This window comes from Oncorhynchus gorbuscha, linkage group LG21 (genome assembly GCF_021184085.1).
Source record: "Oncorhynchus gorbuscha isolate QuinsamMale2020 ecotype Even-year linkage group LG21, OgorEven_v1.0, whole genome shotgun sequence".
Classification (NCBI taxonomy): domain Eukaryota; kingdom Metazoa; phylum Chordata; class Actinopteri; order Salmoniformes; family Salmonidae; genus Oncorhynchus; species Oncorhynchus gorbuscha.
This window is the reverse complement of record NC_060193.1, coordinates 12,904,824-12,975,906: the sequence shown is the minus strand read 5'-3', so window position 1 is coordinate 12,975,906 and position 71,083 is coordinate 12,904,824. Positions and strand designations below refer to the sequence as shown.

Genomic DNA, 71,083 nt, shown 5'->3' with positions numbered 1-71,083 from the left:
GTTTACTCCATGTGTAACTCTGTGTTGTCTGTTCACACTGCTGTGCTTTATCTTGGCCAGGTCGCAGTTGTAAATGATAACTTGTTCTCAACTAGCCTACCTGGTTAAATAAAGGTGAAATAAAAATAAATACAATAAATAAATAAACCACGTCTCAGTAATGACCAACACATCTCATCTTTACTAGATGCTGTTCTTCCACTAACCTCATTGCAACTCCCCTCCAAGTCTCCGACCACTACCTTGTATCCTTTTCCCTCTCGCTCTCATCCAACACTTCCCACACTGCCCCTACTCGGATGGTATCGCGCCGTCCCAACCTTCGCTCTCTCTCCCCCGCTACTCTCTCCTCTTCCATCCTATCATCTCTTCCCTCTGCTCAAACCTTCTCCAACCTATCTCCTGATTCTGCCCCCTCAACCCTCCTCTCCTCCCTTTCTGCATCCTTTGACTCTCTATGCCCCCTATCCTCCAGGCCGGCTCGGTCCTCCCCTCCCGCTCCGTGGCTCGACGACTCATTGTGAGCTCACAGAACAGGGCTCCGGGCAGCCGAGCGGAAATGGAGGAAAACTCGCCTCCCTGCGGACCTGGCATCCTTTCACTCCCTCCTCTCTACATTTTCCTCTTCTGTCTCTGCTGCTAAAGCCACTTTCTACCACTCTAAATTCCAAGCATCTGCCTCTAACCCTAGGAAGCTCTTTGCCACCTTCTCCTCCCTCCTGAATCCTCCCCCCCCCCTCCTCATTATTGAGAATGTATTCAGACTCAGGAGGAGCGTGACGCGCCCGTTTCGGTATGCCTGTTCGGACTGCGCGCAGACTCGGGTAACTCCTCACTGCCGGTCGTCTCAGAGTCTGCAGATGACTTCGTCAACCATTTTGAAAAGAAGGTCGACGACATCCGATCCTCGTTTGCTAAATCAAACGACACCGCTGGTTCTGCTCACACTGCCCTACCCTGTGCTCTGACCTCTTTATCCCCTCTCTCTCCAGATGAAATCTCGCGTCTTGTGACGGCCGGCCGCACAACAACCTGCCCGCTTGACCCCATCCCCTCCTCTCTTCTCCAGACCATTTCCGGAGACCTTCTCCCTTACCTCACCTCGCTCATCAACTCATCCCTGACCGCTGGCTACGTCCCTTCCGTCTTCAAGAGAGCGAGAGTTGCACCCCTTCTGAAAAAACCTACACTCGATCCCTCCGATGTCAACAACTACAGACCAGTATCCCTTCTTTCTTTTCTCTCCAAAACTCTTGAACGTGCCGTCCTTGGCCAGCTCTCCCGCTATCTCTCTCTGAATGACCTTCTTGATCCAAATCAGTCTGGTTTCAAGACTAGTCATTCAACTGAGACTGCTCTGTATCACGGAGGCGCTCCGCACTGCTAAAGCCAACTCTCTCTCCTCTGCTCTCATCCTTCTAGACCTATCGGCTGCCTTCGATACTGTGAACCATCAGATCCTCCTCTCCACCCTCTCCGAGTTGGGCATCTCCGGCGCGGCCCACGCTTGGATTGCGTCCTACCTGACAGGTCGCTCCTACCAGGTGGCGTGGTGAGAATCTGTCTCCTCACCACGCGCTCTCACCACTGGTGTCCCCCAGGGCTCTGTTCTAGGCCCTCTCCTATTCTCGCTATACACCAAGTCACTTGGCTCTGTCATAACCTCACATGGTCTCTCCTATCATTGCTATGCAGACGACACACAATTAATCTTCTCCTTTCCCCCTTCTGATGACCAGGTGGCGAATGTCTCTGCATGTCTGGCAGACATATCAGTGTGGATGACGGACCACCACCTCAAGCTGAACCTCGGCAAGACGGAGCTGCTCTTCCTCCCGGGGAAGGACTGCCCGTTCCATGATCTCGCCATCACGGTTGACAACTCCATTGTGTCCTCCTCCCAGAGCGCTAAGAACCTTGGTGTGATCCTGGACAACACCCTGTCGTTCTCAACTAACATCAAGGCGGTGGCCCGTTCCTGTAGGTTCATGCTCTACAACATCCGCAGAGTACGACCCTGCCTCACACAGGAAGCGGCGCAGGTCCTAATCCAGGCACTTGTCATCTCCTGTCTGGATTACTGCAACTCGCTGTTGGCTGGGCTCCCTGCCTGTGCCATTAAACCCCTACAACTCATCCAGAACGCTGCAGCCCGTCTGGTGTTCAACCTTCCCAAGTTCTCTCACGTCACCCCGCTCCTCCGCTCTCTCCACTGGCTTCCAGTTGAAGCTCACATCCGCTACAAGACCATGGTGCTTGCCTACGGAGCTGTGAGGGGAACGGCACCTCAGTACCTCCAGGCTCTGATCAGGCCCTACACCCAAACAAGGGCACTGCGTTCATCCACCTCTGGCCTGCTCGCCTCCCTACCACTGAGGAAGTACAGTTCCCGCTCAGCCCAGTCAAAACTGTTCGCTGCTCTGGCCCCCCAATGGTGGAACAAACTCCCTCACGACGCCAGGACAGCGGAGTCAATCACCACCTTCCGGAGACACCTGAAACCCCACCTCTTTAAGGAATACCTAGGATAGGATAAAGTAATCCTTCTACCCCCCCCTTAAAAGATTTAGATGCACTATTGTAAAGTGGCTGTTCCACTGGATGTCATAAGGTGAATGCACCAATTTGTAAGTCGCTCTGGATAAGAGCGTCTGCTAAATGACTTAAATGTAAATGTAAATGGATTGGAGCTGTGAACCCACACTTTCAATTGATCTATTTTAGGTAATAAGCTTCTAGTGTTAACGTGCAGAAAACCCAGGCTTTTACGAGAGCAGAAATCAGTGAAGCAAATATGAGAGCACAAGTCAGATTTGGGGCTAACAACAGTAGATAGGCCAGGGTGTACATGCACATTTCCAGATATCATCAGCAGAAATACAATCAAGGCACGTCAGAAAAGGAGAGCTCTGCAGTGCTGATTTATGACATATGAATGTGCATTAGATGGCAACAAGATCACATTGTACAACAATTTCATCAGGTAACATGAATGCAAAGCCGGCGAGCTGCAACTGCCCAACTACGTATATGTGATAGATTTTCACTCTGAGGCCCACATCCGACCATAACCCGCAAATTTAGAAAATGCACTGTACAGTCAGAGATGCGTGATTTTTGTTTTGTTTTGTTAAGCTTAATTTAGATAGGTCTATGTTTCTGCTTATAATTTCCGACATTTTGGTAGTGTTAGTCAATTTATCTATACGCCTAATTAGATACAGGCAGGTTCTCTTCTGTCATTACTTGTTGCCCTAGAAGACTAAATAAACCCTTGCTCGACAGGAAATATGGCCACCCCACATAGCCTGGTTCCTCTCTAGGTTTCTTCCTAGGTTTTGGCCTTTCTAGGGAGTTTTTCCTAGCCACCGTGCTTCTACACCTGCATTGCTTGCTGTTTGGGGTTTTAGGCTGGGTTTCTGTACAGCACTTTGAGATATCAGCTAATGTACAAAGGGCTATATAAATACATTTGATTTGATTTTGATTTGATCTCCAAGGCATTCCTAGTCGATCGCCAAACATTTCTGTTAAAAAACCAACGATAAAGCCTTGTATTCCTATTTTCTTGGTTTGTCAAGGAACTCTGTATCCAGTGATAGAAAAAGTACCCAATTATCATACTTGAGTAAAAGTAAAGATACCTTAACTGGAAATACAAATAGCAGATACATTCCATTACAGCTGCGCCATCGTAGGTTTGAACAGCAAGTTTGTCCGGGAAATTAAACACAGAGTTGGCATCACGCCCACTTGACACATCAAAGTAGCCCAAGAAACATTCTTGAATAACACCCTGATCATCTACATACCTGACGATATCTGACAACTACAAGCAGACTGGTGGCACCATAGGTCCCAGAGCAGGGGGCATTTTTTATCCCCTGTGGCCCAGAGTTTTTCCTCATCTGTTAACCTAACAAGGAAAACTCTGGACCATATAAGGTATGGCAGTGATTAATCCGTTGTAAAAAGGTTTTATAAGAGTTATTATGGGACCAGTGTTTCATAATCAGGTCACACAGTTTAAAAAAACTGAAGAAAAAAAACTCCTGGCCCTGGGGCAGATGAAAACCCTTTCAAACTGCAGCAACCTTTTACTTGCTCGTATTCATTATATTTACATTAGGAGGGGGATTTCCTCTACCCAGACACAGAGACAACAACTGATAGACAATATTACTCACAGGGCTGAGCTTGCTTTATGAATGTTTCCATCATGCAGTTATATGAAACTGTAGGCCTTATAAACCAATTAACTCACATCTGTCATCACTATTATGTTGATTGATTCATTCCAGTCAATAATTTTGGATTGAAAACGTGTTGGCAGCCTAGGCAGACCAATTTCGAATATATTACCAAATTTGATCACGTTCACATTTTGTCCTGACACACAAATGGACTATAAATACATAACGTTACCAATTCGTTTACCCTGACCAACTGGACAGCTCACAAAGGCTGTATGCAGCTGCTCTTATTAGTAGCTTACAGTTGATCAGACTGAAAAATGGTCTAGTTTTCATTCCATACTGCATGTCAGATCTCTAATGTTTAGGTGTAGCCTAGGCTGCTGCAACATTTATATCATTACATTTGTTTGTGTCTCTAAATAAACACCGGAGGAAAGTGGAGCCTACTTTACTGCCTAAACCTCTCACTTTAATATTTTGCTGGATGATGCGATGGAAGTTATCAAATCATTCGGAACTGATTTCAACATCCCAGAAAAGACCGTTGAAATTTCGATATGCAAGTAAAGCATTGTTACGTGCAATTACCGCTGCAAGCTCATTGTAGTTTCCCTTGTCGGCAAAATTTACCCGCTTGTAGTGTCCTCGAAAAGCTAATTATTGCATGCCCAAAAACGTAGTGGTGTTGACAAGCCGCTTGAGAACATCCCTGTTTCTTCTTTCTCTTGTGTCGCGCAGTTTGAATACGCAGACCTTTGTCATGATCGATGCAGCTTTTTCCCTGAAGCTTGAATCTGATGTGGGCATTTATATGCTTCCTGTGGAACGATTGTTCTTCGGGTTCCTATACCCACCTTTCGACCAGGTCTCAGACCTTCCAAAAAGCAGGCAAGGCAAGCAATACAGGCGGCTTGATTAAAGGCTCCATGTTAACCAGCTAACGTTATACTTTTGATACCAGTTGGTATTGAAAGCCTTCACCTTTTCATCCTTCTTCATGAAACGGATCTAAGGCAGAGGTCGACCCTCACTTTTAATTCGCACCGTGTACCCAAGAGAATGAAAGGGGTTCTTCAACAAAAAGTCCACACCATTTTCGGCAATGTTGGTTATTCTACTGTACCCTTCTGGCGGAGAAAACTGAACACTCGCACTGGTAGCTAGCTAGCTACTAAAGTTAGCAAGGTAAATTTAAATAAATTGCACTAACTACACACAAAATTTAAGCTAAAAAAACGAGAAAACAATGTATAATATACTTCCTCCGTCTCCTGTAAATTGAATTGAATAATATAAAAAAATGCTCAACTATCACTTTTCACCCTTAATCTCTATCCAACAATGTCACCAAGCTTCTCAACATATAGAACCACCATAATGAACAATCCCAATACAACTCACTAGGTTCGTTCTCTGATCCTAATTCTATGATTGGATGGACAACATGTCAGTACATACTGCAAAAGTTTTGATTGGTTGGAGGATGTCCTCCAGAAGTGGTCATAATTACCTTGTATGTCTATGTAAGGCCTACGAGCCTCCTAGGTTTTGTATTGAAGTCAATGTAGCCAGACACCTACACCATGGTGCTACCACACAGTGCTGTTGAAGTTACTGTAGACGTTCATTGCAAAACAGTGTATTTTAATAAATTATTTGGTGACATATGAATATATAAATACAATATTATCAAAAAAGGATACATTTTTTAATGTTGAACTATTTTTATTTTTTATGAAATTTCCCTGAGGAGGATGGTCCTCCCCTTCATCCTATGAGGAGCCTCCACTGAATGAAACCAAGATTGAACTCTTTGGCCTGATTGCCAAGCGTCACGTCTGGAGGAAACCTGGCACCGTCCCTGCGGTGAAACATGGTGGTGGCAGCATCATGCTGTGGGGATGTTTTTCAGCGGCAGGGACTGGGAGACCAATTGAGATTGAGGGAAAGATGAACGGAGCAAAGTACAGAGAGATCATTAATGAAAACCTGATCCAGAGTTCTCAGGACTTCAGACTGGGGCGAAGGTTCGCCTTCCAACAGGACAACGTCCCTAAGGACACAGCCAAGAGAATGCAGGAGTGGCTTCAGGACAAGTCTCTGAATGTCCTTGAGTTGCTCAGCCAGAGCCCGGACTTGAACTCGATCGAAAATATCTGGAGACCTGAAAATAGCTGTGCAGCGATGCTCCCCGTTCAACCTGACAGAGCTTGAGAGGATCTGCAGAGAAGAATGGGAGAAATTCTCCAAATACAGGTGTGCCAAGCTTGTTGCGTCATACCCAAGAAGACTCGAGGCTGTAATTGCAAAAGGTGCTTCAACAAAGTACTGAGTAAAGGGTCTGAATACTTACGTAAATGTGATATTTCAGTTTATTTTTTTATAAATAGTTTTTGCTTTGTCATTATGGTGTATTGTGTGTAGATTGATGAGGGAAAATAACAATTGAACCTGTAACGTAACGAAATGTGGAAAAAGTCAAGGGTCTGAATACTTTCTGAATGAACTGCAGCTCTCAACCCATCTTGTTTATCAGGATTTGTTTGTTTTTATTGAACTTTTGACAAATGAACTTTTAACGAGGCACACCTGTTCATTAAGGCATTCCACCTCATGAAGCCGTTTGAGAGAATGCCAAGAGTGTGGAAAGCTGTCATCAAGTCAAAGGGTGACTACTTTGAAGAATCTAAAATATGAAATATATTTTGATTTGTTTAAACACTTTTTAGGTTACTACATGATTCCATGTGTTATTTCATAGTTCTGATGTCTTCACTATGGTACAATGTAGTCAATGGTAAAAATAAAGAAAAACCCTTGAATGAGTAGGTGTGTCCAAACTTTTGACTGGTATTATATATATATATATATATATATGTGTGTAGCCAGGGATTCCTAAAAAATAAATTATGCAACAGGGACACCTAGTGGTGAAATCTTTTTGGCTTACGAATGTACACTGCGGCCATCACGGATATATATTTATTTATTTTATGCGACAAGTGACAACTGTTTCCGGTAACTATTAAAGATACATGATTTATAGCATATTTAAACTACGAACTGGTATTCGCAGTTGGCAATGGGGCGTTCGGTAAAAGATTATTCCTACGGTCAGGCCAAATTAAAGTTCGGTCAAAAGCTTGCCTGACAGCGGTGGGATTCGAACCCACGCCCCCGAAGAGACTGGAGCCTTAATCCAGCGCCTTAGACCGCTCGGCCACGCTATCCTGTGCTGTTTCGTGTACATGGAACTAGAGTACTTTCCTAGACCGATTTTTATATATTGTTTTAAACCCATACAATATAATGGTATCTCTATAATTTGCTATTCATAACTTCAGCATACAAAAGATGGTTCACATTTACTATTGTTTTAATGTCGTTTTATTCAATTCTGAAAAACAAAGATCCAGCACACACACATTATTTTAGCTGTTTCAATATGAAACAGACCATCTTCTTGTAATATACAAGGATGAAAACATTTCCAAAGTAAGCAATTCATTGTAATTACAAACACTAGATCTGAAACAATTAATCAAATCTGTTTAATAAATGAATCAATCAATTTATCATCAGTGTGTGACAAAACAAATTCCACATTCTGTGACCATTTTCTACACATTGAAAACATAAAATTAACACCAGCGAAATACTTGGAAGAAAACACAATTGTTTTTACAATGCTTACTTCTGGCCAATCTCATAAAAAAATACAAATATTTGTACGTCTAAAATGTGAAGCATTTAAACGAAAAATGAGACCATAGAACCGCTGGCAATGCAGTTAATACAGCAGAACACTACAGACATGTTCCTAGAGGGCTGATGCATCTGTCAATCACACCACAACATATTGGATTCAATTTGACAGGAAGTGAAACTTGTAGATCCACCTAGATCTTTATCTTCTGACTTCTGCACTCAATCCAGGAACAACAGAGTTGAGCGATTCCATGAGATGGAATTAGATCAAAAACAAAGAGTCCCTGAGTTTTTCCCGACCACAGCATGAGGTGACTGGGAAGGAAAAACCCCAGGCCCTAGGTGGTCTGCTGCCAATAGGGTATTTTTTCACTCAGATCACAGGGTAAGGAAAAACTCAGGGGTCCTAAAGTGATGAAATGTGTGTGTGTGTCCTCTTTCACCAAGGCCTCCACATAGAGGGGTCTCCCACAGGACCGAAGAAAGGGGGCAGGGGGGCGGGGTGAGACACCCCTGGCTGGGGGAGGTTGGGTGAGCTAGAAGGGGAGGAGGCAGGCAGCTGCTCCCTCCCATCTCTCCCAGAATGCACCTGCCTGTGGGGGGCATGGAGCGGGGAACATATTATGGGCGGGGTCAACGGCGGAGAGGTATGATGCATCTGTAAACGGCGAGGTCGGAATAGACCTACTCCTCCAGAAGGCAGTGAAAGTGGAGACTGGGGATGTCCAGAATTGGGACTAGCACCACTACTACTACTACTACTACCGTTACAATTACCAATGGCCCTTATCAGAGTCTCATTGACCCCACCAGTGATAGGCCTTGTTGGGGTCTGATTAGGCCCATTGCCACCAGTGTTTCCAGGCCCAGTCTCTGAGCTGATGTGGGGCAGAGACTTAAGGAGGTGATTGAGGAGCTGGGCCCCTAGAGGCTTGTCCATGTCTGGACAGCCCAGGAGCAGGTTATGGACCTCCTGCATACACTGGATGTATCCACTGCTGTAGCGCTGCCGGGACTGGAACCCGACGCTGGGACCAGCAGGGATGCCCGTACCTAAATACAGAAGAACCAGTAGCAGGGAGTCAGGGGTGAGAACAACTCAGTCAGGTTTAGTACGTCCTACAACGCATCAGAGGACGCTGGTGGGAGGATCTATAGGAGGACAGGCTCATTGTAACGACTGGAATGGAATTAATGGAACGGTATAAAACACAACATACATATCAAATTTTATTGGTCACATACACATGGTTAGCAGAGGTTAATGCGACTGTATTGACCACCACATGATTGACTCCGGTCCATCAATCCCATTTCAGCCATTACAAATGAGCATGCTTCCTATAGCGCCTCCCTCCAGCCACCACTGCAATGCATAGTTACAATATCGTCGGGAATTAAGAATATTGGTGTTATGCACTAATGTATATGCAGTGAGCCGAGTGAACACATTTAGATCTGTCAATTAAATGTATTACTTTATATAACAAATAAAATAAATCAGTTATCAACTGGTGAATGTGATCAGGGTAGTGAAGGTGGCTCTCTCATTCCCTGGCTTGCTTTGAATTTCAGTTTGTCAGGAGCCGTCAAACAGGTTCCGTCAAACAGGTTTTCTGAATTTACCCAATAGGAGCTCATTGATATGTAGAGTGAAGGACCCCTATTGGGAGACATTAGTCAATGATTGACAACACATGATAATCCCACCCACTATAAGGGTTCCAATAAATTATATGTAATAACCCTAGATTACCAACAGGGGTGCTGTTTAGAATCCACCGCACATCCATTTTGGAGCTATATTTTAAACAAAAATATATAAAAACATTTTTTTTAGACTATCAATTTCTGTCCCCACTACAACAAAGACATGCTTAATTAAATACATTGTTTTGTTTTATTTAAATAGGCGAGTCATTTAAGAACACATTCTTATTTACAATGACGGCCTACTCAGGCCAAATCTGGATGATGCTGGGCTAATTGTGTACCGACCCTATGGGACTCCTAATCACGGCCGGATGTAATACAGCCTGGATTCAAAACAGGTACTATAGTGACACCTCTTGCACTGAGATGCAGTGCTTTAGACCACTGTGCCACTCAGGAATAGCTTTGTCCCTTCTTATATAAACACACTGGAGAATTCCAGTATAGACTGCTCCTTCGGAGGAGTACCAATATGGCGGCCGGTGGCTTCAAAGCCTCTCATTGGCAATTACCTAGGTTCAGAAATCTAGGGTTTATACATATTATTGGTTCCAATGCTTACATTACCCCATGCAGCACTGGAGTATAATTTACAACCAGCTCTGTATGTTCCATTAGAACTTGGAACAATGGAAGAATATTGCATTAAAAGTGGGCTAGGATATTCTGTCGTTGATTAAAGTGATGGTGTGTGTCTGTATGTGCTTACCATGACCCTTTTGTAGACCCTCCATGTGTTGGACAGTAACCTCCAGTACATCAGCCTTCTCCAGTTTAGATTGCTAACAGAAGTCAGAGTTAAATAGGGAAGAAGATCATGCAAATGTTATGAAAGTTTTATGGTTTATCAAAAATATTCTCATTGTGCGTCTATGCATATGTGTGGGCGTACTCACATCTAGGTTATAGGCGTCCACCATGATCCCCTTCAGCTGCTCAAGGCTGCAGTTGATTCGCTCCCGCCTCTTCTTCTCTATCAGAGGCTTCCGCAGCTGTCAATCAAATCAACACTACAACTAATACCCCTGTTTAAGTATTAATCAATTGAGCTGGGGTAATGTGGGTTTGGTACTTTAAAGCCAATTATCTCAGAATCATCTGTTTGTAGGTAAAACCTTATGGTCCCAAGCTCTCAATTTTAGTTTTGGAATGAAATATAAGAAATGTTACTCCGTCTGATACTACAATAAAGTGATGAGTCTGCATCTAGACCGTGTTGAAGAGAATTCAACAAACTGCAGCCAAACCTTTTGCAAAGTCTACCAACTGTCTCTGCACGTTGCATAAATGCATGCATCTTATTACATGTAGTAGTGGGATATGCATGCATGCATTCATTCATTTGCATCAGGCAATTAAGGATTTTAATGGGGGGGGAAATACTTCGAACAATTCCTGCACAACCCATACCTTGATGTATTACCCAGTTTAAACCAAAGGCCAAGATAATTGCAAGCCTACCTTTCGTTCATCTTTGGCGTTAAAATTCTTCTCGGGAGCATTTCCTCCATGTTCCATGTTGGAGGCCGTCATCCTCGCGCTGCAGAGCGCACACCAAACCAGCCGACCAACTGATAGCTCTGATAGCTCAGCTTCACAGTCCACACTATCGGTGTCCTAATCTCCCGTGGGCAGTCTGCACGCAATTAACCAAATGACGCTAGATTTGACTTCTGGCAGTTGAAGGCTACCCACAGACAGAACTCCGTTTGTACTGTTTTAATGGATGGAGAAACACTGAGTGAACTAAATTAGAATAGAAGCAGGAGTAAAAGTACTCTCCCCGTGTGGGTGTCAAGCACCACAGCCTCCCGCCCCCAACACCTCGACCCACCGACATTACCATGACAATGTGTGGGTTCTCTCTTCCCGAACTTTCCCACAGCCCCGCCGTGGGCACGTTTCATGGCACATGGTCCAATTCTCCCCGCTGTTGTCAAGCGGGAGAATGGGGAAGATAGGAGGGGGGCGCGGGTAAGACCTGCAAAGCGCGGACGGCACTGGAGTTTGAAAAGGACGTTTTTGATGGATTGATGGATGTTGCCAGCTAGAAAACTGGGCACACACTAGTTGAATCAACGTTGTTTCAATGAAATTACGTTGAACCAACCGGGAATAGTAATGGATCGTTGACGAAAGAATGGCTATTTATTTATTTTTTGTTGAACGTCGGGACCGAATCGCATCAGCGATAGAGCCGTTTATTTGCATACTGCTACCACAGATAGAACAATGAGACAGATATTTCACTAAATGCATCAATGTGAAGCATCCGGTTGGCGTTTCCACAGTTTTGATGACAGCTGAAAATTACATTTGACATGGTGATAAAGTGTATCACTTATTCATGCTTTATGCAGCTCAATTGAAATAAACCAATAGGCCTGGCCTATACCTCAAGCGTCAATAAACAACACTTCAATAACAGTGGATAGGCTACTTTATCTGTAATAAAATGAATCAGACTGTTTAGAAAATATATTAATTCATACAAACAACATTAATCTACAGCAATTAAACTCCCCATGCCCTCCTCCTTTCAGACTTTTCAGCACTCAAACACAAAATAGATCTCCCCACAACCAAAAAAAGTAAGTTAGACAGGGTGGGAAAAGTCATACAACAATAGCAGCTAAAGAGATCTCCCCCGCAACCTTTATTTTCAAACTCCAAAATCCTCAAACTATTAGCTTTGTCCCTCTGCCGTGTCCCGCCCCGATTTCCTGCACTTCTTTTAGCTACCAACCCCTCCTCACTCCAGTTTATTATTCTCCCCCTTTTTATCTGGTGGATGGACACACTCCAGTGGAGCGTGTTGTCTCTTTAGCTCTTTCCTTTCTGCCCTATAGTCCAGCTGTAATGACCCCCAGTTAGCAGAATAATGATCCAGGTGCTAAAGCCTTCACGCCTATCTTAAGACCATAAAATACAAAGTCGTTTTCTTCCCTTCGCTCTCGCTCACTCCTGCACCTGATCAATGTCCAAGGCGGTTGGGGGAAGGGTTTTATGGCTTAGTTTGTTTGACAGGCTGTAGTCTCTTGATTTTGATTGATAGATTGACAACTATTTGGTTCAGAAATTATGTCACTTTACTCAAGTATTTGTTTCTTGGCCTAGAATAGTTGTGGTAGTCTGTCCTAGTTTCAATGTTCCGGTATCCCTCTGTGTCTGTTGTTTGCACTTTGCACTTTGTGTTGGTGACTTCTTCATCAGTGGAGAGATGGGGGCGGGAGCAACGGTTAAATAGTGAAGGCCAGATTCAAACCCACAGACATATTGAGATGCCTAATACACACATGCACGCACACACACACATGCGCACGCTCAACGCACGCACACACACACTTCTCTATTTTTTTGTACAGCTGCCCTAAAGAAAACTTCACATGCATGCACCCCTTTTCTGTCCTCAGTTCACACAAGACAGCCTGCCACATTATCACGCACTGCACTCCTTTTTGTAGCCCCATGTGTTGACCTCAATAGCGCTGTCATGCAACTGATAAACTACTCTAACGGACTGCCCTGGATATGACTGCCTTGTGATTGTGTGTGATTAACTACAACTCTCTTGAGAGAAAAGTTGAAGTTTTAGATTTGTAGACAAGACACATGGGAAAAGTCCTAAAGATGCAATGAAGTGTTTTCTCACACAAAATGATTAAGATGAGTAGCTACAGGTGGTTCAGTCGGCTTAACTCTGGTCTCTTATCAGTTTGTGCTTTAGCTAGGTCCTCTGATGTATATTCAAAGGAGCTGGCTATAAAGCATACACATCTGAGACCAGGCTATGCTCTGCTTGTAAGAATCCCAAAATAATCAATCACTCATCGTGGTCAAAAACAGGAACATTTTGTCACAGTGCAGGGTTATTATTGACATGGGACTGATATGTATGTTATGGTAATTTGCACAACATCTGTAATTATCTTGCAGTGTTTCATTTCACAAAGGCAACGGTTGACTATGTGGTTATAACTTGAAGAAGAAACTACTGTTCTGCAATCTCACACCCACACACTGTCACACAGACAGGCCTAGGCCTGTTTCTTAAACGCTAACAACCTCAATCTGTAAATACACGCGCATGCGCACACACACACACACACACACACACACACACACACACACACACACACACACACACACACACACACACACACACACACACACACACACACACACACACACACACACACACACACACACACACACACACACACACACACACACACACACACACACACACATAATATGGACTTGGTCTTTTAACAAATATATCTTCTATATACCACCCCTACCTTGTCAAAACACAACTCAAACGCATTAAGAAGGAAAGAAATTCCACAAATTAACTTTTAACAAGGCACACGTGTTAATTGAAATGCATACCAGGTGACTACCTGCACACACAAAGTATCTTAAACTCAGTGAAATGGCATTGCCACAAACAGATAATGAGATGAGCGAGGTGCAAGACTTCAGCTCTCACACAGTCACACACAGTATGTGTGCATGGCTTCGCGTCACGTAAATTAACCACTAATATGTTTACTTTCTACGCCATATCGCTGTCTACCTTTAAGTTATTATTGATTTATTTGTGGTATTAATTTTGATAATATTCATTAATATACTATAATTAATTTATGTAATAATAATATACACAATGATTACTCAAAATGTGCATCTGTCTATTTACCACTGAGGGCAGGAGCCCACAGGAAGTGGTATTGCTCGGAGGCAACAGTGATACCAAAGAGAGGAAGTAGTGGGTTGGTGTGGAGGATGGGATGGGGGGGTAGGGAGTGTTAGAAACACTTTATGCTGCAATATAAAAATCCTATTTTGACATTGAAGCCACAGATTGTGTAGACATTCTGCTTTGAGATTGTTGTGACTGTGTATGGTCAGCTTTGAGATTGTTGTGACTGTGTATGGTCAGCTTTGAGATTGTTGTGACTGTGTATGGTCAGCTTTGAGATTGTTGTGACTGTGTATGGTCAGCTTTGAGATTGTTGTGACTGTGTATGGTCAGCTTTGAGATTGTTGTGACTGTGTATGGTCAGCTTTGAGATCGTTGTGACTGTGTATGGTCAGCTTTGAGATTGTTGTGACTGTGTATGGTCAGCTTTGAGATATTTTAGTAAAAGAATGTGAAAAATAACCAGGAACAGAAACATTTGAAGCTTGATAAAGATGTACTGTATCTACACCAAGCAAACTTTTAGAAAACACATTTGATACAACTTTGAAATAGTCACTTACAAACAAGCTTACTCGGTGTAAAATGTACCATTCAAGAGAATGGCAATATAATGTGCATTGCATTCATGGGGTTTGTTTTTGACACCGTTGATGTCTTGTCGCTGAATTATGATTTCTTAACTTTAACACCATCTTAAGTTAACACTCTATCATCTTGTACATCCTGTCCCTTTGAGTTGCCTTGTCAATTCCACATACAGTGGGGAGAACAAGTATTTGATACACTGCCGATTTTTCAGGTTTTCGTACTTACAAAGCATGTAGAGGTCTGTCATTTTTATCATAGGTACACTTCAACTGTGAGACGGAATCTAAAACAAAAATCCAGAAAATCACATTGTATGATTTTTAAGTAATTCATTTGCATTTTTCTTTGTTTTTCTAGTCGTCCCAGTTCTGACATTTGCTTGCCTTTACACGAATGTTACTATTACTTTGATTAGATTTAACAATTGATTATAGTCTCTTTAAAAACTGTAAAATAAACCGCATTTGTATTTGAGCTCTGATTAGCTGTAAAAACAACTGTTTTGGATCTGTGTTTATTGCAGATGTTGCTGTTGGATGATTCTAAAAAAAGGTTTCTTTTTTACTTGGTTTGGAGTCTTGATGTGTTTTTAAAAAATGTTGAAATATATTGGATGTTAGGATATCGTTTTATTAATGGGAAAATATGTACATTCTTACCTATCATGTGGCTGTCCATGGTACTGATTTGTGTGTTTGTGTGCGTAAGTAGAAAATGTGTTGACTCACCCTACTTGTAAAGAAAGGCCAATGCCATCCTCCTCTCATTCATGTTGCCGAAATGTCTATGACTCTGTCATACATGCTTTATGTTTAAGTTGTCCTAGACTACCTGGCTAGAATGTTGCTTGCTAGCCTAATTTCCTTTCATGACAACATTAGCTAGTTCACATTAGCCTTCTACATATTGAACTTCCATCCTGTCAGTCCAGGGACACAATGTATGAATTAATGATTGTCAGAATCGCAGAATTGGCCAGTGTGGAGAATGAAGTAAAACCACAAAATCCCTATCTCTGTCCTTGGCAAATTTAGGAAACTAGATACAACAAATCACGTTTTTTTCTGTCAATGATGTTTGGCTGGATGTGATGTGACTGGTGTGAAGCCAAATCCGAACTGGCTTCCCTTTACACTTTCTTTTGGTGCGTCAGGACCATTCACAGCTGAGCTCACTCAGTTTAGCTCAACGCTGATTGGCTATTATTATTAATAATTATTAATCCCTTGTATTCAATGCTACAGGCGGCAACAATATTATTCTATTTTTGACCAGAAAGCATCAGATAGATGAGCTACACATACAGAAACAGAGTGGCTCCTGTGAGCTACTGTAGATTAAGCCTCTTGCAAATTGAAGTAAAACTATGAAAGATACATTTATTTTTATTATATATATATTTTTTTTCTTGGTGATTGTTCTGGGGAAGCCTGCCTTCCTTTGGCATCCCTGAATACCTGCCACTGCATAGTCCGAAACTTCAGTATGAGAACCAACTGATTGCACATGGATGACCCAATATCTTAACACCTTGGGTGTTAGCTTGGCGGAGAACTATACATCATAAATCCAATATAATCACCATTCTATATCTTAGCAGTACATGGAACATGCTTTAATACAATTTTACCAAAACAATTGGCGGCCGGCAGGGTGACGGATTTGTTGTTTTTCAAATCCCAGACTGTCTCTTTAGAACATTAAGTGTTGAAGAGGGCTCTGGAGTTGTTCCCCTCAGAGTTCTGACTGTTGAGTGGGAACATCCTCCTCATGGCGTCCATATCCACCTTCTTCCTGAACGTCTCAGTGGTGAAATAGTACGCCAGTGGATCCAAAATGGCGTTCAGACAGGCCACCATTAGGCTATAGCGGTATGCCGACAGTAGGGGGCATGGTACCGCTTTCCTATGGACATAGAGGAGCGCCAGAGTCCCATGGTAGGGCAGGAAGCAGGCCAGAAATATCACCAAGTTGGTGGTGATCATCCTCTGGATCTTCCCAGAGTTGATGAGTTCTGTCTGGGCTACAGCGCTCCTTGTGATGGTACGGATCAACGCCGAGGAACAGACCAACATCACCACCAAGGGGATGCCGAAGCCGACGGTTAGTGTCGAGGCGACTGCCGTTGCCTGTGTGGCGTAGACTGGAAGGGTCCCGAAACAAAGGTCCTGCATCTCATTGGATGCCTCGCTATGTTTCAGCCGAAAGACAGAGCGAGAGAAAGGGAGAAAGAGGGAGGAAGAGAGAGAGAGAAAGGGAGAGAGAGGGAATATAACAGGATATATAAATGATACAGGTTTGGGTCTGATGTGATGTTACAGAACCCTTTCTGTGTTTGCAAACATTGCCGCACGAGGGAGATGAGCGCAAGTTGGTGGCAGAACAAGGGGGAGTTCTTATAGAACGCCAGCAAAAAAAAGCCTCTATTTACATGTTGCTAATGGGTGCATTTCACACTGCTTTTGGATTATAATTGGATTTTAATGCTCATATGAATGTCCTGCTTAATATAATGTTCGTGTCATCATCGCAAATCATCTGCATTATACTTAAAAAACACTTCAACTTCTACCAGTAAGATGATTCTTTAGCTAGGTTTTGCTGCAGACTATATCAATGAGTGTTAGCATTCTAGCTAACAACTGCTGCATCCAAAATAGTTATTTTGCAACGATCACAACCAAATATAATCTTAGCGACTGTTCAAACAAGAACAAAAACATAATTGTAAGCGTATGAGAACCCAATAAATTTAGTTTAGAAGCAATAAAAAATCTAGGCGATGTTGAATGGGCACAGATGGCGATGGCTTTCTTACGGCCGCCAAGAGTCGCACGTATCTGTGCGTGACGTCAGTGTGAAGTACACTGGAAAAGGGTCTATAGGGCCATTTGTTTTTGTGACCTGACCAGGAGAATACCTGGGTTCTAGTTGACCTGACCAGGAGAATACCTGGGTTCTAGTTGACCTGACCAGGAGAATACATTGGTCCTAGTTGACCTGACCAGGAGAATACATTGGTCCTAGTTGACCTGACCAGGAGAATACCTGGGTCCTAGTTGACCTGACCAGGAGAATACATTGGTCCTAGTTGACCTGACCAGGAGAATACCTGGGTTCTAGTTGACCTGACCAGGAGAATACATTGGTCCTAGTTGACCTGACCAGGAGAATACATTGGTCCTAGTTGACCTGACCAGGAGAATACCTGGGTTCTAGTTGACCTGACCAGGAGAATATCGGGGTCCTAGTTGACCTGATGAGGAGAATATCGGGGTCCTAGTTGACCTGATGAGGAGAATATCGGGGTCCTAGTTGACCTGATGAGGAGAATATCGGGGTCCTAGTTGACCTGACCAGGAGAATATCGGGGTCCTAGCTGACCTGATGAGGAGAATATCTGAGTCCTAGTTGACCTGATGAGGAGAATATCTGGGTCCTATTTGTACCTGCGTTTAGAGATGTAGAATGGGAGGCTGGCTCCGATGGTAAGGACCCAGACACCGAGGCAGACCAGTGGGGCTTTCTTTCGGCCCTCCCGAATCCGGCAAGACATGGGGAAACATACAGCTACACAACGGTCGAAACACATGCAGGTGAGGAGAAAGATGCTGCCATACATGTTGACCAGCAGAACCAGGCCCACCCCTGGAATAAATGCATGAATTTATAAATTAATGAATGTGTGAATGGAGAAAAATAAAACCTTTACTGCCATATGGGAATTTGTTTTACACATCATAAGAAAAGCAATTAAAATGATCTTTGTAAAAATAAAACAGGACACGGACGGACAAAACAGAGAGTGCAATATATAACATTCAAGGACAAAAATCCAAGATTGTAGATTCACTCAATGTCATGATAAACATGTTTGGCTTGACAATGACATTAATGAGTTGGCATGATAGCACAAACAGATATTGTGACTAAACTAACATAACAGCAAAGAGTCAAGATTTATCTCCACACAGAACCTGAGGTAACTTGGACAAAGCCTTTATCTTCACATGGAACCTGAGGTAACCTGGACAAGCCTTTACCTTCACACGGAACCTTAGGTAACCTGGACAAGCTTTTACCTTCACACAGAACCTGAGGTAACATGACAAGCCTTTACCTTCACACGGAACCTTAGGTAACCTGGACAAGCTTTTACCTTCACACAGAACCCGAGGTAACCTGGACAAGCGTTTATCTTCACACGGAACCTGAGGTAACCTGGACAAAGCCCTTATCTTCAAACAGGAGCTGATGAAATCTGGACTAGCCTATACCTTCACGAAGGACCTGCGGTAACCTAAACAGGCCTTTACTTTCACACAGGACCTCATGTAACCCAGACAAGCTTTTACCTTCACACAGGACCTGAGGTAACTGAGATAACCCAGACAAGTGTTTACCTTCACACAGGACCTGAGGTAACTGAGGTAACTCAGACAAGCGTTTACCTTCACACAGGACCTGAGGTAACTGAGGTAACCCAGACATTCCCAGATGGTAGTAGATCCTCAGGGGCAGAGTGAGGACCAGGAGAAGGTCTGCGATGGCCAGGTTAGTCATGTAGACGGTGGTGTGAGACCGAGACTTGGTGTAGCGGAAGAACATCACTAGTGCTGTGAGGAATAAGAAAATGGACGTATTGTGGCATAACAAAGCTGCAGCATTGCATTGACGTCTAGCTATTAAAGACATGCCATTCAAACATGAAACAAAGCTTAAATTGCCACCTATTACCAAGTGAGTTATGGCCTGTTAAAAAAAATATATATATACGTGTTTGATCTTGGCTCCAAACACATTTTCATTGATATAGACAAGAAGATAATAATGTAAGAACAGTCTCTCCATAATACCTGTGAGGTTGAGGATGAGGCCAACCGTGAAGACCATGGAGTAGACCCCAACAAAGAGCCAGTTACTCTGGGGCTCTGTGCAGTTATGAGTGGTGTTGATGGTCATGACTACTATTTTTGTTGTTTCTGAGGAGAGGTATGGAAAGAGAGAGAAAGAGAGAGAGAGAGAGATGGAGGGAGGGAGGGATAGATAGAGAGGGAGAGAGAGAGAGAGAGAGAGATGGAGGGAGGGAGGGAGGGAGGGAGGGATAGATAGAGGAGAGAGAGAGAGAGAGAGAGAGAGAGAGAGAGAGAGAGAGAGAGAGAGAGAGAGACAGAGAGAGAGACAGAGAGAGAGGTGGAGGGAGGGAGGGATGGAAAGAGAGGGAGATAGATCGAGAGAGTCGGGGAGGGATGGAAAGAGAGGGAGAGAGAGAGACGGATGGATGGAGAGGGAGAGAGAGAGAGACAGAGAGGGGGAGAGAGAGAGACAGATGGAAAGAGAGAGAGAGAGAGAGAGAGAGAGAGAGAGAGAGAGAGAGAGAGAGAGAGAGAGAGAGAGAGAGGGAGAGGGACGGATAGAAAGAGAGGGAGAGAGAGAGAGAGAGAGAGAGGACGGGAAAGAGAGGGATTAGCAGGCTATAGAAATGATACAGGATTGTGTCTGTTAAGATGCAATGTCATACACAGGGGGTCCAAAAAGACAACAGTACAGGCAGGGAAAAGACTAGTAAGTCCGGGAGATCAGGCAATAGGTTGATAACAGGAAATCCGATAAAGTACAGGCAGGGAATAGACAAAAGGAGCCGTTAGTGAGGCAGGCAAAAACTATCATACACAGGAGGAGTACATTACGGGAGAAACAGAGCTCTGAGTGTGTCACAAAATAAACAATACCTCACAATGGTGGGGTGCAAAGAACTGACCTAAATAGTGTGTGATAATGACATACAGGTATGTGAAGAGGTGATCAGAATTCAGGTGATTGGGATCTGGAGAGTGAGCTGCGTTCAGGGGATCTACGTGTTTGAGAGTGTGAGCTGGAAGGTGAGCAGCGTTCAGGGGATCTACGTGTTTGAGAGTGTGAGCTGGAAGGTGAGCTGGAAGGTGAGCAGTGTTCAGGGGATCTACGTGTTTGAGAGTGTGAGCTGGAGAGTGAGCAGCGTTCAGAGGATCTACGTGTTTGAGAGTGTGAGCTGGAAGGTGAGCAGTGTTCAGGGGATCTACGTGTTTGAGAGTGTGAGCTGGAGAGTGAGCAGTGTTCAGGGGATCTACGTGTTTGAGAGTGTGAGCTGGAGAGTGAGCAGCGTTCAGGGGATCTACGTGTTTGAGAGTGTGAGCTGGAAGGTGAGCAGCGTTCAGAGGATCTACGTGTTTGAGAGTGTGAGCTGGAAGGTGGGCTGGAAAGTGAGCTGCGTTCAGGGGATCTATGTGTTTGAGAGTGTGAGCTGGAGAGTGAGCAGCGTTCAGAGGATCTACGTGTTTGAGAGTGTGAGCTGGAAGGTGAGCAGCATTCAGAGGATCTACGTGTTTGAGAGTGTGAGCTGGAAGGTGGGCTGGAAAGTGAGCTGCGTTCAGGGGATCTATGTGTTTGAGAGTGTGAGCTGGAGAGTGAGCAGCGTTCAGAGGATCTACGTGTTTGAGAGTGTGAGCTGGAAGGTGAGCAGCGTTCAGGGGATCTACGTGTTTGAGAGTGTGAGCTGGAAGGTGAGCTGGAAGGTGAGCAGTGTTCAGGGGATCTACGTGTTTGAGAGTGTGAGCTGGAGAGTGAGCAGCGTTCAGAGGATCTACGTGTTTGAGAGTGTGAGCTGGAAGGTGAGCAGTGTGGGGATCTACGTGTTTGAGAGTGTGAGCTGGAGAGTGAGCAGTGTTCAGGGGATCTACGTGTTTGAGAGTGTGAGCTGGAGAGTGAGCAGCGTTCAGGGGATCTACGTGTTTGAGAGTGTGAGCTGGAAGGTGAGCAGCGTGAGGATCTACGTGTTTGAGAGTGTGAGCTGGAAGGTGGGCTGGAAAGTGAGCTGCGTTCAGGGATCTATGTGTTTGAGAGTGTGAGCTGGAGAGTGAGCAGCGTTCAGAGGATCTACGTGTTTGAGAGTGTGAGCTGGAAGGTGAGCAGCATTCAGAGGATCTACGTGTTTGAGAGTGTGAGCTGGAAGGTGGGCTGGAAAGTGAGCTGCGTTCAGGGGATCTATGTGTTTGAGAGTGTGAGCTGGAGAGTGAGCAGCGTTCAGAGGATCTACGTGTTTGAGAGTGTGAGCTGGAAGGTGAGCTGTAAAGTGAGGTGCTTTCAGGGGATCTATGTGTTTGAGAGTGTGAGCTGGAGAGTGAGCAGCGTTTAGAGGATCTACGTGTTTGAGAGTGTGAGCTGGAAGGTGAGCAGCTTTCAGGGGATCTACGTGTTTGAGAGTGTGAGCTGGAAGGTGTGCTGTAAAGTGAGGTGCTTTCAGGGGATCTACGTGTTTGAGAGTGTGAGCTGGAGAGTGAGCAGCGTTCAGGGGATCTATGTTTTTGAGAGTGTGAGCTGGAAGGTGAGCAGTGTTCAGGGGATCTACGTGTTTGAGAGTGTGAGCTGGAAGGTGAGCTATAAAGTGATGTGCTTTCAGGGGATCTACGTGTTTGAGAGTGTGAGCTGGAAGGTGAGCAGCGTTCAGGGGATCTACGTGTTTGAGAGTGTGAGCTGGAAGGTGAGCAGCGTTCAGGGGATCTACGTGTTTGAGAGTGTGAGCTGGAAGGTGAGCAGTGTTCAGGGGATCTATGTGTTTGAAATTGTGAGCTGGAAGCAGACGTTACACACTCTCCATTCCTCTCTTCTTCAGCTCTTTGTTTCACACTTGCAAAACACCTTTTCCTGTCCTGATCTGTATTGTAACGTTCCTCTGTAGTTATTGTGACATAGGCACCATTTCCCTAACCGTCCGTCTGTGTAGTTTTAGCCTGTCTTAGTGGTATCCCCTGGTCGACACTACACAAAGACTGCAAATTGCACCCTATTTCATTTGGGCTTTGCTCAAACGTAGTCCACTATAAGGGGAACAACCATTTCATGGTAACCATTTCCCTGGAAGGTCTACCGACACCTGTTGTATTCAGCGCATGTGACAAATACAATTTGATATGATTTGATTTGAATAGGGTTCCATTTCGGAGGCTGGGATACGCCCCTATTTTCACTGTTGTCGTCTTATGCATGCAAAGAGGGTAAAACTGCTGATGAATTAAGGAAGCTGAACAGCCAGTCGGTGAGGGAGGAAGTTATTTTTAACGCTGCAAAGATCTTTGTCTGATAGACCCTGTTTATGTACAAGAACCTCTATCAATATTTACAGTGGAATACTGTTTCAGTTTCAGATGCTTATTTTGCATTCACCAAAGAGGAACAAGAAGACATTTTGTCCACTTTCATTCTGACTTCAGTGAAAGCTAAATAAATGACTTCATTGAGGTCTCTATGGAAACGGTGAACCTACCTTTCCCCAGTTAAAGCAGAAGCAGACACATGGCTGCTAGCATTGCGGAAGAGTTGAGAAATGAACATAACGTTACGTGTCTATTTCTTTGCATTTGCGTTCACTATTCACTCACCTCAATTGCAATGGTATCTGTAACTGTATTTTCCAGGAGTGAGAGAGTGAAACCAAAACATTTTATGAAGCCTTTTTACTCTCCTCATTTTCTCTTTCTCTCAATTAACAGTAGTCACAGCACAATTACACACACAGGTGACCAAGTTATCCTGTTACCCCGTCTGTTATTGGTGTTGTGACACAGTTACAGTACCAGTGTGAAGTGAATATGATGTTGGCATGGTACACACAGACTAGAGTAATACACTGTGGGATATTCTGAGAAGCACTCACCCGTTTGATGCTTATTAGTGGAATATTTTGATTGTGATGGTCTTGAGTTCCAAATACAGTGCCTTTGTCAGGAAATGAAAGAGAGAGAGATGATGAGAACCCTCGCTCTCTCTTCTTGTTCTCTCTCTCGCTCTCTCTCTCTCTCTCTCTCTGTCTCTCTCTCTCTCTCATTTTCTTCATGTTTCTTCCTCTTCTTGTTTTCTCTCTCTGATTTACCCCTTCTATTTTGTTCTATATATTGCAACTCTTTCTCTTCTCTCACTCTATCCATATCTGTGTTAGTGAATGTGTATCTCTCTGTCTGTGACATGACTGACTGTTCATTTTCTGCATTTATGGGGAAGCTCTTAATTTATTCACACTCACACACACACACTCTGTAACAGTCCATATAAAAGGTCTGCCCTGACACTCTGCCAGGAAAAGCCACTGACTTTTACGTGACTGGAAAGAGAAGGAGAGGGCATTTAAATTCACATGACAAGGCTTCTGTTAATCATGACATAGCTATAATTTGGTTTAAGTAAAACAACTTTTTTAAATCTAAAAATTATTTGAGTCTACATCCGATTAGAACATTATCGGTATGAGAATATTTTTGTATATATATTATTTAGCCCAACATTTCGAAAAATTTTCGACCAAACCAGGAGAACCATTTTCTAGAATGTAACAAACAACCACAACATACTTTCCTACCACTAACAGCTATCAAGAATTCTATACCTCAATGCACCACCGTTTGGTACGGACCTCGTGGCGCAACGGTAGCGCGTCTGACTCCAGATCAGAAGGTTGCGTGTTCAAATCACGTCGGGGTCAAAATGTTTTCCACAATTTTATCTTTCTCTTATAAACCGTATGGATTTACCATCGGAGCATTTTTTCGAATGCAATGCTGTGATTACGTAATGAATGGTAATAAAACATATATGTTCTATTGAAGAAACTCCAACTATGAGCATATAATCTATCTACAATTTAGACTATACTATTTAGATTAAAACAATTATAATTTAACCAAATCAAAGTTTATTCATCACTTGCACAGGATACAGCAAGCAGGTGTAAATTGTACAGTGAAATGCTTAGGAGGAGCTAGCAAACTAGCTTTAACTCTTATTCTACTAGAACAAAGACCCTCGTTCTATGTACCTTGAGTTTGTCTACTAGACCAACCGCCATAAAGGCAAATGTATTGATCTTGTGTCAGATACTGGGTTGGGCGTTTCTCCGTGGGTTGTTTACAGTATATAGGCTTAGACATACTTAGAACAGACAAAGTCCCTGCTCTATGGATCTTGGATTGCACACAGTGTCATGAATAGTTTTGTTTTTAGGATCCCCATGGTCTGTTGTAAATGCAGTAGCGAGTCCAAAATATAGATCTATCTGTGTCTCTATCACTCTAGGTAGCCTACCTGCACCCAATTTGGTGGGACAATGGAAACTGCTGGAGTTGTTTCATGTATAGAGCACGGATAAATGACAGGTATGCAGTATCTGTGTATTAATCAGAACGCTGGGGTCAATCACCATAGCTACCAATAAGAAGTAATCTGATGCTATTGCTTGGGGATTCCCTGTGTTCTTCATCTGCTTGTCTGTGAGTGTGTGTTAGTGTGTGCATGAGTACGCAAGTGGAAGGAGTAGGCTTGTGTGTATGAGTGTGTGTTTGAGTGTGTGTGTGTCAGGTGTATATAACATATTGTTTAATTTCAATTTAGCCTTCAAATATTTTCATGAGAAAATAATAACTAGGACATAAAGAAGTTGAAGAAACATTTTTCAGCCTTTATTACAAAATGAAACAAATTAAAATCTGCATAGAATTAAATTAAAACATGAGAAACACAATTTACAGAAGATGCAAATGTCATACCAATATAAACATGACTATAAGCTACATATTACAGTCACTGATGTGTATATCATAAATACTCTAGGCCCCAGAGCAAAGATAAAGTCAATATAATCACTCTTCAAATAACCATTCATTCCTCTTGACGAAGGAGAGCAAAAGGGTTGTTGCTGTCAGTTCTTTACGGTCCTCAAGTAGTCGTGGTTGAAAAATGGTCACAGTCCATGGTCATCATTGATCATCACGCTTCCTACTGGCAGGAGATAAAGGTCGAAGGTTAGGTCAACACTTTCTTTCTTACTCCCTCCCCATTCCCCTTCTCCCCCCGCACCCTCCCCCTCCCCCCACTCCCCCCTACTCCCTCTCTCACCTCCTTTCCACCACAGGTACCACAGATGCATCCGAACAGTCCGTTGACCATCTGTATTACACACAGCACCAGCTCCACACTAGCAGCCACAAGTAGAGTGGCGAACAGGCCGATATTAAACTCCACAACATCCTTGGGCTCTTCACAAGTCTTCCAGAGTTCACTGTCACCCAGGTAGCTGCCGTTGCTGCAACGATGAACATTCAAGCAATCAATCAATCAATCAATCAATCAATCAATCAAGCAATCAATTGTATTGATCTTTTTACATCGGCAGGCATCATAAAGTTATTTACTGTAGCTAGGTAAAGTATCCAAAGAGATAGAAATAAGAATAGTTGTGTTATCAAAAAAATATATAAAAAGACGTACTTGTCCAAGAAGGGCCTCCCCCAACTTGCATCTTTGTCACCTGGAGCCTTGAATAAGCAGACAGGCCCGTTGGCCAGGACCAGGGCAGCCGTAGCCAAACTGTACAGAGCTCCAACAACCCCAGCAGCAGCAAACCCAATGGACAGAAACATCTGAAGAGAAGAGTCACACACAGGGGTCAGAGGTCAGAGACGTTAGGGAGGAGGTCAGGGGAAGAGAAGGGAGATTTTTATAGCAAATGTTAGCTTTTTTGTGTATTTACCACGTGGAAAATAGGTTTTGTTCTTAATTAGGCTTCTACAAATTTGTTTTCAATATGGTATGGCAAATACATCTAATCCAAGGCAGGTGTGTTTCTGAGCCATGAGTTTCTGCTTGAGTGATCTATCTACCTCTAGTAATCTATCACTTTTTACAAACTGCTTTCACTGGGAAATTAGACTGACCATAATGTAACTTGAGGGTTACATTGTGGGCCAACATCAGACAGAACCATAAACAGACAGTTTATTATTTCCTGACATTACACATGTTTCACAGGTAGGGGCTGGTGAAGTAAAGGTGTTTTTTCTTATTGAGCTATTGTGATTCATTTATAATGCACAAGCTGTCATTGGCCCACCAATATACCCAAACCTAATGTTGTGTGCTGCAGTAGGGAGACTGATACAGGTTTAGATATTTACTCATCCCTTTAATGCAGTGGTTTTCAATCCTGGACCTGGGGACCCAAAGGGGAGCACATTTTTTTGTTTTGCCCTAGCACTACACACCTCATTCAAATCGTCAAAGCATTTTGATGAGTTGATCATTTTAATCAGCTGTGTAGTGCTAGGGCAAAAACAAAAAGGTGCACCCCAGCACCAGGATTGAGAACCATTGCTTTAATGGTTCAGGTTAGAATTGGGGGAGTTTAATCTGATCCTAGGTTTGTGGTTAGGGGCTGTTGTTTGACTTACTCCACAGCGGTTGGCACAGCAACCATTACTGCTGGTCAGGTGGATGTGGATGGCTGGGATAAGGCACTAAGAGAGAGAGAGAGAGAGAGAGAGAGAGAGAGAGAGAGAGAGAGAGAGAGAGAGAGAGAGAGAGAGAGAGAGAGAGAGAGAGAGAGAGAGAGAGAGAGAGAGAGAGAGAGAGAGAGAGAGACACAGCGAGACAGAGAGAGAGACAGAGAGCGAGACAGAGAGAGAGAGAGAGAGAGAGAGAGAGGGAGAGAGAGAGAGAGAGAGAGAGAGAGAGAGAGAGAGAGAGAGAGAGAGAGAGAGAGAAAACACACACACTCTTCTTCAACTGCTTTGTCATGGAGTAGCATATTGAGGCAGTATATTTCAAATGTACAGATCCATTCAGCATTCAAATGAATTCACACTTAGGAAACTGTTGATTATGAAAAGGGTACTTTTATTTTTCTTAAAAAGTACTAAGCAAACCTGTGATCATGGTATGACCAATGCTCTATAGAATCAGCATGTCTAAACCAAGATTGGGGTCAATTCCATTTCTATTCAGTCAGTATTGTTTTTCAATAAGAAACTATGTAGTTAAAAAATGGAACTGACCTAAACACTGGTCTTCTAAACCAATCATGTTACATAATATTTAAAATTAAACCAATCATGTTACATAATATTTAAAATTAAACCAATCATGTTACATAATATTTAAAATTAAACCAATCATGTTGCATAATATTTAAAATTAAACCAATTATGTTACATAATATTGAAAATGAAACCAATCATGTTACATAATATTTAAAATTAAACCAATCATGTAACATATTGGACAAAATTAAACTAATCATATCATAATATGGTCCAAATTAAACTAATCATGTTATGTAATCATCAGAATGAAACCAATCATGTTACCTAATGGCCAAAATTAAACTCACCATGAGTCCGCCGCCGATGAACCCTCCCATATATTTAACCTCATCTGTGATCCGGTCTCCACTCCCATCTCTGTCTTCTTGAGCGTACTTCGTCGACCAGCCAGGGAAGAACGCAATGATGTTACAGATGATTGAGACCCCCGCCAGGACATAGAGCGGGATCGCAATGACCTTAGAGCACTTTCCTGTACACATGTTGCTGGTTGTACGCTTTCTTCAACGTTGAAAAACTCAAGAATGTTGCGTAGATAAATCAAGACTCAATTTGGTGTCCTCGTAGAAAGAGATATGAGACGAATTCAGAAGTTGAAAAGAATTTCCAGACTGCTCCTCCTTCACTCTCTTCTCAGCCTAGGTACAGCATGGCTCTAGTGATGGATGCGAAGCTGCTTAAATCCTGAGGTGAAGGGAAGCTTGGTAGAGGAGGGGTTAGTTAGGCGATAAGACTGGCTCCACACCCCGGTGATTACATCACCTTCAGGTAGCCTGAGCGTTGAGTCATAAAACTGGGTTCTTTCGTCCACTTTGTATTTATCCGCCATTTATCAAGAAAGTCCTGTTGGGGTCAGAAGACCTCTTTTACGAGGGAGCTCAATAACTAGCTCATGTATAGAGTTAGCCGTATTAAAACAAAGCCACTCTATGTAGGCCGGCAGGTAGCCTAGTGGTTGAGAGCATTATTTATTTAATTGAACATTAATTTTTCTAGGCAAGTCGGCTAAGAACAAATTCTAATTTACAATGACGGCCTACCAAAAGGCAAGAGGCCACTCCACACATTTCTGATTCAGAGGGACACATTTAAGTTGAATGCATTCAGTTGTACAACTGATTAGGTATGCCCCTTGCCATTCTTTTCATACAGGGACGGGGGCTGGGATTAGAAATACAAATATAGGACAAAACACACATCAAGACAAGAGAGATACCACAACACTACATAAAGAGAGACCTAAGGCAACAACATAGCATGGCAGCAACACAACACGGCAGCAGCACAACATGGTAGCAAAACATGGTACAAACATTATTGGGCACGGACAACAGCACAAAGGGCAAGAAGGTAGAGACAACAATATTAGCCAAGCAACTGAAAGGTCATTGGTTTGAATCCCCTATCTTAAAGGGATGTAAAGGTATCTTGGGTTATTACTGGAGAGAGAGAGAAACAGGGTTGGGTTGCTTCACAGTTTGTCTCCTCCACGTAGATGTATTAGAGTAGACTCTGTGTGTTGGTACAGTCATAAATTAATATATATCTATTGCTCTGGGTAGCCGACACCCAATAGAGTGGGCCAATGGAAACAGCTGGAGTTGGTGTCGAATTTCGATGTGGCACAGAGTTACAATGTGAAAACGGTCAATAAATTGAACATTCCAAATTAGATATGGATGCATGTATTGGCTACGGCACCTGTCACTCAGAACATTCACTGCTGTTCCACTCATTTCCGATTCACTGCTGATCTATCCATTGGTCGAAATGTTCCTGTTGAAGATGCACATGTTAGGTGGCTAATCGCTTTTAGTGGTTCAATTTGTTCAAACATCCGTAAACTTGGTAATGTCACATTTTTAACCCTGTGACATGTTCTGGAATCTGAACAGTGATAGTAATGATCACTTTATTACTTCAATTTGATTTACGTTTTGTCCAATGGGTAACCTCTACCTGAATATACTCCAGAGTGTACCTGTGGTTTTAGAGTATGCAGTATCTGTGTATTCATCAGAGTACTATGGTCCATCACCATAGCTACTGATAAGCGGTAATCTAGTACCGGGGGAGGAGTGGAGGATTGGGTGTGTGTTTCATCTGTGTGTCTGTGAGATGTATAATGTGATGTGACAATCTGTGAGTCCTTGACATATGTGTGTGGATGTGTGTGTGTGTGTGTGTGTGATCTCTGGACCCTATCTTCTGCTGTATTGCAGCTTGTCAGAATAGGGAACCATAATATACTGATACAACCATATCAGACAAACACACGCAGATGACGACCATAAAGCATGATGGGAAAAACTGACAAGACCTGTGGCGTCTTATCAAAGACCAAGGACACGTTTTCCATTGCACTTTTAAGGAGACTTTAATCCAGTGGGGAAAAGTCATGGCAGAAAAATATTTTTTTCAACTAATCATGACAAGGTGAAATATCATTCAAAACATTTATAGGACCGGATTCCTGGACGTAAGTTATTGGCCACGTTTACACACGCACAGTATTCCGTATAGTAGATCATATCCCATTTTAGGTCTTATTCAGGATAAGCAGCTAACATACACCTTTGATATGCCACTCATGAGTATCCCTGTTACTATGAATAAACAGAATAGTCCTCATTTAACTACAGTACATGGATTCAATGAAGTATGGACACTGACTGTGGGACTATAACCTCTCACATGTAGTGTAATAAAATATTAAGTCCTGCAGAATTATGCATTTGTTGCAGTGAAAGTATTCAGCAAATGTTTATTTTGTTTCAGGAACAGGAGTGGAGAAATAGGATTTATTTCAGCATCTTTTGAGAAGAACATGAATTCTCGTGTAGTGTGTTATCTTAGACACTGTTATGCAAGCAGACAGTATTTCAACCAAGTCAATATGCACCCATAATGAACTGTCTTATCAGAAATGTTTTTTAGTCCTTTTCTCAGCTTTTCATTTCTTTGAAACCGGTCAAACTGATGACATTTGAACATTTTGCAGAGAAATAATCTTTTGTTTTGGAGTTATTGCGTTTCCTCCCTGGTCCCTAAACGAAACAGACAGCTTCACCACTTCAGCGGTGTTAACTAGACAACCAATGCATTAACTCTTATCGATGTAACACATTATTCTGGTGAGCACTACTTCATTTCATCTTCTAGGGGCAACAAGTTATGACAGAAGAGATATAGTTGACTAACAAACAGCTTACCAAATGTCAGCAATTATATATAATTTTTATTTAACTAGGCAAGTCAGTTAAGAACAAATTCTTATTTACAATTACAGCCTACCCTGGCAACGCCCTATGGGACTCCCAATCACAGCCGGATGTGATGCAGACTGGTTTCGAACCATGAACCATGACACCTCTTGCACTGAGAAGCAGTGCCTTAGACCTCTGCACCCCTTGAGAGCCCAAAAGCAGAAGTATAGCAGTCTAAATAAATGGTGCTAGTGACCAGTAGTATACGATAGTGAATTCATTATAATTAGAGGCTATATTATTATGGAATTATCAGGGGCGCAACCTTTCACTGAAATTGCATTTTTTTGTCCCCCCCAGTTTTATCATTGGAATGTGATACAACACAGGCAAAGATGTGCCGCACACCTCCGAGCGGCCGGGTTGGCTTTTGGAGTATGACTGGGAAAAAACCAAAGTAGTTCCCTGAGAATTATTATGGTAGGTTGAACTGAACAGGTAACCTACTTTTTGAAGTGATTTGTTTGACAATCAGATGAAAACATCACACAACACCCACGATATGTGAAACTGATCTTGCCGCAGGCCGCAAAAACAACAGGTAACCGGATAAGATGCTCACATGCCACAGTATCCCATCTTACATCAGCATATCCCAGGCATCTTTCCCCGGTTTCTCATACAAGCCTTTTCTTTTTATTGTAAACGGGAAATGATGTTTATATGTCTCAACTCAAAAACAGAATACTTGAGCATGCCGGATAATAATGGGATATTGGTGTGCATGTAAACGCTGTCAATTTCATATTGCACCTCCTCCTATTGCCCCCAGATCAACCACAATTCGTCAGGAGAATGTGTCAAAAGTTTTACACAGGGATGCTGGCCCATATTGACTCCAATGCTTCCCACAGTTGTGTCAAGTTGGCTGGATATCCTTTGGGTGGTGGACCATTCTTGATACACACGGGAAACTGTTGAGCATGAAAAAAGGGTGCGCCTGGCACCTACTACCATACATCGTTCAAAGGCACTTAAATCTATTGTCTGGCCCATTCACCCTCTGAATGGCACACATACACAATAGATGTCTCAATTGTCTCAAGGCTTCATCACGCCCTCTATTTGGCAAATCTGACCATAATTGCATCCTCCTGATTCCTGCTTACAAGCAAAAATGAAAGCAGGAAGCACCAGTGATTAGATCAATAAAAAAGTGGTCAGATGAAGAAGATGCTAAGCTACAGGACTGTTTTTCTAGCACAGACTGGAATATGTTCTGGGATTCCTCCAACGGCATTGAGGAGTACACCACATCCGTCATTGGCTTCGTCAATAACTGTATCGATGACGTCGTCCCCACAGTGACTGTACCCCAACCAGAAGCCATTGATTAGAGGCAGCATCCTCACTGAGCTTAAGGCTGGAGCTGCAGCTTTCAAGGAGCGGGACTCTAACCCGGAAGCTTATAAGAAATCCCGCTATGCCCCCTACCACAGCAGTGGTAGGCCTGATCACCGACAACAACTAGACAGCCTATAGGGAGGAGGACAGAGACCTGGCCATGTGGTGCCAGGACAACATCCATACCTTCAACGTGATCAAGACAAAGGAGATGATTGTGGACTACAGGAAAAAGAGGACTGAGCACGCCCCCATTCTCATCGACGGGGCTGCAGTGGAGCAGGTTGAGAGCTTCACGGTCCTTGGTGTCCAGATCACCAACAAACTAACATGGTCCAAGCACACCATGACAGTCGTGAAGTGGGCACTACAAAGCCTATTCCCCCTCAGGAGACTGAAAGGATTTGGCATGGGTCCTCAGATCCTCAACAGGTTCTACAGCTGCACCATCAAGAGCATGTTGGTTGCATCACTACCTGCTATGGCAACTGCTCTGCAAGGCATTACAGAGGGTAGTGCGAACAGCTCAGTACATCACTGGGGCCAAGCTTCCTGCCACCCAGGACCTCTATACCAGGCGGTGTCAGAGGAAGGCCCTACAAATTGTCAAAGACTCCAGCCACCCTAGTCCTAGACTGTTCTTTCTGCTACCACACGGCAAGCGGTACCGGAGCGCCAAATCTAGGTCCAAGAGGCTTCTAAACAGCTTCTACCCCCAAGCCATAAGACTCCTGAACATCTGGTCAAATGGCTACCCAGACTATTTGCATTGCATTTTTTATTCCATACATTTTCCCTGACACCCAAAAGTACTTGTTACATTTTGACAGGAAAATTGTCCAATTCACACACTTTTCAAGAGAACATCCCTGGTCATCCCTACTGCATCTGATCTGGCAGACTCACTAAATACAAATGCCTCGTTTGAAAATTCATGTCTGAGTGTTGGAGTGTGACTATCCATCAATAAAAATACAAAATAAAGACATTTGTGCCATCTGGTTTGCTCAATATTAGGAATTTGAAATGATTTCTACTTTTACTTTTGATACTTATGTACATTTTAGCAATTCAATTGACTTTTGATGCTTAAGTATTTTTTTTTAAACGAAATACTTTTCAACTTTTACTCAAGTATTATTTTACCATTTGACTATTACTTTTGAGTCATTTTCTATTAAGGTACCTGTACTTTTACTCAAGTATGACAATGTAGTACTTTATCCACCACTGATTATAAAAGACCTCATGGCTAAAGGTTAAAGGTTATAGGCCTCATTTGATTATGAATAATATGTTCACAGACACATTGAAATGTCCACAGAGAAAGAAGATGTTTTGTTTTCATTATCTTCGTAAATCGGTGTACAATTAGCAGCAACAGAATGACTGGCATTCATAACGTGCGATATTCATGAAACAGAATAGACAATACCACACAAAGACACGAGGGAAACAGAGGGTTAAATACACATCAAATAATGATGGAAATGAGAACCAGGTGTGTGGAAAAACAAGACAAGACAAATGGAAAATGAAAAATGGATCGGCGATGGCTAGAAGATCGTGGACAACGACCGCCGAGCATCGCCCGAACAAGGAGTCGCATCGACTTCGGTAGAAGTCATGACAGACAAGCTATAGCTTACTGTATGTTTGGCGAGACAACAGAAAGCAATCATTTTGTCATGCTTGTTTTCCATCAACTTCTCTACACTAAATTCTTTTACAGAAGTGTTTTGACTACAGAAGTGGAATTTCCTCAAATTCAAACGGCAATTGCATCATTAAAACATGTTTTAAATATCAATGGACAGTTTATTGTTTGGTGACTGTAGGAGACAGATAACATAACAGGTTACAGTCAGTTCTGAAGCGGATGCCAATAAGGTTTATGGCCCCTGTTGCATGAACGTTACACCCTATCTACCAGCCTGTGCCTGGTACAAGCTCTACCACGCACACAGGCACACACACACCCACACACAGCCACACACACACACACACACACACACACACACACACACACACACACACACACACACACACACACACACACACACACACACACACACACACACACACACACACACACACACACACACACACACACACACACACACACACACACACACACACACACACACACACACACACACACACACACACACACACACACACACACACACACACACACACACACACACACACACACACACACACACACACACACACACACACACACACTAGGTAATAAGTGTGTCATAGGTGTGATAATATGGTAATAATAAAAGCCTGGTAATATATTAATAAAATCATTGACGTAGATGGAAAGAGAGGTGTTCCTCTGATCCAAGGGTATTCATTATAGTGTTTTTATATTCATTTTTATTTATATATATTTTTTAATTCTTTTAAAAAATGTTGTTTTTTGGTGTATATTTCTATTTCGTTTTTCTATTGATACTTAGTGATGATTATGTACAAGCTAGGCCTATTTGAAACATCACCATCTCTTGGCCACATTGACCGTCCAGGTTCAGTAAACCCCCAAAAGCTTGAGTTAGTTTTGGCGTCAAAGATAATAGTTTCAGTATAGTTATAGTTATTTCAAACGTATTTGTTAATTATTGTATTTCTCTAAATTGTTTTTTCATGATTCGTTTTCATTTTCGTTTTCCTTGACTATAATAACCTTACTCTGATCTGATGATTTCAATACTATTTTCTTCATTGTAGAATAATAGTGAACACATCAACACTGAAATAACACATATTGAATCATGTAGTAAGCAACCATTCAGATTCTTCAAAGTTGCCACCCTTTGCCTTGATGACAGTTTTCCACACTCTTGGCAACCAGCATCACCTGGAAATAAAAATTGGCAGATTGGCTGTACCAACCTGAGATGAGTCCCAAGATGCTTTTGTGGGTTGTAGAGAGAGAGAGAGAGAGAGAGAGAGATACTGACTTAGCAAATATACATTGTGAAAGGGGGTTAGGTTAAACCAGAGATAGTTTATCTATGTCAATGGTTCATGCCCAGGCCAGAACACTATCTAATGTAATGAACGTTTATTCATAGCTCACTACTGCCACCTAAATACAGATTCGAACAAAATGGCGCATGATTCTCGTTGTGTAGGCTATATTGTGCCTGTGCACGCAGTGAGTGTACTGTGTATTTATGCGCGCTGTACCACATGGCAATTTGTAAAAGTAGACAGGTACAAACAGATAGATGTACACGTAGCTACATCATTCCAACAGTTACTAGAAATAACTGTGACAAATTGTTCAATGATAGGTAATTTTATATACAACTCCTACAGGACTATAACAGCAGCTGCGATGGCCGAGTGGTTAAGGCGTTGGACTTGAAATCCAATGGGATCTTCCCGCGCAGGTTCGAACCCTGCTCGCAGCGATTGTTGGTAAACATTTTGCGCAAGTAAAACGCCTCATCGTGTAATGACACTTCGTTCGTATACATGGGTTCCTCTGTTTACAGCAGTTTATATGGGTATCTGCACCAGCTACTCCATTGAAGAAGGTCCAACGAGAGAATATCAAGGTCAATTCACATTGATCACTCAAAACAATTCAGACAGGGACGTTGTGAAAACTCGAAGCGAAAGTTAGTTAGTTCATGTGATTAACAGCTCACGTCCAAACTGTATTCCGAATAAATATATAACTTTGAATGTATTAACTTATTGGGAAGACTATATGTGATATTGCTAAACATATCCTGAGAACAAACTCACATACAGTTGTATTGTTTTAAAAGTAAAAGACTAGTCCAGGGCCATCCGTTTTGCAGTCCGCAGAAAAAGTTGAGATATTTAAAAGATTTTGGGACATAGGCTACTGACTGGCTTTGCCTATTCCCTTCATGATTTTTTAACCACAGTATTTTGAAACATGCACACCCTTACAAAAAATATTGTCGTTTTGAAACTGCCGTAAAAGCACTCCGCTGTGATATTTTGGACGCAGTAATTGCAGATAACTGCAGTGTATTGCTGTTGAACTGCAGTTATACTGCACTGTAACTGCTTTAACACTGCAAAATTACTGCATAAGAAACGGTGTTATTTTGGACGCAGAGTTGTAGCACACTGCAGTTATAATGCACTCTAACTACAGTTATATTACAGTTCGCCGCAGTTAAAGTGCAATCTGACTGCAATTTTGATTCAAAAGTTATACTACAGGTTACTGCAATCTGACCACGATTTTTTTTCAAAAGGGTAAGCTTTTCTCTTTGATTGAACTCTCGGCGCTTTTGAATTGTGAGTATTTTTACGTTGTTTGGATTTTTACACCACCCTCATGCCGTATGTGGAGTACGAAAATCTAACGGTAACACATTTTGGAATCAATATCCAGAATTCGACGCAACGAGGTCAGAGAAAGGTGGTGAACCAAAAGCAAAAGGCACCGCTGGGATTCGAGCGATGATCTTCTGTTTATTAGACAGGCGCTTTAAACAGCTAAACCACGGCGCATTTGCGGGACGCAAACACGAAATATATTTACTATTGTACACTTCCACAAAGTCGTCAATGTTTTTTTGCGAATAATTAACGTTACACTCGATTGAAATGTGGACTCCCGAGTGTCACTTCAGCACAAAAAGGCGTCGCTGCAGCCCCTGGTTCGGATCCAGACTGTATTACATCCAGGCGTGATTCTGAGTGATTCGGAGTCCATTACATCGGCGCACAATTGGGCCAGCGTCGTCCGTGTTAGGCAGTCAATGTAAATAAGAATTTGTTCTTAACGTTTTCTAAAGACGGGTTTCATTACAGCAGTGAGACTGATCTCCTCGTGTCATGTAATATCACGTTTGTTCCAGACGGGGGTAGTGTAGTCAAAGAGACTTTCAAACCAACTCAATTCAATTTAACATTGCCAAAGCAAGTGAAATGAAAGTGAAATAAAAAACGAACAGTAAACATTACACTTCCAAAAGAATAAAGACATTTAAAATGTCACATTATGTCTGTATACAGTGTTGTAACGATGTGCAAAAGATAAAATAAATAAACATAATTATGTGTTCTGGGTAATATCTTCTGCTGTCTGATTTTAGCAGACACACTTATCCCGAGCAATTTACAGTAGCAATTAAGGTTAAGTGCCTTGCTCAAGTGGACACCAACAGATTTTTAATCTGGTCGGCTAGGCGTTTCAAACCAGCCAACTTTCAGTTGCTGGCCCAACACTCTTAACTGCTAGGCTAACAGCAGCCTCAACGCCGTCATCACAGACAATCACCATACCTAATCTTATTTCACCCTGAACCGAATCAGTGAAATACAGTGTTGTATAAAGCTTAGAGGTCTAGCATGTTGTATAAAGTTTAGAGGTGTAGCATGTTGTTGTATAAAGCTTAGAGGTCTAGCATGTTGTATAAAGCTTAGAGGTGTAGCATGTTGTTGTATAAAGCTTAGAGGTCTAGCATGTTGTATAAAGTTTAGAGGTCTATAGCATGTTGTTGCATAAAGCTTAGAGGTGTAGCATGTTGTTGTATAAAGCTTAGAGGTCTAGCATGTTGTTGTATAAAGCTTAGAGGTGTAGCATGTTGTTGTATAAAGCTTAGAGGTCTAGCATGTTGTATAAAGTTTAGAGGTCTATAGCATGTTGTTGCATAAAGCTTAGAGGTGTAGCATGTTGTTGTATAAAGCTTAGATGTCTAGCATGTTGTATAAAGTTTAGAGGTCTATAGCATGTTGTTGTATAAAGCTTAGAGGTCTAGGATGTTGTATAAAGTTTAGAGGTCTATAGCATGTTGTTGCATAAAGCTTAGAGGTCTATAGCATGTTGTTGTATAAAGCTTAGAGGTCTAGCATGTTGTATAAAGTTTAGAGGTCTATAGCATGTTGTTGTATAAAGCTTAGAGGTCTAGCATGTTGTATAAAGCTTAGAGGTCTAGCATGTTATATAAAGCTTAGAGGTCTAGCATGTTGTTATATAAAGCTTAGAGGTCTAGCATGTTGTTGAATAAAGTTTAGAGGTCTAGCATGTTGTATAAAGTTTAGAGGTCTAGCATGTTGTAAAAAGTTTAGAGGTCTAGCATGTTGTTATATAAAGCTTAGAGTTCTAGCATGTTGTTGAATAAAGTTTAGAGGTCTAGCATGTTGTTGAATAAAGCTTAGAGGTATAGCATGTTGTTGAATAAAGCTTAGAGATCTAGCATGTTGTTGAATAAAGTTTAGAGGTCTAGCATGTTGTTGTATAAAGCTTAGAGGTCTAGCATGTTGTTGAATAAAGCTTAGAGGTCGAGCATGTTGTTGAATAAAGCTTAGACATCTAGCATGTTGTTGTATAAAGCTTAGAGGTCTAGCATGTTGTTGTATAAAGCTTAGAGGTCTAGCATGTTGCATAAAGTTTAGAGGTCTAGCATGTTGTATAAAGTTTAGAGGTCTAGCATGTTGTATAAAGTTTAGAGGTCTAGCATGTTGTTGTATTAAGCTTCGAGGTCTAGCATGTTGTATAAAGCTTCAAGGTCTGAGAGTAAGGTTCACTGAGTCTCTCTCTCCTCCCCTCTCTCTCTCTCTCTCTCTCTCTCTCTCTCTCTCTCTCTCTCTCTCTCTCTCTCTCTCTCTCTCTCTCTCTCTCTCTCTCTCTCTCTCTCTCCCCCTGACCCCACCCCACACATAAACCACAAATCATGCCTGGTGCCACTATGTAGTTTCAGTTAGACTCATTTTTCTAATTCTTTCCAAATCAGTAACCCTCTCTTACTTTCCCCTGGAGGTCTCTTACTAATCCATTACAGAGACCATCAAGCTAACCTCTGCTCTAACCAAACACTCACTTTAAACCTCTACTGTAGCCAGAGTAGTCATTCAGGAATTTCCTCTACGTTAATTTTAGTCATTTAGAACAAAAGTTTCATCATCTGGGTAATATCTTCTGCTGTCTGATTTTAGCAGACACACTTATCCCGAGCAATTTACAGTAGCAATTAAGGTTAAGTGCCTTGCTCAAGTGGACACCAACAGATTTTTAATCTGGTCGGCTAGGCGTTTCAAACCAGCCAACTTTCAGTTGCTGGCCCAACACTCTTAACTGCTAGGCTAACAGCAGCCTCAACGCCGTCATCACAGACAATCACCATACCTAATCTTATTTCACCCTGAACCGAATCAGTGAAATACAGTGTTGTATAAAGTTTAGAGTTCTAGCATGTTGTTATATAAAGTTATAATGTCTAGCATGTTGTTGTATTAAGCTTAGACTTCTAGCATGTTGTTTAAAGCTTAGAGGTCTAGCATGTTGTTATATAAAGTTATCATGTCTAGCATGTTGTTGTATTAAGCTTAGACTTCTAGCATGTTGTTTAAAGCTTAGAGGTCTAGCATGTTGTTATATAAAGTTATCATGTCTAGCATGTTGTTGTATTAAGCTTAGACTTCTAGCATGTTCTATAAAGCTTAGAGTTCTAGCATGTTGTTTAAAGCTTAAAGGTCTAGCATGTTGTATAAAGCTTAGTGTAATGTTCGTCTTCTTCGTCTGATGAGGAGTAAGAGAGGTCGGACCAATTTGCAGCGTGAAAAGGGTCCATTTTAATCAGACAAACTGAACACTCCAAAAATACAAAATAACCAAGTGAAACAAACGAAACGGTCCCGTGTGGTAACAAACACAAACACGGAGAATAATCACCCACAACTCAAAAGTGACACCAGGCTACCTAAATATGGTTCTCAAACAGGGACAACGATAAACAGCTGCCTCTGATTGAGAACCATACCAGGCCACAGAAATCCCAAAACATAGAAAAAGGAACATAGACAACCCACCCAACTCACACCCTGACCATACTAAAACAAAGACATACTAATAGAACTAAGGTCAGAACGTGACAGTACCCCCTCCCAAAGGTGCGGACTCCGGCCGCAAAACCTAAACCTATAGGGGAGGGTCTGGGTGGGTGTCTGTCCGCGGTGGCGTCTCTGGCGCGGGACGTGGACCCCACTCCACCATAGTCCTTCTCCGCCTCTTTACCCACCTCCGTGGCCTCTAACGCGGCAACCCTCGCCGCCGACATCGGACTGGGGACCCAAGCCACGGGTCCCGAATGGACGGGAGATTCCGGCAGCACCGGACGGACAGGAGATTCCGGCAGCACCGGACAGGCGGGAGACTCCGGCAGCTCCGGAGTGAAGGGCGACTCCGGTAGCGCCGGCATGACAGGTGGCTCCGGCAGCTCCTGGCTGACCGGCAGCTCCGGCAGCTCAGGACAGACGGGCGACTCTGGCAGCTCAGGACAGACGGGCGACTCTGGCAGCTCATGACAGATGGGCGACTCTGGCAGCTCAGGACAGACGGGCGACTCTGGCAGCTCAGGATAGACGGGCGACTCTGGCAGCTCATGACAGACGGGAGACTCTGGCAGCTCAGGACAGACGGGTGACTCTGGCAGCTCAGGACAGACAGGAGACTCTGGCAGCTCATGACAGATGGGAGACTCTGGCAGCTCAGGAAAGACGGGAGACTCCGGCAGCTCCGGAGTGAAGGGCGACTCCGGTAGCGCCGGCATGACAGGTGGCTCCGGCAGCTCCTGGCTGACCGGCAGCTCCGGTAGCTCAGGACAGACGGGCGACTCTGGCAGCTCAGGACAGACGGGCGACTCTGGCAGCTCAGGACAGATGGGCGACTCTGGCAGCTCAGGACAGACGGGCGACTCTGGCAGCTCAGGATAGACGGGCGACTCTGGCAGCTCATGACAGACGGGAGACTCTGGCAGCTCAGGACAGACGGGTGACTCTGGCAGCTCAGGACAGACAGGAGACTCTGGCAGCTCATGACAGATGGGAGACTCTGGCAGCTCAGGAAAGACGGGCGACTCTGGCAGCTCAGGAAAGACGGGCGACTCTGGCAGTTCAGGACAGATGGGCGACTCTGGCAGCTCAGGACAGACTGGAGACTCTGGCAGCTCAGGACAGACGGGAGACTCTGGCAGCTCAGGACAGACGGGAGACACTGGCAGCACTGGACATGCGGGAGCACCTGTAGGGAGGAGACGGAGAGACAGCCTGGTGCGGGAGACCGGACCGTGAAGGCTCTCTGGAGCTCTCGAGCACCGAGCCTGCCCAACCTTACCTGGTTGAATGCTCCCCGTAGCCAGGCCAGTGCAGCGAGGTGGAATAGCCAGCACTGGGATGTGCTGGCAAACCGGGGACACCATGCGTAAGGCTGGTGCCATGTACCCTGGCCCGAGGAGACACACTGGAGACCAGATGCGCTGAGCCGGCTTCATGGCACCTGGCTCGATGCCCACTCTAGCCCGGCCGATACGAGGCGATGCTATGTACCGCACCAGGCTATGCCTGCGCATCGGGGACACCGTGCGCCTCAAGGCATAACACGGTGCCTGCCCGGTCCCTCTCTCTCCACGGTAAGCACGGGGAGTTGTCGCAGGTCTCCTACCCAACTTCGCCACACTCCCCGTGTTCCCCCCCCCCCAATAAATGTTTGGGGCTGCTTCTCGGGCTTCCAGCCGCGCTGCCGTGCTGCCTCCTCATACCACCGCCTCTCGGCTTTCGCTGCCTCCAGCTCGGCCTTGAGACCCGAAGTTACCAAACCCCCCCCAAAAAAATACCAAAATAATTCCCTGGTGCTTCCAATATCGTCTGCAATCTGTAAGGACTGATGCTGGGAGACGCAAGTACAGGGAGTGAACATTTAATAAACAACGGACATGAAACAGAACACGGACAGTGTCTGGACAGCGGAATATAACAACATTAATGCAGACACAGGGAAGAAACTGAGGAAGTGACAGATATGAGGGGGGTAATCAATAAAGTAATAGAGTCCAGGTGAGTCCCATGAAGTGCTGATGCGCGTAACGATGGTGAAAGGTGTGTGTAATGATGGGCAGCCTGGCGCCCTCGAGCACCAGAGAGGTGGAGCGGGAGCAGGCGTGACACATGACAGTAATACTAATTGAATACAGTAGGCCTATTGTCAATTGGATGTTAGTAAGAATAACGTTATTTTACTGGTCATTTTCTGTTCGATTTTACCGCAGTCCCATAGGCCTAACGACCTTGGCATATTTGTTGGTCCTATAGGCCTACTGTATGTTCTGAGGAAAAACATTCTCTTTATGATGCAATCTATTGTGTTGTTTCAAAGGTTTTTGTAATGATGCCTGGATTAGTGTACTTTTCATAACATCATATAAATGGTGCTTTAGTAAGGATAAGGATCTTTTACTGGTAATCAAGGGACATATTGCTGGGAAAAGTGGTGAAATACAAATGTTTTTTTGTGTGTATGTGTGTTTGTGTGTCTATGCTTCTATCTGTGTGTGTGTGTGTGTGTGTGTGTGTGTGTGTGTGTGTGTGTGTGTGTGTGTGTGTGTGTGTGTGTGTGTGTGTGTGTGTGTGTGTGTGTGTGTGTGTGTGTGTGTGTGTGTGTCTATGTATCTATCTATGTGTGTGTGTCTATTCTTTGTGCGTGTGTGTGTCTATTCTTCTATGTGTGTGTGTGTCTATGCTTCTATGTGTGTGTGTGTGTGTGTGTGTCTATGCTTATGTGTGTGTGTGTGTGTGTGTGTGTGTGTGTGTGTGTGTGTGTGTGTGTGTGTGTGTGTGTGTGTGTGTGTGTGTGTGTGTGTGTGTTCTATGTGTGTGTGTGTGTGTCTATGCTTCTATGTGTGTGTGTGTGTGTCTATGCTTCTATGTGTGTGTGTGTGTGTCTATGCTTCTATGTGTGTGTGTGTGTCTATGCTTCTATGTGTGTGTGTGTGTGTCTATGCTTCTATGTGTGTGTGTGTGTGTTCTATGTGTGTGTGTGTATGCTTCTATGCGTGTGTGTGTGTCTATGTCTTGCTTCTATGTGTGTGTGTGTGTCTATGCTTCTATGTGTGTGTGTGTGTGTGTGTGTCTATGCTTCTATGTGTGTGTGTGTGTGTCTATGCTTCTATGTGTGTGTGTGTGTGTGTGTGTGTGTCTATGCTTCTATGTGTGTGTGTGTGTGTGTCTATGCTTCTATGTGTGTGTGTGTGTGTCTATGCTTCTATGTGTGTGTGTGTGCCTATGCTTCTAAGTGTGTGTGTGTGTGTCTATGCTTCTATGTGTGTGTGTGTGTCAATGCTTCTATGTGTGTGTGTGTGTCTATGCTTCTATGTGTGTGTGTGTGTCTATGCTTCTATGTGTGTGTGTGTGTGTCTATGCTTCTATGTGTGTGTGTGTGTCTATGCTTCTATGTGTGTGTGTGTGTGTCTATGCTTCTATGTGTGTGTGTGTGTCTATGTTCTATGCTTCTATGCTTCTATGTGTGTGTGTGTGTCTATGCTTCTATGTGTGTGTGTGTGTCTATGCTTCTATGTGTGTGTGTGTGTGTCTATGCTTCTGTGTGTGTGTGTGTGTCTATGTTCTATGTGTGTGTGTGTGTCTATGCTTCTCTATGCTTCTATGTGTGTGTGTGTGTGTCTATGCTTCTATGTGTGTGTGTGTGTGTCTATGTTCTATGTGTCTATGCTTCTATGTGTGTGTGTGTGTGTCTATGCTTCTATGTCTATGTGTGTGTGTGTGTGTGTCTATGTGTGTGTGTGTGTGTCTATGCTTCTAGTGTGTGTGTGTGTCTATGCTTCTATGTGTGTGTGTGTGTCTATGCTTCTATGTGTGTGTGTGTGTGTCTATGCTTCTATGTGTGTGTGTGTGTCTATGCTTCTATGTGTGTGTGTGTGTGTCTATGCTTCTATGTGTGTGTGTGTGTGTATGCTTCTATGTGTGTGTGTGTGTCTATGCTTCTATGTGTGTGTGTGTGTCTATGCTTCTATGTGTGTGTGTGTGTGTCTATGCTTCTATGTGTGTGTGTGTGTGTGTGTATGCTTCTATGTGTGTGTGTGTGTGTCTATGCTTCTATGTGTGTGTGTGTGTCTATGCTTCTGTGTGTGTGTGTGTGTCTATGCTTCTATGTGTGTGTGTGTGTCTATGCTTCTATGTGTGTGTGTGTGTGTTCTATGCTTCTATGTGTGTGTGTGTGTGTCTATGCTTCTATGTGTGTGTGTGTGTGTCTATGCTTCTATGTGTGTGTGTGTGTCTATGCTTCTATGTGTGTGTGTGTGTGTCTATGCTTCTATGTGTGTGTGTGTGTCTATGCTTCTATGTGTGTGTGTGTGTGTCTATGCTTCTATGTGTGTGTGTGTGTCTATGCTTCTATGTGTGTGTGTGTGTCTATGCTTCTGTGTGTGTGTGTGTGTCTATGCTTCTATGTGTGTGTGTGTGTGTCTATGCTTCTATGTGTGTGTGTGTGTCTATGCTTCTATGTGTGTGTGTGTGTGTCTATGCTTCTATGTGTGTGTGTGTGTCTATGCTTCTATGTGTGTGTGTGTGTCTATGCTTCTATGTGTGTGTGTGTGTGTCTATGCTTCTATGTGTGTGTGTGTGTCTATGCTTCTATGTGTGTGTGTGTGTCTATGCTTCTATGTGTGTGTGTGTGTGTCTATGCTTCTATGTGTGTGTGTGTGTCTATGCTTCTATGTGTGTGTGTGTGTGTCTATGCTTCTATGTGTGTGTGTGTGTCTATGTCTATGCTTCTATGTGTGTGTGTGTGTCTATGCTTCTATGTGTGTGTGTGTGTGTCTATGCTTCTATGTGTGTGTGTGTTCTATGTGTGTGTGTGTGTCTATGCTTCTATGTGTGTGTGTGTGTGTCTATGCTTCTATGTGTGTGTGTGTGTGTCTATGCTTCTATGTGTGTGTGTGTGTCTATGCTTCTATGTGTGTGTGTGTGTCTATGCTTCTATGTGTGTGTGTGTGTGTCTATGCTTCTATGTGTGTGTGTGTGTGTCTATGCTTCTATGTGTGTGTGTGTGTGTCTATGCTTCTATGTGTGTGTGTGTGTCTATGCTTCTATGTGTGTGTGTGTGTCTATGCTTCTATGTGTGTGTGTGTGTCTATGCTTCTATGTGTGTGTGTGTGTCTATGCTTCTATCTATGTGTGTGTGTGTGTGTCTATGCTTCTATGTGTGTGTGTGTGTGTCTATGCTTCTATGTGTGTGTGTGTGTCTATGCTTCTATGTGTGTGTGTGTGTCTATGCTTCTATGTGTGTGTGTGTGTGTCTATGCTTCTATGTGTGTGTGTGTGTCTATGCTTCTATGTGTGTGTGTGTGTGTCTATGCTTCTATGTGTGTGTGTGTCTATGCTTCTATGTGTGTGTGTGTGTCTATGCTTCTATGTGTGTGTGTGTGTGTGTGTGTCTATGCTTCTATGTGTGTGTGTGTGTCTATGCTTCTATGTGTGTGTGTGTGTCTATGCTTCTATGTGTGTGTGTGTGTCTATGCTTCTATGTGTGTGTGTGTGTCTATGCTTCTATGTGTGTGTGTGTGTCTATGCTTCTATGTGTGTGTGTGTGTCTATGCTTCTATGTGTGTGTGTGTGTCTATGCTTCTATGTGTGTGTGTGTGTGTCTATGCTTCTATGTGTGTGTGTGTGTGTCTATGCTTCTATGTGTGTGTGTGTGTGTCTATGCTTCTATGTGTGTGTGTGTGTCTATGCTTCTATGTGTGTGTGTGTGTGTCTATGCTTCTATGTGTGTGTGTGTGTGTCTATGCTTCTATGTGTGTGTGTGTGTCTATGCTTCTATGTGTGTGTGTGTGTGTCTATGCTTCTATGTGTGTGTGTGTGTCTATGCTTCTATGTGTGTGTGTGTGTCTATGCTTCTATGTGTGTGTGTGTGTCTATGCTTCTATGTGTGTGTGTGTGTCTATGCTTCTATGTGTGTGTGTGTGTCTATGCTTCTATGTGTGTGTGTGTGTCTATGCTTCTATGTGTGTGTGTGTGTCTATGCTTCTATGTGTGTGTGTGTGTCTATGCTTCTATGTGTGTGTGTGTGTGTCTATGCTTCTATGTGTGTGTGTGTGTGTCTATGCTTCTATGTGTGTGTGTGTCTATGCTTCTATGTGTGTGTGTGTGTGTCTATGCTTCTATGTGTGTGTGTGTGTCTATGCTTCTATGTGTGTGTGTGTGTCTATGCTTCTATGTGTGTGTGTGTGTGTGTCTCTTCTATGTGTGTGTGTGTGTCTATGCTTCTATGTGTGTGTGTGTGTGTCTATGCTTCTATGTGTGTGTGTGTGTCTATGCTTCTATGTGTGTGTGTGTGTCTATGCTTCTATGTGTGTGTGTGTGTCTATGCTTCTATGTGTGTGTGTGTGTGTCTATGCTTCTATGTGTGTGTGTGTGTCTATGTGTGTGTGTGTGTCTATGCTTCTATGTGTGTGTGTGTGTCTATGCTTCTATGTGTGTGTGTGTGTCTATGCTTCTATGTGTGTGTGTGTGTCTATGCTTCTATGTGTGTGTGTGTGTCTATGCTTCTATGTGTGTGTGTGTGTCTATGCTTCTATGTGTGTGTGTGTGTCTATGCTTCTATGTGTGTGTGTGTGTCTATGCTTCTATGTGTGTGTGTGTGTGTGTCTATGCTTCTATGTGTGTGTGTGTGTCTATGCTTCTATGTGTGTGTGTGTGTCTATGCTTCTATGTGTGTGTGTGTGTCTATGCTTCTATGTGTGTGTGTGTGTTCTATGTGTGTGTGTGTGTCTATGCTTCTATGTGTGTGTGTGTGTCTATGCTTCTATGTGTGTGTGTGTGTCTATGCTTCTATGTGTGTGTGTGTGTGTCTATGCTTCTATGTGTGTGTGTGTGTGTCTATGCTTCTATGTGTGTGTGTGTGTCTATGCTTCTATGTGTGTGTGTGTGTCTATGCTTCTATGTGTGTGTGTGTGTGTGTCTATGCTTCTATGTGTGTGTGTGTGTCTATGCTTCTATGTGTGTGTGTGTGTCTATGCTTCTATGTGTGTGTGTGTGTCTATGCTTCTATGTGTGTGTGTGTGTCTATGCTTCTATGTGTGTGTGTGTGTCTATGCTTCTATGTGTGTGTGTGTGTCTATGCTTCTATGTGTGTGTGTGTGTCTATGCTTCTATGTGTGTGTGTGTGTCTATGCTTCTATGTGTGTGTGTGTTCTATGTGTGTGTGTGTGTATGCTTCTATGTGTGTGTGTGTGTCTATGCTTCTATGTGTGTGTGTGTGTCTATGCTTCTATGTGTGTGTGTGTGTGTTCTATGTGTGTGTGTGTGTCTATGCTTCTATGTGTGTGTGTGTGTGTCTATGCTTCTATGTGTGTGTGTGTGTGTGTCTATGCTTCTATGTGTGTGTGTGTGTGTCTATGCTATGTGTGTGTGTGTGTGTCTATGCTTCTATGTGTGTGTGTGTGTCTATGCTTCTATGTGTGTGTGTGTGTCTATGCTTCTATGTGTGTGTGTGTGTGTCTATGCTTCTATGTGTGTGTGTGTGTGTCTATGCTTCTATGTGTGTGTGTGTGTGTCTATGCTTCTATGTGTGTGTGTGTGTCTATGCTTCTATGTGTGTGTGTGTGTCTATGCTTCTATGTGTGTGTGTGTGTCTATGCTTCTATGTGTGTGTGTGTGTCTATGCTTCTATGTGTGTGTGTGTGTGTCTATGCTTCTATGTGTGTGTGTGCTTCTATGTGTGTGTGTGTGTCTATGCTTCTATGTGTGTGTGTGTGTCTATGCTTCTATGTGTGTGTGTGTGTGTCTATGCTTCTATGTGTGTGTGTGTGTGTCTATGCTTCTATGTGTGTGTGTGTGTCTATGCTTCTATGTGTGTGTGTGTGTCTATGCTTCTATGTGTGTGTGTGTGTGTCTATGCTTCTATGTGTGTGTGTGTGTCTATGCTTCTATGTGTGTGTGTGTGTCTATGTTCTATGTGTGTGTGTGTGTCTATGCTTCTATGTGTGTGTGTGTGTCTATGCTTCTATGTGTGTGTGTGTGTCTATGCTTCTATGTGTGTGTGTGTGTCTATGCTTCTATGTGTGTGTGTGTGTCTATGCTTCTATGTGTGTGTGTGTGTGTCTATGCTTCTATGTGTGTGTGTGTGTCTATGCTTCTATGTGTGTGTGTGTGTCTATGCTTCTATGTGTGTGTGTGTGTCTATGCTTCTATGTGTGTGTGTGTGTATGCTTCTATGTGTGTGTGTGTGTGTCTATGCTTCTATGTGTGTGTGTGTGTCTATGCTTCTATGTGTGTGTGTGTGTGTCTATGCTTCTATGTGTGTGTGTGTGTCTATGCTTCTATGTGTGTGTGTGTGTGTCTATGCTTCTATGTGTGTGTGTGTGTCTATGCTTCTATGTGTGTGTGTGTGTCTATGCTTCTATGTGTGTGTGTGTGTGTCTATGCTTCTATGTGTGTGTGTGTGTCTATGCTTCTATGTGTGTGTGTGTGTCTATGTTCTATGTGTGTGTGTGTGTGTCTATGCTTCTATGTGTGTGTGTGTGTCTATGCTTCTATGTGTGTGTGTGTGTCTATGCTTCTATGTGTGTGTGTGTGTCTATGCTTCTATGTGTGTGTGTGTGTGTCTATGCTTCTATGTGTGTGTGTGTGTGTGTCTATGCTTCTATGTGTGTGTGTGTGTGTCTATGCTTCTATGTGTGTGTGTGTGTGTCTATGCTTCTATGTGTGTGTGTGTGTGTCTATGCTTCTATGTGTGTGTGTGTGTGTATGCTATGCTGTCTATGTTCTATGTGTGTGTGTGTGTGTCTATGCTTCTATGTGTGTGTGTGTGTCTATGCTTCTATGTGTGTGTGTGTGTGTCTATGCTTCTATGTGTGTGTGTGTGTCTATGCTTCTATGTGTGTGTGTGTGTGTCTATGCTTCTATGTGTGTGTGTGTGTGTGTCTATGCTTCTATGTGTGTGTGTGTGTGTCTATGCTTCTATGTGTGTGTGTGTGTGTCTATGCTTCTATGTGTGTGTGTGTGTGTCTATGCTTCTATGTGTGTGTGTGTGTCTATGCTTCTATGTGTGTGTGTGTGTGTCTATGCTTCTATGTGTGTGTGTGTGTGTCTATGCTTCTATGTGTGTGTGTGTGTGTCTATGCTTCTATGTGTGTGTGTGTGTCTATGCTTCTATGTGTGTGTGTGTGTGTCTATGCTTCTATGTGTGTGTGTGTGTGCTTCTATGTGTGTGTGTGTGTGTCTATGCTTCTATGTGTGTGTGTGTGTGTCTATGCTTCTATGTGTGTGTGTGTGTGTCTATGCTTCTATGTGTGTGTGTGTGTGTCTATGCTTCTATGTGTGTGTGTGTGTGTCTATGCTTCTATGTGTGTGTGTGTGTCTATGCTTCTATGTGTGTGTGTGTGTCTATGCTTCTATGTGTGTGTGTGTGTGTCTATGCTTCTATGTGTGTGTGTGTGTGTCTATGCTTCTATGTGTGTGTGTGTGTGTCTATGCTTCTATGTGTGTGTGTGTGTGTCTATGCTTCTATGTGTGTGTGTGTGTGTATGCTTCTATGTGTGTCTATGTGTGTGTGTGTGTGTGTCTATGCTTCTATGTGTGTGTGTGTGTGTGTGTCTATGCTTCTATGTGTGTGTGTGTGTGTGTCTATGCTTCTATGTGTGTGTGTGTGTGTCTATGTTCTATGTGTGTGTGTGTGTCTATGCTTCTATGTGTGTGTGTGTGTGTCTATGCTTCTATGTGTGTGTGTGTGTGTGTCTATGCTTCTATGTGTGTGTGTGTGTGTCTATGCTTCTATGTGTGTGTGTGTGTGTGTCTATGCTTCTATGTGTGTGTGTGTGTGTGTGTCTATGCTTCTATGTGTGTGTGTGTGTGTGTCTATGCTTCTATGTGTGTGTGTGTGTGTGTCTATGCTTCTATGTGTGTGTGTGTGTGTCTATGCTTCTATGTGTGTGTGTGTGTCTATGCTTCTATGTGTGTGTGTGTGTCTATGCTTCTATGTGTGTGTGTGTGTGTCTATGCTTCTATGTGTGTGTGTGTGTGTGTGTCTATGCTTCTATGTGTGTGTGTGTGTGTCTATGCTTCTATGTGTGTGTGTGTGTCTATGCTTCTATGTGTGTGTGTGTGTCTATGCTTCTATGTGTGTGTGTGTGTGTCTATGCTTCTATGTGTGTGTGTGTGTGTCTATGCTTCTATGTGTGTGTGTGTGTGTATGCTTCTATGTGTGTGTGTGTGTCTATGCTTCTATGTGTGTGTGTGTGTGTCTATGCTTCTATGTGTGTGTGTGTGTGTGTGTGTGTGTCTATGCTTCTATGTGTGTGTGTGTGTGTATGCTTCTATGTGTGTGTGTGTGTGTGTGTCTATGCTTCTATGTGTGTGTGTGTGTCTATGCTTCTATGTGTGTGTGTGTGTCTATGCTTCTATGTGTGTGTGTGTGTGTCTATGCTTCTATGTGTGTGTGTGTGTGTCTATGCTTCTATGTGTGTGTGTGTGTGTCTATGCTTCTATGTGTGTGTGTGTGTGTGTCTATGCTTCTATGTGTGTGTGTGTGTGTCTATGCTTCTATGTGTGTGTGTGGTATGCTTCTATGTGTGTGTGTGTGTGTCTATGCTTCTATGTGTGTGTGTGTCTATGCTTCTATGTGTGTGTGTGTGTCTATGCTTCTATGTGTGTGTGTGTGTGTCTATGCTTCTATGTGTGTGTGTGTCTATGCTTCTATGTGTGTGTGTGTCTATGCTTCTATGTGTGTGTGTGTGTGTCTATGCTTCTATGTGTGTGTGTGTGTGTCTATGCTTGTGTGTGGCTATGTGTGTGTGTGTGTGTGTCTATGCTTCTATGTGTGTGTGTGTCTATGCTTCTATGTGTGTGTGTGTGTCTATGCTTCTATGTGTGTGTGTGTGTGTCTATGCTTCTATGTGTGTGTGTGTGTGTCTATGCTTCTATGTGTGTGTGTGTGTGTCTATGCTTCTATGTGTGTGTGTGTGTCTATGCTTCTATGTGTGTTCCTGCTTTTTTGTCTTGTCTCAGGATATGTGTCTAATCTGTCACATGCATATGCTCTTCTCATTCTAGAACTACCATGATGTCATTTCCTGATGTCATTTCCCAGAGTGCCAAAGATATTATGACATGTGGGTGAGTGTGTCTATGTTTATGTTCATGTGTGTGTATGTGTGTGTGTTTATGTGCGTGGGTGTCATATATCATGATCTACTGTACTGTGCTATTTGGCTGAGACAACCGTGGAGTTCATAGAACGTATTGCCATGGGGAAGACATTAGTGGAGGGACTGACTCATTCTACATGAAGGACCCTTGACTGAAGCCCCTCCAGCAAAATTATGTTTTTTGTTGAATTTTTCTCTTTTTAATGTTTTTCCGTTCTCTCTCTCCCATCTCTCTCTCTCTCTCTCTCTCTCTCTCTCTCTCTCGCTATGTCCTCATCTCTCTATATTACACAATACCTAATTCACCAGGTTTTAAGCTAATTTAAGATTTTGTTAAATGTGAGTTTAAAATTCCTTTTTACCTCAGGCACTGTAGATGTCTTTATCATTCACTAATACACCTCTCCATCTGTACACATTAAATATAACTCACAAAATGACTTCCACAGCTGTACCTTATGAGATGAGCACTTGAGTTTACTCGTTATCGACTCATAACTTAAACATTAAATCTTGCATTACTCTCTCTCTCCCCCTCATTTAACCCTAATACTATATTGCATTTCCGGAAATGATGCATCCTTTTCTCACTGTCAAGACTTTTTCTTCGAAACAATGACAGACTATTTACAATGTGAGAAATGATTGACTTTAATAACTCTACATGTACAGTTGAAGTCGGAAGTTTACAAACACCTTAGCCAAATACATTTAATCTCCGTTTTTCACAATTCCTGACATTTAATCCTAGTACAAATCTCTGTTTTAGGTCAGGTAGGATCACCACTTTATTTTAAGAATGTGAAATGTCAGAATAATAGTAGAGAGAATAATTTATTTCAGCTTTTATTTCTTTCATCACATTCCCAGTGGGTCAGAAGTTTAAGTAAACTCAATTCATATTTGGTAGCATTGCCTTTAAATTGTTTAACTTGGGTCAAACGTTTCAGGTAGCCTGCCACAAGCTTCCAAAAATAAGTTGGGGTAATTTTGGCCCATTCCTCCTGACAGAGCTGGTGTAACTGAGTCAGGTTTGTAGGCCTCCTTGCTCGCACACGCTTTTTCAGTTCTGCCCACACATTTTCTATAGGATTGAGTTCAGGGCTTTGTGATGGCCACTCCAATACATGACTTTGTTGTCCATTATACATTTTGCCACAACTTTGGAAGACCCATTTGTGACCAAGCTTTAACTTCATGACTGATGTCTTGAGATGCTTTTTCAATATATCCACATAATTTTCCTCCCTCATGATGCCATCTATTTTGTGAAGTGCACCAGTCCCTCCTACAACATGATGCTGCGATGGTGTTCTTCGGCTCTTTTTCCTCCAAACATAACGATGGTCATTATGGCCAAACAGTTATATTTTTTTATTTTAAATATATGTTTTTGAATTTTACCCCTTTTTCTCCCCAATTTCATGGTATCAAATTGTTGTAGTATCTACTATCTTGTCTCATCGCTACAAATCCCGTACGGGCTCCGGAGAGACGAAGGTTGAAAGTCATGCGTTCCCCAATACACAACCCAACCAACCACTGCTTCTTAACAGAGCGCGCATCCAACCCGTCGGAGGAAACACCGTGCACCTGGCCACCTTGGTTAGCGCACACTGCGCCCGGCCTGCCACAGGAGTCGCTGGTGCGTGATGAGGTAAGGACACCCCTACCGACCAAGCCCTCCCCGTTAGGCCAATTGTGCGTCACCCCATGGACCTCCCGGTCACGGCCAGTTACGACAGAGCCTGGGCGCGAACCCAGGGACTTTGATGGCACAGCTGGCGCTGCAGTACAGCGTCCTCAACCACTGCGCCACCCGGGAGGCCCTAAACAGTTCTATTTTTGTTTCATCAGACCGGAGGACATTTCCCCAAAAAGTACGATCTTTGTCCCCATGTGCAGTTGTAGTCTGGCTTTTTTATGGCGGTTTTGGAGCAGTGGCTTCTTCCTTGCTGAGCGGCCATTCAGGTTATGTCGACATAGGACTCGTTTTACTGTGGATATAGATAGTTTTGTACCTGTTTCCTCCAGCATCTCACAAGGTCCTTTGCTGTTGATCTGGGATTGATTTGCACTTTTCCCATCAAAGTACGTTAATCTCTAGGAGACAGAACGCATCTCCTTCCTGAGCGTTATGACGGCTGCGTGATACTTGCGTACTATTGTTTGTACAGATGAATGTGGTACCTTCAGGTGTTTGGAAATTGCTCCCAAGGATGAACCAGACTTGTGGAGGTCTCCAATTCTTTTCTGAGGTCTTGGCAGATTTCTTTTGATTTTCCCATGATGTCAAGCAAAGAGGCACTGCCTTGAGAAGCTTCTAAAGCCATGACATCCTTTTCTGGACTTTTCCAAGCTGTTTTAAGTTACAGTCAACCTATTGTATGGAAAACTCTGACTCACTGGAATTGTGATACAGTGAATTATAAGTGAAATAATCTGTCTGTAAACAATTGTTGGAAAAATTACTTGTGTCATGCACAAAGTAGATGTCCTAACAGACTGGCCAAAACTATAGTTTGTTAACAATAAATTTGCGGAGTGGTTGAAAAACAAGTTTTAATGACTCCAACCTAAGTGTATGTAAACGTCCGAATTCAACTGTACATATTACCTCAATTACCTTGACACCTGTACCCCCACACATTGACCTTGTACCAGTACCACCTGTATATAGCCTCATTACTGTTATTTTACTGCTGCACTTTAATTATTAGTTATTTTTATATCTTTCTTTTTTAGGTGTTTTCTTAAAACTGCATTGGGCTTGTAAGTAAGCGCTTCACTGTAAGGTATTCGGCGCATGTGACAAATAACATTTGATTTGATTTATTCAGATCAAATCAAATCATATACACATATGTAGCAGATGTTATTGCGGAATGCTTGTGTTCTTAGTTTCAACAGTGCAGTAGTATCTAACAATTCACAACAATACACACATCTTAAAGTAAAAGAAACGAATTAAGAAATATATAAATATTAGGACAAGCAATGTCAGAGTGGCATTGATTAAAATACAGTAGAATACAGTATATACTGTGATGGCTATTTAACAGTCTGATGGCCTTGAGATAAAAGTTGTTTTTCAGTCTCTCTGTCCCAGCTTTGATGCACCTGTACTGACCTCACCTTCTGTATGGTAGCGGGGTGAACAGGCTGTGGCTCAGGTCGTTGATGTCCTTGATGATCTTTTTGGCCTTCCTGTGACATCGGGTGCTGTAGATGTCCTGGAGGACAGGTTGCCCCCGGTGATGCGTTGTGCAGACACCACTACCGTCTGGAGAGCCTTGCGGTTGGTTGTGGGCGGTGCAGTTGCCGTACCAGGCGGTGATACAGCCCAACAGGATGCTCTCAATTGTGCATCTGTAAAAGTTTGTGAAGGTCTTAGGGACCAAGCTGAATTTCTTCAGCCTGCTGAGGTTGAAGAGGCGCTGTTGCGCCCTCTTCACAACACTGTCTGTGTGGGTGGACCATTTCAAATCGTCAGTGATATGTACTCTGAGGATCTTGAAGCTTTCCACCTTCTCCACTATTGTCCCGTCGATGTGGATTGGTGCTGCTCCCCCTGCTGTTTCCTGAAGTCCACGATTATCTCCTTTGTTTTGTTGACGTTGAGTGAGAGGTTATTTTCCTGACACCACACTCCAAGGGCCCTCACCTCCTCCCTGTAGGCTGTCTCGTCATTGTTGGTAATCACACCTACTACTGTCGTGTCATCTGCAAACGTGATGATTGAGTTGGAAGCATGCAAGGCCACACAGTCATAGGTGAACAGGGAATACAGGAGGGGGCTGAGCACGCACCCTTGTGGGGCCCCTGTCTTCAGGATCAGCGAAGTGGAGGTGTTGTTTCCTACCTTCACCACCTGGGGGCGGCCCGTCAGGAAGTCCAGGACCCGGTTGCACAAGGTGGTACAGACCCAGGGCCCCGAGCTTAATGATGAGCTTGGAGGGTACTATGGTGTTGAATCCTGAGCTATAGTCAATGAACAGCATTCTTGTCCAGATTGGATAGGGCAATGTGCAGTGTGATGGTGATTGCATCGTCTGTGGATCTATTGGGGCGGTAAGCAAATTGAAGTGCATCTAGAGTGACAGGTAAGGTAGAGGTGATATGATCCTTGACTACTCTCTCTATGTAATATAGGGAGAGCCATTTTTTATTATTTAATTTCTAACAGGAAATGGAATAAAACTTGACTTCTTAAAAGAACGTCACACAAAATTATATGAAATTATACAATTTACCGGAGTGGCGATCCATTTAAAAGCTGTGACAAAGAGAGAGAGAGAGAGAGAGAGAGAGAGAGAGAGAGAGAGAGAGAGAGAGAGAGAGAGAGAGAGAGAGAGAGAGAGAGAGAGAGAGAGAGAGAGAGAGAGAGAGGGGCTATAGAGAGAGAAATAAAGAGAGACTGAGAGAGAAAATCAGTCAGTAATTGCACCGCATCATTGCAGGTGTTTTAAAGAACTCTTTCTGTTGAAATGACGCAGGCATATGATGGTAGCATCACACACACATACACACACTCACATGCACCCACAATCATACACACGCACGCACACACACACACACAGACATACACACACACACTCAGATGCATGCACACACACATGCACACACACACACACACACTCACATGCACACACAGACACAGACACATGCACATAAACATGCACTCACACGCACGCACACACACGCGCACGCGCACACTCACATGCACGCACACGCACACACATACATACATGCACACACAGTAACATGATCTAGCAAAGCCTAAAATATACACTTACATTTCTATGTAGATAACAGCTGTTTCATGTCACTTCCTATCCATTGTAAACCTGAATATGCTTAACAATACCAAATCATGATGTGTTAGTCAGAGCAGCGCTTTTACATACAGTTTTTAACAATCACTTTGGCACTAATTTCAGGATCTTGTGGTCATTTTTCAAAACTCTAGACACAAAACTCAAAACGGTCATCACTTGTAACACAGACTGTCCAATGTTCAAAACATTGCATTGTGGATTCATATCTTTAAAGAATCCTTGCACTTGCAGAATCATTGGTTCAAGTAACTCATTTATCATGAAATACCATAGGACTTCAGGCGCCGACAGAGATGGCCGCCTCGCTTTCGCGTTCCTAGGAAACTATGCAGTATTTTGTTTTAATGTGTTCTTTCTTACATTGTTACCCCAGGAAATCTTTGTATTACATACAGTCGGGAGGAACTATTGGATATAAGAGCAACGTCAACTCACCAACATTACAACCAGGAATACGACTTTCCTGAAGCGGATCCTCTGTTTGGCCCACCACCCAGGACAATGGATCGGATCCCAGCCGGGCGACCCAAAACAACGGCATGGGCAGACGGAGCGGTCTTCTGGTCAGGCTCCGTAGACGGGCACATCGCGCACCGCTCCCGAGCATACTACTCGCCAATGTCCAGTCTCCTGACAACAAGGTAGACAAAATCTGTGCAAGGGTAGCCTTCCAGAGAGACATCAGAGACTGTAACGTTCTTTGTTTTTACAGAAACATGGCTCACCCGAGACACTCTATCTGAGTCGGTACAGCCACCTGGTTTCTTCACGCATCACGCCAACAGAAACAAACATCTCTCTGGTAAGAAGAAGGGCGGGGGTGTATGCCTTATGATTAACGAGTTGTGGTGTGATCATAACAACATACAGGAACTCAAGTCCTTTTGTTCACCTGACCTATAATTCCTTACTATCAAATGCCGACTGCATAATCTACCAAGAGAATTCTCTTCGATCATAATCACAGTCGTGTATACCCCCCCCCCCCCCCCAAGCAGACACATCGACGGCCCTGAAAGAACTTCATTCGACTCTATGTAAACTGGAAACAGCATATCCTGAGGCTGCATTTATTGTAGCTGTGGATTTTAACAAGGCTAACCTGAAAAAAAGGCTCCCTAAATTCTATCAGCATGTCGATTGCGCAACCCGGGCTGGCAAAACCCTGGATCATTGTTATTCTATCTTCCGCGATGCATATAAGGCCCTCCCCTCCCCTCCTTTCGGAAAAGCTGACCACGACTCTATTTTGTTGCTCCCAGCCTACAGACAGAGACTAAAACAGGAAGCACCCACGCTCAGGTCTGTTCAACGCTGGTCTGACCAATCTGATTCCACGCTTCAAGATTGCTTCGATCACGTGGACTGGGATATGTTCCGCATAGCGTCAAACAACAACATTGATGAATATGCTGATTCGGGGAGCGAGTTTATTAGCAAGTGCATCAGTGATTTTGTACCCACAGCGTCTATTAAAACATTCCCCAACCAGAAACTGTGGATTGATGGCAGCATTTGCGCAAAACTGAAAGCGCTAACTACTGCTTTTAATCAGGGCAAGGTGACCCGGAAACATGACCGAATACAAACAGTGTAGCTGTTCCCTCCGCAAGGCAATCAAACAAGCTAAGCATCAGTATAGAGACAAAGTAGAGTCGCAATTCAACTGCTCAGACACGAAAGGCATGTGGCAGGGTCTACAGTCAATCACGGACTCCAAAAGAAAAACCAGCCCCGTCGCAGACCACCATGTCTTGCTCCCAGACAGACAAAACAACTTATTTTCTCGCTTTGAGGACGCTATGAAAATCTGCGTGCTCTCCTTCACTGCAGCCAACGCGAGTAAAACCTTTAAACGTGTTAACCCTCGCAAGGCTGCAGGCCCAGACGGCATCCCCAGCCACTTCCTCAGAGCATGCGCAGACCAGCTGGCTGGTGTTTACGGAAATATTCAATCAATCCTTATCCCAGCCTGCTGTTCCCACATGCTTCAAGCGGGCCACCATTGTTCCTGTTCCCAAGAAAGCTAAGGTAACTGAGCTAAATAACTACCGCCCCGTAGCACTCCCTTCTGTCATCATGAAGTGCTTTGAGAGACTAGTCAAGGGCCATATCGCCTCCACCCTACCTGACACCCTAGACCCACTCCAATTTGCTTACCGACCCAATAGGTCCACCACAGACGACGCAATCGCAATCACACTGCACTCTGCCCTAACCCATCTGGACAAGAGGAATACCTATGTAAGAATGCTGTTCATTGACTACAGCTCAGCATTCAACACCATAGTACCCTCGTCATTAAGCTCGAGACCCTGGGTCTCGACCCCGCCCTGTGCAACTGGGTCCTGGACTTCCTGACGGGCTGCCCCCAGGTGGTGAGGGTAGGTAACAATATCTCCACCCCGCTGATCCTCAACAATGAGGCCCCACAAGGGTGCGTTCTCTGCCATCTCCTGTACTCCCTGTTCACCCACGACGGCGTGGCCATGCACGCCTCCAACTCAATTATCAAGTTTGCAGACGACTCTACAGTGGTAGACTTGACTACCAACAACGACAAGACGGCCTATAGGGAGGAACTGAGGGCCCTCGGTGTGTGGTGTCAGGAAAATAACCTCACTCTCAATGTCAATAAAACAAAGGAGATGATTGTGGATTTAAGGAAACAGCAGAGGGAGCAGCCCCCTATCCACATCGACGGGACATTAGTGGAGAGGGTGGAAAGTTTTAAGTTCCTCGGAGTACACATCATGGACAAACTGAAATGATCCACCCACACAGACAGCATGGTGAAGAAGGCGCAGCAGCACCTCTTCAACCTCAGGAGGCTGAAGAAATTTGGCTTGTTACCAAAAACACTCACAAACTTTTACAGAAGCACAATCGAGACCATCCTGTCGAGCTGTATCACCGCCTGGTATGGCAACTGCTCCGCCCATAACCGTAAGGCTCTCCAGAAGGTAGTGAGGTCTGCAGAACGCATCACTGGGGGAAACCTGTCCTCTATACCATCTACTGCATCTTGATGTAATAAATGTATCACTAGCCACTTTAAACAATGCCACTTCACATAATATTTACATACCCTACATTACTCATCTCATATCGCATCTTGCCTATGCCGTTCAGCCATCACTCATTCATATATTTTTATGTACATATTCTTATTCATTCCTTTACACTTGTGTGTATAAGGTAGTTGTTGTTAAATTGTTAGGTTAGATTACTTGTTAGATATTGCTGCATGGTCGGAACTAGAAGCACAAGCATTTCGCTACACTGGCGAAAACATCTGCCAACCGCGTGTGTGTGACAAATAAAATTTGATTTGATTTGAACGTTCATTTAGATCACCTACACAAAAGATACCGATAGTTTCACTGTGTAGTTGTCCATACAAAATATGTGATATATGTTTCATTATGCTATTACACATAAATACATCACTGTAAAAGGACTAGTGGAGAGAATTCTACAGACACAGTGGAATCAGTGAAAAAAAAGAAGAAATTTATTGATGAAATGCAATAAATCAGAACATAGGTTTCTTTGAATCAAAGCAAAAATAATTTGCTACAAAAAAAGAAAAAACAGTTAAAGGTCAACTGCAGTGTGCCTCTCCTGGCTTACTGTAAAACATCACTGCAGTGTTCCTCACCCGACTTACTGTAAAACATCACTGCAGTGTTCCTCTCCTGGCTTACTGTAAAACATCACTGCAGTGTTCCTCTCCTGGCTTACTGTAAAACATCACTGCAGTGTTCCTCACCTGGCTTACTGTAAAACATCACTGCAGTGTTCCTCACCTGGCTTACTGTAAAACATCACTGCAGTGTTCCTCTCCTGGCTTACTGTAAAACATCACTGCAGTGTTCCTCTCCTGGCTTACTGTAAAACATCACTGCAGTGTTCCTCACCTGGCTTACTGTAAAACATCACTGCAGTGTTCCTCACCTGGCTTACTGTAAAACATCACTGCAGTGTTCCTCTCCTGGCTTACTGTAAAACATCACTGCAGTGTTCCTCTCCTGGCTTACTGTAAAACATCACTGCAGTGTTCCTCACCTGGCTTACTGTAAAACATCACTGCAGTGTTCCTCACCTGGCTTACTGTAAAATATCACTGCAGTGTTCCTAACCTGGCTTACTGTAAAACATCACTGCAGTGTTCCTCTCCTGGCTTACTGTAAAACATCACTGCAGTGTTCCTCACCTGGCTTACTGTAAAACATCACTGCAGTGTTCCTCACCTTGCTTACTGTAAAACATCACTGCAGTGTTCCTCTCCTGGCTTACTGTAAAACATCACTGCAGTGTTCCTCTCCTGGCTTACTGTAAAACATCACTGCAGTGTTCCTCACCTGGCTTACTGTAAAACAGCACTGCAGTGTTCCTCTCCTGGCTTACTGTAAAACATCACTGCAGTGTTCCTCACCTGGCTTACTGTAAAACATCACTGCAGTGTTCCTCACCTGGCTTACTGTAAAAAGCTAAACAAAAGATTGATTACTGTACTTCTATATTTCCATCAACCCTGTCTTGTGGATATGGCCACAGGTACTCATCCACATCACAATGGATGTTTTCCAGACACTGGTCTGCCGTGATGTCATTGCATGCATCATCCATGACCTGGAGAAGGGTGGCTTGTTCGTGAGGGCGCCTATCATATACCTTCCAACTCCATGTGGAGAAAAATTCCTCAATCGGGTTAAGGAAAGGAGAGTATGGGGTTAAGTACATGGTGGTAAATTGTGGATGGGCCTGAAACCATGCTTGCACCATTTGAGCATGATGGAACCTGACATTATCCCACACAATGACGTAGGTCATGCCATCAGCTCTACAGACCTGATTTAGCTCATCAAAGAAGGTTGCATTCGAACAGCGAATCATGTGGCTGCCTACAACTCAATATATAGAGTATATAGAGTATAGAGCTTTAGATGTTGTTCGACCAAACATTAGAATGGGCAAAATGCATAATCTAAGCAACTTTGAGCGTGGTATGATTGTTGATGCCACACATGGTGATTCTAGCATCTCAGAAACAGCTACCTTCCTGGGATTTTTACACACTACAGTCTCTAGAGTTGACAGAGAATGGTGAGATAAACAAAACACATTCAGTGAGCGGCAGTTCTGTGGGCAGAAACACCTTGTTAATGAGAGAGGTCAGAGGAGAATGTCCAGACTCATTCAAGCTAACAGAAAGGCCACAAATGTTGAAATAACAGCTGTTTAAAACAGTGGTGTGCAGATGGGCAACTCTTAACGTACAACTCCATGAATAATTCAGGTTATTGTGGAGGCAAAAGGGGGTCCTACCCAGTACTAGAAAGGTGTACCTAATAAAGTGGCCGGTGAGTGTACAGTAATGTCAAATCTGAAAACATGGTCTGGAAAAGTGGTACATGGGACCATAGAAACAGTGTCCGATAAAGAATGATGATGAAATATTACATCCATAGATAATGTAGTCCAATTGGTTCATGTTTCACTAATTGGAGTCAATGGATCTCGTTATCCTGAAACATTCATGATCTAAACATGGAATATTGTTTGTCAGTTTCCATAAAACTATGCATTAATAGTAATGCAACAGTTACTTATCATTTTGATCAGTTGTATCAATTGATAGTTAGATCATTGTAATGAAATTAATAGACAGTCATTGAATTGAGAGAGAGAGAGAGAGAGATGGGTAGAGAGAGAGAGAGAGAGAGGTGGAAAGAGAGCCAGAGAGAGAGAGATAAAGAGAGTGAGAGAGAGTGACAGAAAGAGAAAGGAGAAGTGGGAGAAAGTGAATGAGTGTGAGGAGAGAGAGAGAAAGGAAGTGAGATGAAAGAGAGAGATATAAAGAGAGAATGAGGGAAAGAGAAGGAGAAAGAGAGAAAGTGAGAGAGTGAGAAAAGGAGAGTGAGAGTGAGAGAAAGAGAGTGAGTGAGCGAAAGAGAGAGAGAGAGAGAGGGATATAGTGTGAGAAGGGGAGAGTGACAAAGAGAGTGTTTTAAAAGAGAAAAAGAGAGAGAGAGAGAGAGAGAGAGAGAGGAGAGTTATAACCGTAGTGAGGCCTCCATTGAGTTTGAGTCAGACTGAGAGACTGTGTACTCATTGGTCAAAGGTCTCTGGTCTCACTGGGATACTATAACTCCCTGTCTCCGTTCTGACACACACCCAAACCCACACCTCTCTGAATCATGGAGACACACACACACACTCGCTGGGGAGTACCTCAAAGGAGAGAGGGGAGAGATGGGAAAAACGAATGCAGCACTGTAGTGTGAATGATTGATTGAGGTCTCCCCTCTATTACATTAGGTCTAATAGAAGAAGCACACTCTATCACATCAGTTTAGTGCAGTGGGTTAGGTGCAGGGTTGAGTTAGCCTGCTCGCAGTGTGGAAAGTGTTTGACATTTTTCCTATTTAACTTTGTTGGGAAAGAGCTTGTAAGTAAGCATTTCACTGTAAGGTCTAGGCCTGTTGTACTCGCAGAGTGTAAAAAAATACAATTAGATTTGATAAAATGTTATTTGATTTAGAAGGAGGAGGTATTGGCTGAAGGTGGGGAGTTTTTTCCTTGCCAGTAAGTTACTGTAATGTGAATATTGTAGCTGTTACCGAATAAGAGTCTGGGAGACAATTATAGCAGCACACAAAAGCAGCTTTTGGGAATTTTCATCTGGTCGTAAAAGGAGTATCATAACAGTAGAAGTGTGGATGTTTTTTTATATTTTTAGCTTTTTCAGAGGAGCACGTAAAACAAGTGACAGGAAACATTTCAGCAGGTCGTGTTTTTGCTCGTCTTGACAGATGGAAAGATAGAGATCTTTAAATAAACTTTACTTTGCGGAATGACTGCCTGGAAATGTACAGAGCTAAGGGGCCTTCAGGTTGCCTGACGCACGTTTCCACAGAGGTACGATAAATGAGTCACTGGGATGTGTGATGTTGTTTTGGGGAATGGGTTGGCTATGGGTTGGGAAGGAGATCAGGGTTTGTCAGTCAGGGCTGATAGATCCAGAAAGACAGACATACAGACAGACATACAGACAGACAGACAGACAGACAGACAGACAGACAGACAGACAGACAGACAGACAGACAGACAGACAGACAGACAGACAGACAGACAGACAGACAGACAGACAGACAGACAGACAGACAGACAGACAGACAGACAGACAGACTGTATTGACGAAGAGGATCATTGTTTTTACATCCCATTTTACAACCCATGTCTTCCAGTCTCAAACATTATGATTTGGCTACTTGCCATTGGATGCTTTGATTAAGTCAAAGGTTAATGGAGTGCTGGGAGGCGTCGTTGGTTGGATGGTGTTTGTGTTTTTTCTATTGGTCCAGACAGACTGTTGTTTTCCTGCAGACCTACAAACATGAGATTGCCAAACCCTTATCGAGGTGCTGAGAGATGAAATGGGCGGCACAGACAAACCATGTGGAAAGATACGCTTATACACACACGCGCCCGTGGACACTGTGACTCAGCAGTCCTGCTGGGTAGTGTAATGTCAGAGGGTTAATGACTCAAACTTGTAGTACCCACAAAACACACCCCTTAATCAGAGACAGACAGGGAGAGAGACCGAGAGATAACTTGTAATGTGTAATGTTTACTGTTCATTTTTTATTGTTTATTTCACTTTTATTTATTATCTATTTCACTTGCTTTGGCAATGTAAACATGTGTTTCCCATGTTTTCTCTCAGAAAGAGAGAGAGAGAAAGAGAGAGAGAGAGAGAGAGAGAGAGAGAGAGAGAGAGAGAGAGAGAGAGAGAGAGAGAGAGAGAGAGAGAGAGAGAGAGAGAGAGAGAGAGAGAGAGAGAGAGAGAGAGAGAGAGAGAGAGAGAGAGAGAGAGAGAGAGAGAGAGAGGGAGGGAGGGAGGGAGGGAGGGAGGGAGGGAGGGAGGGAGGGAGGGAGGGACGGACGGACGGACGGACGGACGGACGGACGGACGGACGGACGGACGGACGGACGGACGGACGGACGGACGGACGGACGGACGGACGGACAGACAGACAGACATGGTAAGAGTTAGGGAGAGGGGAATAAAGGGATTTGTAGAAAAATAATATTTAAAAAACTGTTTAAGTTTTCCCTCAGTGAGAAAACTCAGAAGCACACACTGGTCCATTGGTTTAGCTCTTCACTATCACTTTAATTTCTCAAAACCCACTGGAAGAGTCACCCACGTGTTTCATGTTGTGGAAAAAACATTTGTTGTGTTGACTAGAAATGCCAGGAGACCATTCTAATGCCATTCTAATCTCCTGAATCTCAGCAGGGCAAGTCTAGACTGAGTCTGCTGTTGGGTGGGTGAATACAGTATAATGTGGTCGTCACCAAGGACCCAGACTGTATGGGGTTTCCAGGCCCCTGTCCTAGACTGACGAGGGCCACTGTTTCTCCCGCCTAGGTGTGTGTGTCCAGGTGTGTGTGTCATGTCCGATTTGACTTAGACACGTTATGTAAGAGTGGGTGTGTTCCGGGTGGGTGTGTTCCGTCCATCCCGTGTGTGTGTGTGTGTGTGTGTGTGTGTGTGTGTGTGTGTGTGTGTGTGTGTGTGTGTGTGTGTGTGTGTGTGTGTGTGTGTGTGTGTGTGTGTGTGTGTGTGTGTGTGTGTGTGTGTGTGTGTGTGTGTGTGTGTGTGTGTGTGTGTACATCACTCGTCCTCCGTCCGTACTTGTTATGGTTATCACCACCACACCCTCTCCCAATAACTCACCAGAACCAGCATGCAGGCTCACACAAGTCAGCCAGCCACCAAATAGAACATTTTCTTCCACTCATTTAGCAAATAAACACTTGAATTGTTGCCAGTTGTGGTCCACAATGAAAATATCCCCTGCGGGGATGTTCTTTTCACCCATTCTCAGGAAGAAGTAGAGACAGCATCATTACGTGAACATTTTGGGGGGGTAGACCATCTATTATATTGCAGATAGATTGTTGCTTCCACCAATGTAATTGTCTGCATCATTTCCAATCCCCCATATATATATATATATTTAAATAAAAAAATAAAAATAAAAACTGGAGCAGGAGCATGGCCAGGTGGACTGGGGACAGCAAGGAGTCCTCATGTCAGGTAGTCCTGGGACATGGTCCTAGGGCCCAGGCCAGTTGAAACTGGAGCAGCAGCATGGCCAGGTGGACTGGGGACAGCAAGGAGTCATCATGTCAGGTAGTCCTGGGGCATGGTTCTAGGGCTCAGGTCCTCCGAGAGAGAGAAAGAAAGAGAGAAGGAGAAAATTAGAGAACGCACACTTAGATTTACACAGGACACCGAATAGGACAGGAGAAGTACTCCAGATAAACAAACTGACCCTAGCCCCCCGACACATAAACTACTGCAGCATAAATACTGGAGGCTGAGACAGGAGGGGTCAGGAGACACTGTGGCCCCATCCGAGGACACCCCGGACAGGGCCAAACAGGAAGGATATAACCCCACCCACTTTGCCAAAGCACAGCCCCCACACCACTAGAGGGAAATCTTCAACCACCAACTTACCATCCTGAGACAAGGCCGAGTATAGCCCACAAAGATCTCCGACACGGTACAACCCAAGGGGGGAACCCAGACAGGCCGACCACAACAGTGAATCAACCCACCCAGGTGACGCATCCCCCCCCCAGGGACGGCACGAGAGAGCCCCAGCAAGCCAGTGACTCAGCCCCGTAACAGGGTTAGAGGCAGAGAATCCCAGTGGAAAAAGGGGAACCGGCCAGGCAGAGACAGCAAGGGCGGTTCGTTGCTCCAGAGCCTTTCCGTTCACCTTCCCACTCCTGGGCCAGACTACACTCAATCATATGACCCACTGAAGAGATGAGTCTTCAGTAAAGACTTAAAGGTTGAGACCGAGTTTGCGTCTCTGACATGGGTAGGCAGACCGTTCCATAAAAATGGAGCTCTATAGGAGAAAGCCCTGCCTCCAGCTGTTTGCTTAGAAATTCTAGGGACAATTAGGAGGCCTGCGTCTTGTGACCGTAGCGTACGTATAGGTATGTACGGCAGGACCAAATCAGAGAGGTAGGTAGGAGCAAGCCCATGTAATGCTTTGTAGGTTAGCAGTAAAACCTTGAAATCAGCCCTTGCTTTGACAGGAAGCCAGTGTAGAGAGGCTAGCACTGGAGTAATATGATCAAATTTTTTGGTTCTAGTCAGGATTCTAGCAGCCGTATTTAGCACTAACTGAAGTTTATTTAGTGCTTTATCCGGGTAGCCGGAAAATAGAGCATTGCAGTAGTCTAACCTAGAAGTGACAAAAGCATGGATTAATTTTTCTGCATCATTTTTGGACAGAAAGTTTCTGATTTTTGCAATGTTACGTAGATGGAAAAAAGCTGTCCTCGAAATGGTCTTGATATGTTCTTCAAAAGAGAGATCAGGGTCCAGAGTAACGCCGAGGTCCTTCACAGTTTTATTTGAGACGACTGTACAACCATTAAGATTAATTGTCAGATTCAACAGAAGATCTCTTTGTTTCTTGGGACCTAGAACAAGCATCTCTGTTTTGTCCGAGTTTAATAGTAGAAAGTTTGCAGCCATCCACTTCCTTATGTCTGAAACACATGCTTCTAGCGAGGGCAATTTTGGTGCTTCACCATGTTTCATTGAAATGTACAGCTGTGTGTCATCCGCATAGCAGTGAAAGTTTACATTATGTTTTCGAATAACATCCCCAAGAGGTAAAATATATAGTGAAAACAATAGTGGTCCTAAAACAGAACCTTGAGGAACACCGAAATGTACAGTTGATTTGTCAGAGGACAAACCATTCACAGAGACAAACTGATATCTTTCCGACAGATAAGACCTAAACCAGGCCAGAACATGTCCGTGTAGACCAATTTGGGTTTCCAATCTCTCCAAAAGAATGTGGTGATCAATGGTATCAAAAGCAGCACTAAGGTCTAGGAGCACGAGGACAGATGCAGAGCCTCGGTCCGATGCCATCAAAATGTCATTTACCACCTTCACAAGTGCCGTCTCAGTGCTATGATGGGGTCTAAAACCAGACTGAAGCATTTCGTATACATTGTTTGTCTTCAACTGTTCTGCCTTACTATTATTCAACCATGCTGGTCATTTATGAACATTTGAACATCTTGGCCACGTTCTGTTATAATCTCCACCCGGCACAGCCAGAAGAGGACTGGCCACCCCACATATGCTCTCTCTAATTCTCTCTTTCTTTCTCTCTCTCGGAGGACCTGAGCCCTAGGACCGTGCCCCAGGACTAGCTGACATGATGGCTCCTTGCTGTCCCCAGTCCACCTGACTGTGCTGCTGCTCCAGTTTCAACTGTTCTGCCTTATTATTATTTGACCATGCTGGTCATTTATGAACATTTGAACATCTTGGTCATGTTCTGTTATAATCTCTACCCGGCACAGCCAGAAGAGGACTGGCCACCCCACATAGCCCGGTTCCTCTCTAGGTTTCTTCCTAGGTTTTGGCCTTTCTAGGGAGTTTTTCCTAGCCACCGTGCTTTTACACCTGCATTGTTTGCTGTTTGGGGTTTTAGGCTGGGTTTCTGTACAGCACTTTGAGATATCAGCTGATGTACGAAGGGTTATATAAATACATTTGATTTGATTGATTTGATTTGAACTGTTGGCGCAATTATTAGAAAATGGAAGAAGTTCAAGATGACGGTCAATCACCCTCGGTCTGGGGCTCCATGTAAGATCTCACCTTGTGGGGCATCAATGATCATGAGGATGGGTGAGGGATCAGCCCAGAACTACACGGCAGGACCTGGTCAATGACCTGAAGAGAGTTGGGACCACAGACACACTACGCCGTAATGGATTAAAATCCTGCAGCGCACGCAAGGTCCCCCTGCTCAAGCCAGCGCATGACCAGGCCCGTCTGATGTTTGCCAATGACCATCTGGATGATCCAGAGGAGGAATGGGAGAAGGTCATGTGGTCTGATGAGACAAAAATAGAGCTTTTTGGTCTAAACTCCACTCGCCGTGTTTGGAGGAAGAAGGATGAATACAACCCCAAGAACACCATCCCAACCATGAAGCATGGAGGTGGAAATATCATTCTTTGGGGATGCTTTTCTGCAAAGGGGGCAGGACGACTGCACCGTATTGAGGGGAGGATGGATGGGGCTATATATCGCGAGATCTTGGCCAACAACCTCCTTCCCTCAGTAAGAGCATTGAAGACGACCTGAAACACACAGCCAGGGCAACTACGGAGTGGCTCCGTAAGAAGCATCTCAAGGTCCTGGAGTGGCCTAGCCAGTCTCCAGACCTGAACCCAATAGAAAATATTTGGAGGGAGCTGAAAGTCCGTATTGCCCAGCGACAGCCCCGAAACCTGAAGGGTCTGGAGAAGGTCTGTATGGAGGAGTGGGCCAAAATCCCTGCTGCAGTGTGTGCAAACCTGGTCAAGAACTACAGGAAACGTATGATCTCTGTAATTGCAAACAAAGGTTTCTGTACCAAACATTAAGTTCTGCTTTTCTGATGTATCAAATACTTATGTTATGCAATTAAATGCAAATGAAAAACTTAAAAATCATACAATGTGATTTTCTGGATTTTTGTTTTAGATTCCGTCTCTCACAGTTGATGTGTACCTATGATAAAAATTACAGACCTCTACATGCTTTGTAAGTAGGAAAACCTGCAAAATCGGCAGTGTATCAAATACTTGTCCTCTCCAGTGTATATATATATATATATATATATTTAACTTAATTATTTTCAATTAACCCTACCACCCCTCCCCTAATTGGAGTAAAGTAATGTACAACAACACTTAGGCTTCTACTTCCAGTTTATACATACATACTGTATACATTTTACAGACACAGCATATTTTACAATTGTTATCTCTGATTTGTTTTTAGTCCCATCCTTCAGCTCCACTCAACCCCTCCAGTTCCACCCTTCAGCTCCACTCAACCCCTCCAGTTCCACCCTTCAGCTCCACTCAACCCCTCCCATCTATCTCTGAACACCATCCAGTTCCATCCTTCAGCTCCACTCAACCCCTCCCATCTATCTCTGAACACCATCCAGTTCCATCCTTCAGCTCCACTCAACCCCTCCCATCTATCTCTGAACACCATCCAGTCCCATCTTTCAGCTCCACTCAACCCCTCCCATCTATCTCTGAACACCATCCAGTCCCATCTTTCAGCTCCACTCAACCCCTCCCATCTATCTCTGAACACCATCCAGTTCCATCTTTCAGCTCCACTCAACCCCTCCCATCTATCTCTGAACACCATCCAGTTCCATCCTTCAGCTCCACTCAACCCCTCCCATCTATCTCTGAACACCATCCAGTCCCATCTTTCAGCTCCACTCAACCCCTCCCATCTATCTCTGAACACCATCCAGTTCCGTCCTTCAGCTCCACTCAACCCCTCCCATCTATCTCTGAACACCATGCAGTTCCATCCTTCAGCTCCACTCAACCCCTCCCATCTATCTCTGAACACCATCCAGTTCCATCCTTCATCTCCACTAAACCCCTCCCATCTATCTCTGAACACCATCCAGTCCCATCTTTCATGGTCCTTCTGTAGCTCAGTTGGTAGAGCATGGCGCTTGTAACGCCAGGGTAGTGGGTGGCGCTTGTAACGCCAGGGTAGTGGGTTTGATTCCCGGAACCACCCATACGTAGAATGTATGCACACATGACTGTAAGTCGCTTTGGATAAAAGCGTCTGCTAAATGGCATATATTATTATTATTTATATATTAGCTCCACTCAACCCCTCCCATCTATCTCTGAACACCATCCAGTTCCACTCTTCAGCTCCACTCAACCCCTCCCATCTATCTCTGAACACCATCCAGTCCCATCTTTCAGCTCCACTCAACCCCTCCCATCTGTCTCTGAACACCATCCAGTTCCATCCTTCAGCTCCACTCAACCCCTCCCATCTGTCTCTGAACACCATCCAGTTCCATCCTTCAGCTCCACTCAACCCCTCCCATCTATCTCTGAACACCATCCAGTTCCATCCATCAGCTCCACTCAACCCCCCCATCTATCTCTGAACACCATCCAGTCCCATCTTTCAGCTCCACTCAACCCCTCCCATCTATCTCTGAACACCATCCAGTCCCATCTTTCAGCTCCACTCAACCCCTCCCATCTATCTCTGAACACCATCCAGTCCCATCTTTCAGCTCCACTCAACACCTCCCATCTATCTCTGAACACCATCCAGTTCCATCCTTCAGCTCCATTCAACCCCTCCCATCTATCTCTGAACACCATCCAGTCCCATCTTTCAGCTCCACTCAAGCGCTCCCATCTATCTCTGAACACCATCCAGTTCCATCCTTCAGCTCCACTCAACCCCTCCCTTCTATCTCTGAACACCATCCAGTTCCATCTTTCAGCTCTACTCAACCCCTCCCATCTATCTCTGAACACCATCCAGTTCCATCCTTCAGCTCAACTCAACCCCTCCCTTCTATCTCTGAACACCATCCAGTTCCATCCTTCAGCTCAACTCAACCCCTCCCATCTATCTCTGAACACCATCCAGTTCCATCCTTCAGCTCAACTCAACCCCTCCCTTCTATCTCTGAACACCATCCAGTTCCATCCTTCAGCTCCACTCAACCCCTCCCATCTGTCTCTGAACACCATCCAGTTCCATCCTTCAGCTCCACTCAACCCCTCCCTTCTATCTCTGAACACCATCCAGTTCCATCTTTCAGCTCTACTCAACCCCTCCCATCTATCTCTGAACACCATCCAGTCCCATCTTTCAGCTCAACTCAACCCCTCCCATCTATCTCTGAACACCATCCAGTTCCATCCTTCAGCTCAACTCAACCCCTCCCTTCTATCTCTGAACA

At 43.7% G+C, this 71,083-nt stretch overlaps 3 protein-coding genes, 1 long non-coding RNA gene and 3 other non-coding genes across 9 annotated transcripts; 3 read left to right on the top strand and 4 right to left on the bottom strand.

Moving 5' to 3' along the window:
* Window positions 1-7,344: 7,344 nt before the first annotated feature.
* Window positions 7,345-7,426, bottom strand: trnal-aag. Its single transcript has one exon. It is a non-coding gene; the product is annotated as a tRNA-Leu (tRNA).
* Window positions 7,427-7,565: 139 nt separating this feature from the next.
* her8a (hairy-related 8a) lies at window positions 7,566-13,808 on the bottom strand. 2 transcript variants are annotated; one of them, XM_046318641.1, is made up of 5 exons: window positions 11,461-13,808; window positions 11,079-11,253; window positions 10,514-10,609; window positions 10,327-10,399; window positions 7,566-8,957 (listed from the first exon to the last, which is right to left on the bottom strand). In XM_046318641.1, exons 2-5 carry the CDS (start codon window positions 11,148-11,150, stop codon window positions 8,344-8,346), a joined length of 855 nt encoding a protein of 284 aa, XP_046174597.1. In that variant the 5' UTR covers window positions 11,151-11,253; window positions 11,461-13,808; the 3' UTR covers window positions 7,566-8,343. The 2 variants fall into 2 exon arrangements, with proteins under 2 accessions (XP_046174597.1, XP_046174596.1); XM_046318640.1 differs by having other exon boundaries at window positions 11,079-13,808.
* Window positions 13,809-15,522: 1,714 nt separating this feature from the next.
* Window positions 15,523-23,797, bottom strand: LOC124007853 (lysophosphatidic acid receptor 6-like). The gene is made up of 5 exons (XM_046318638.1): window positions 23,606-23,797; window positions 19,770-19,895; window positions 19,365-19,529; window positions 18,363-18,561; window positions 15,523-17,103 (listed from the first exon to the last, which is right to left on the bottom strand). Exons 2-5 carry the CDS (start codon window positions 19,873-19,875, stop codon window positions 16,614-16,616), a joined length of 960 nt encoding a protein of 319 aa, XP_046174594.1. The 5' UTR covers window positions 19,876-19,895; window positions 23,606-23,797; the 3' UTR covers window positions 15,523-16,613.
* A 558-nt stretch (window positions 23,798-24,355) lies between these two features.
* Window positions 24,356-24,427, top strand: trnaw-cca. The gene has a single exon. It is a non-coding gene; the product is annotated as a tRNA-Trp (tRNA).
* Window positions 24,428-25,378: 951 nt separating this feature from the next.
* LOC124007858 (transmembrane 4 L6 family member 4-like) lies at window positions 25,379-28,488 on the bottom strand. 2 transcript variants are annotated; one of them, XM_046318644.1, is made up of 5 exons: window positions 28,106-28,488; window positions 27,168-27,233; window positions 26,209-26,360; window positions 25,837-26,023; window positions 25,379-25,719 (listed from the first exon to the last, which is right to left on the bottom strand). In XM_046318644.1, the coding sequence occupies exons 1-5, from the start codon at window positions 28,298-28,300 to the stop codon at window positions 25,717-25,719; spliced, it is 603 nt and encodes a 200-aa protein (XP_046174600.1). In that variant the 5' UTR covers window positions 28,301-28,488; the 3' UTR covers window positions 25,379-25,716. The 2 variants fall into 2 exon arrangements, with proteins under 2 accessions (XP_046174600.1, XP_046174599.1); XM_046318643.1 differs by having other exon boundaries at window positions 25,379-25,716; window positions 28,106-28,480.
* Window positions 28,489-35,774: 7,286 nt separating this feature from the next.
* trnas-uga lies at window positions 35,775-35,856 on the top strand. The gene has a single exon. It is a non-coding gene; the product is annotated as a tRNA-Ser (tRNA).
* Window positions 35,857-36,562: 706 nt separating this feature from the next.
* LOC124007862 lies at window positions 36,563-65,211 on the top strand. Its single transcript, XR_006834029.1, has 3 exons — window positions 36,563-36,682; window positions 51,275-51,337; window positions 64,516-65,211. It is a non-coding gene; the product is annotated as an uncharacterized LOC124007862 (long non-coding RNA).
* Window positions 65,212-71,083: the final 5,872 nt, after the last annotated feature.

Coding starts and splice junctions, on each gene's coding strand:
- LOC124007853 (XM_046318638.1), bottom strand. CDS start 19,875: ATGACCATCAACACCACTCATAACTGCACAGAGCCCCAGAGTAACTGG. Junction 19,530..19,769: donor CCTCATCCTCAACCTCACAG/GTATTATGGAGA, acceptor TATTCCTCACAG/CACTAGTGATGTTCTTCCGC. Junction 18,562..19,364: donor ACCTCAGGTCCTGTGTGAAG/GTAAACGCTTGT, acceptor CATTTATTCCAG/GGGTGGGCCTGGTTCTGCTG.
- her8a (XM_046318640.1), bottom strand. CDS start 11,150: ATGACGGCCTCCAACATGGAACATGGAGGAAATGCTCCCGAGAAGAAT. Junction 10,610..11,078: donor ACGCCAAAGATGAACGAAAG/GTAGGCTTGCAA, acceptor TTTGATTGACAG/CTGCGGAAGCCTCTGATAGA. Junction 8,958..10,326: donor GGGTCTACAAAAGGGTCATG/GTAAGCACATAC, acceptor TTCTGTATTTAG/GTACGGGCATCCCTGCTGGT.
- LOC124007858 (XM_046318643.1), bottom strand. CDS start 28,300: ATGTGTACAGGAAAGTGCTCTAAGGTCATTGCGATCCCGCTCTATGTC. Junction 27,234..28,105: donor TCATCGGCGGCGGACTCATG/GTGAGTTTAATT, acceptor TCTCTCTCTTAG/TGCCTTATCCCAGCCATCCA. Junction 26,361..27,167: donor GCTGTGCCAACCGCTGTGGA/GTAAGTCAAACA, acceptor TCTTCTCTTCAG/ATGTTTCTGTCCATTGGGTT.